This window comes from Equus przewalskii, chromosome 28 (genome assembly GCF_037783145.1).
Source record: "Equus przewalskii isolate Varuska chromosome 28, EquPr2, whole genome shotgun sequence".
NCBI classification, from domain to species: Eukaryota; Metazoa; Chordata; class Mammalia; order Perissodactyla; family Equidae; genus Equus; species Equus przewalskii.
This window is the reverse complement of record NC_091858.1, coordinates 16229940-16302028: the sequence shown is the minus strand read 5'-3', so window position 1 is coordinate 16302028 and position 72089 is coordinate 16229940. Positions and strand designations below refer to the sequence as shown.

Sequence of the window (72089 nt, the reverse complement as noted above, 5' to 3'; positions counted from 1 at the left end):
CTTGATGGCTGGTTTTTATGGCCCTATTGTCTTTTTTAAGTCATCACCCCACTGCAGGACCCTGAGACAAATGCCAAATCCGTCTTTCTCAAAGTACTTCCTTACTTTAATAACTGTACTCTTGCTACTTGGCCTTTGAGGCATGACTAGTTTTCTTGAGGAGGGGAACAGTCAAACATGGTTTGATTTAGCTAAAATATTTGCATGTTAACGGGGACCCCTAATTCTTTAACACCAAGATGTGACCAATGAGACACATCAATGACTCTATACATTGACATAAATAAGCGGTATGGATATTATGCAGATAAAATATCCTTTTATTCCACTGAAATCAAATTCTGTGAGTATTGGATGGTGCCCTAATTCTGTCTGAGTGCATCTTCTTTATGGACATGAAAGAAATATCAAAATAGTATCTAATTTTTTCAGATCAAATTTGTTATCTTAACTCAGTAAAGTTATAATTTGATTCACCATAGCTACATGGTCCTTAAAAATAATAATCTGATTTTTTTACATATAAAACACTTTTAACATACAGTTTAAAAAATAGTTCTTATTCATATTCATTTGCAGTTTCAGGCTCGAATGTGACATACATTTGGAACACTTTTCCTTGACCCTATTTATATGTGTACCGGGTGTGTTAGAAATAGGGTTCCTATACTAAGCACATTATGAGACATTTTAACTTCAGAGAATCTTTCAAAATTCTCTGCCAAGTTAAAATAGTTTTTCTGATATATTTTAGAAATTCAAGGTGTCTCATAAAAGATAACATCACTTTCTAATCCAAACCACTGAGATTCTCATAACTGAGATGCTTTAAATTAGTTTGAATTAAGTAATCGCAAGATGTTGAATATTTACACAAATGTCTCTTGACTTCTCTGCCCTAACACATTTAGATTACAGTCTCTGTTCCTTTTGCCCTTCACTCTTTTATATCCTATTTTTGTTCTTTGTTGCTCCAGCATTTAATCCACGTATTCTCAGTTAAGTATTAGCACCATTATGATTCAGTTTGGCTGTTTGACAGCTTTCATGGACTTTGTATCCCAATTGTCCATAACATTAAGTACTTTTTGAACTTCCCTATCCTTGTTATTAGGACACTTTCCTATTTGGCATATTTTTGGAAGCATGTATTTCTATGAGCAGCATATTTTGTAATGATCCATCCATCATCTTAAATGTAGTTACATAAATGCAGAAAAAAGATTATGAATTATTGTATCCTGATAATTTGTAATAATTTTTATCAGAATAGATTATGTACTGAAGTCATAAAAACATAAAATTAATTAGTCTTTCAATAGTTTACTATCATAAAAGCATTCATCCTAGGAATACATCATCAAAAATAAAATGATTTTAGAAATACAAGCAATGTTCTAGATAATTCAGGAGGCAGCAGCATCTTTACCCAGGATCCTGGATATCCTTATAACATTTTCTATGCTTTGGTTGATCTTGTAGGCTTGTAGTTTTATATTCAAAATGATGAAATCAAGCTATAAAAATAAGCAATGTGTGGCATTGTAAATCTCTCCTGGCTTACTTATTTTTCCCTCAACAGAGTGAAACTTCATTTTACATCAAACTCTTGCAATCCAGCTATCTTAATCACTCATTTTCTGCACAAATAAAATTGACTCATAAAATGACAGAACAGTTTGTTTCACAGTGAGCAGATGTGGGCATACATTACATGGCATACCATCTGTGACCATCATATATCTTCAGGTCTCATAAACATCATTGGTTCTCCTAAAGAAATGTTCACTCGTTGAAGATTCTGCACCAAGAATCCAGGTCTGAGCTGTTCAAGATTGCTCTCTTTCAATACAATGCTTAGGACTGCTTTTAAGGCACTGTGATGTAGTGTGGGAAAGAACACTGGACATTTCGTCCTGGATGCTCTGGGCCTCACTGGGGTACCATGGACCTCTCACAAGGATAAAATTAAAGTAAAATCTGTCAGATGGAAATTTGAAAAGAACGTTTGTAAAAATAACATGAAGTGGACTAAAACTAAAAAGTAAGAATAAAAGTTTAAAAAGAGAGAAATGTCACATGAGGAGTTGCAGGAAGAAGCAGTGTATTATTCACAGTAGGAAGTCATGTAGAAGGAGATGATGGCAACAACTTGAGTTATTGATAGGGTAAATGTTGAAATTGGGGAACATTTTGGAAGTGCACTGATATAACTTGCCAATTGCTCAGACATATGTGCAAAAGAGAACGAAATCTCAGAGGACCCTAACATTTTTAGCCTGAGCAAGGGCAACTTCATAGATTGAGCCATCGTTTTATCTACTAAGACTTAAGAATGAGAGGATCAGTTTTGGTAAATAGAAATTGAATCTACAATTCTGTAGATAAATTTGAGAATTTTATGAGGTATTAGTTATAAACTATTACAGAGAAATTACATCCCACTGAGAAACTAGGATTGAAGGCAACCTGCAAGGTAAAGATCATGTGATTATTTTTTAAAATCTCATAGGAATATCGACACTGAGCATATAAATATATTTTCTTCATTAAGTTCAACACAGATTTTCCACAAATTATCGAAACAATTTACTATTTTGAGAGAGGGATCCAAATAAACTATTTGGCTTTCATTTCCATGCCTTTCACATAAAAAATTCCTACCTTTAGCACTAGCATCACTGTCAGCAGAGCAAGATGCTAACATTTGGAAAGGTGCACTGGAACTGAGAGCAAACGGGGAAAAGTTCTTTTATGTCCTCTGTGTCATACACATTCTAGGGCATACATTCATTAAGTGGAAAGGTACAGCCTGTACTATTTAAAATCTGTGTGTGTGTTTGTGTGCGTGTCTCTCTCTCTGTTTTTCTCTCTATATCTCTCTATCTTACTCATTTCACTCTCCTTTTTAAAAACATAATTAGATTCATGAAAGTTGGGTTCATCTATGATGCAGTTGCATTCAGCCTATTTTTAAGAATATACCAGCAGCCACTTTCTCATTCCAGATCCTCCTATGTGTCAACCACTTAGCTTTATCCTTATTTCACTTATGGATAAAATTAAATTTGGAAAATTTCATCCACTGTCTGAGGTCACAGAACTAGCTAGTGACAGTGTCAGAGTGAGGTCTTAAACTGTTGTTTGAATGACTACTAGGTCGTGCCCTTAGTCGCTACACCGGTAGTTTTCAATCCTCAAACATGGCAGCTCATGCTTTTAAATTATTTGCTTTATTTTTATTTTTTAAATACAGTTTCCTGGATATTATCCAGATGTTACAAAACAATCACTCTGATGTGGAGAATGGGCATCTATATTTTTTCTCTTTCCAGGTGTTACTAGTGTTCAGCTAGAATTAAGTCCCACAATTCTACAAGCTTTCTTTAAATTGTACCGTACAGCCTCACTGTGTCCAGTGACAAAGCAGTCTGTCGAAATCAATCATCCTATAAATCATCTGTATTATACATTTTCCCTAATCACTGCTAATCTTTTGGGAGGGTAAAGTCAGGGGATTCTGACACACCAACTTGTACATCCAGGCTTCCCGAATGAGAGCTAAAGAGTACACAAAAGATTATACTGAGTAGTCTTGGCCCAATTCTAGCTTTTCTGGACTTAGGGTTTGCTCTGACTGAATCATTCTTGATCTGTTGTGTGCCATAAGTTCCCACTCAGGCAAAGGGCACTACAAAGATCTAGGTGATGTTGGTTCTCTAGGTAGTTGCTAAATTCTAAGAAGGTAGATGGTTACCTAAGAACCTTCCAGGCAAGCAATAGGCTATAATGAGCTCAACTCCTGCAATTCTTCCTTTCATGTATTCCAAGTGGATTTGAAAGTCAATACTAGTAGAATCAGTGAGAGTCCTCTGTTATGATTACTCTGTCTCTCCAAGATAATTAAGTTAGTATATATTAGTGAGTTCTTCCAAAGATATAAAAATAATTCAATGTAGGAGAATGATAGCACAGAGAGTATAGGTATCTGGAAGTGGCTCTAAAAAGAATTCAGGAACTGCATGAGAGAAACATTCACTTTTTTAATGTGCTCTTGACTTGCTATCTTTTGGAGAAAATTTGAGTCATGGAATACTTTAAAAATCAATGACAGAAGAGCAGAAGAGATTAAATTTTAAATTTTCTGAAAATGTACATCATTTATATGCACTTGAGGTTAAATTGTTAACAGCTTTAAATAGAAATTATAACTATAAGATATTTTATGTAAGCCTCATGATAACCTAAAGCAAAAAGTCATGGTAGATATAGAACAAAAAAAAAAGAAAGGAATCAAAACACAGCTCTAGAGCCAGCCCTGATGGTCTAGTGGTTAAAGTTTGGCATTCTTACCACTTCACCAGCTTAGGGGTATTTTGCCAGTCATAGAACCACATCACCTATCTGTCAGTTGCCATGCTGTGGTGGTGGCTCACATAGAAGAACTAGAATGGCTTACAACTAGGATTTACAACCATGTGCTGGGGCTTTGGGAAGGAAACAAAACATAGCACTATAGAAAATCATCAAACCACAAAGAAGGAAGGCAAGACAGGAATAAACAAACAAAGGAATTACAAAACAACCAGAAAATAATGGACAAAATAGCAATAGCAAGAGTAAGTCCATATTTATCAATAAATACTTTAAATACATACAGACTAAATTCTTTAATCAAAAGACATAAAGTGGCCCAATGGATTTAAACAAAAAACAAGATCCACCTATATGCAGCTTACAAGAGACTCAGTTCACCATTAAAGATACATATAGACTGAAAGTAAAGGGGTGGAAAAAGATATTCCATGAAAATGGAAACCAAAAGAAAGCAGGGGTAACTATACTTGTATCAGACAAAACAGACTTTAAGCCAAAATTCTAATAGATAAAGAAGATTATTAGACAATGATAAAGAGGTCAATTCATCAAGAGGATATAACATTTGTAAATATTTGTGTACTTAACATAGAAGCACCTATAGCAAATATTAATGGATATGAAGAGAGAAATGGACAACAATATAACAATAGTAGGGAACTTCAATACTTCAATTTCAACAATGAATAGATCATTCAGAGAGAAAATCAATAAAGAAATACTGGATTTAAACTACATGTTAGACATATACAGACACATACAGAACATTCCATCCAGTAGGAGTAGAATAAACATTCTTCTCAAGCTCACATGGAACATTCTCCAGGATAGATCAAATATTAGGCCACACAATATTTCTTAAAAATTTAACAAGACTGAAACCAAATCAAGCATCTTTTTGGATAACAATGATATGAATGTAGATATAAATTGGAGGGAAAAACATGGAAACTCCACTATTATGTTGAGATTAAACAACATGTTCCTGAAAACCAATGGGTCAAAGAAGAAATCAAAAGGGAAATCAAAAACTGTCTTGAGACAAGTGAAAATGGAAATACAACATACCAAAACTTATGGGATGCAGCAAAATCAGTTCTAAGAGGGAATTTTATAGTGATAAAAGCACACATTAGGAAAAAAAGAAAGATCTCAAATGAAAAACCTAACTTTAAACCTCAAGGACCTAGAAAAAGAAGAATAAACTAAATCCAAAGTTAGTAGAAAGAAGGAAATAACAAAGATCAGAGTAGAAATAAATGAAATAGAGACTAAAAGGCAATCAAAAACATCAATAAAACTGAGAGCTAGTTGAAAATATAAACACAATGGACAAACCTTTACACTGACTAAAAAATGAGAGAGAGTAGCCTCAAATAATAGAATCAGAAATGAAAGGTGAGACATTACAACTGACAAAGAAGCACTAAAATCATAAGAAACTACTACAAAAAAATTATATACCAACAAATTATAAAATCTAGAAGAAATAGATAGATTCCTAGAAACATACAACCTGCTAAAACTTAATTATGAAGAAATAGAAAATCTGAACAATCAATTACTAACTAGTAAGGAGATTGAATTGGTAATCAATAACTTGCCAACAAATCAAAGCCCAGGACCATATGGCTTCACTGGTGAATTCTACCAAACATTTAACAAAGAATCAGGACCAATCCTTTTCCAACTAATAAGAGGAGGGAATACTCCCAAACTCATTTTCAAAGGGCAACATTACCCTGATAACTAAACCAAAGACTGTAAAGAATCCCTGTTGAACATAGATGCAAAAATCCCCAACAAAATATTAACAAACCAAATTCGGCACTACATTAAAAGGATAACAGATCCTGATCAAGTATGATTTGCTTCAGGGATGCAAGGATGGTTCAATATATGCAAATAAATCAATGTGATATACCACATTAACCAAATTCAGGATGAAAAATCATATGATCACTTCAATAGATAAAGAAAAAGCATTTGACAAAATTCAACATCTTTTCTTGATAAAAACTCTCAAAAAATGAGTGTAGAAGGAACTTATCTCAACATAATAAAGGTCATGTATGACAGGCCCACAGCTAAAGTCACACTCAAGAGTGAAAAGCTGAACGCTTTCCCTCTAAGATCGGGTGCCCACACTTACCACTTTTATTCAACATGGTACAGGAAGTCTTAGTCAGATCGATTAAGCAAGAAAAAGAAATAAAAGGCATCCAAAGCACAAGGAATAAGTGGAACTGTCTCTATTTGCAGGTAAATTGATATTGTATATGGAAAACTCTAAAGGCTCCACCAAAAAGCTGTTAGAACTAATAAACCAATTCAGTAAAGTCGCAGGATACAAAATCAATGTACAAACATCAGTTGTGTTTCTATATACTAATAACAAACTATGAGAAGGAGAAATTAAGAAAACAATCCCCTTTACAAAAGCATCAAAAAATTTTTTAAAAATTAGGTTAAATTTAACCAAGGAAGTAAAATATGTGGACACTGAAATCTACAAGACACTGATGAAAGAAATTGAAGAAGATACAATTAAATGGAAAGATACTCCATATTTATGGGTTTAAAGATTTAATATTGTTAAAATGTTTATTCTACCAAGTGATCTACAGATGTAATGCAATCCCGATCAAAATTTCAATGTTATTTTTCCAAGAAATAGAGAAGTCAGTCTTAAAATTTGTTCTGAATCACAAAGGACCCAAAATAGCCAAAGCAATCTTGAGAAGGAAGAACTAGAGGGTTTATTCTTCCTGATTTCAAATTATGTTAAAAAGCTATAATAATCAAAACAATATGCCACTAGCATAAAAAATACACATACATCAATGGAATACAACAGAGAGCCTAGAAATAAATCCATGCATATAAGGTCAACTTATTTTCAACAAAAGAGTCATAAATATACAATGGGGAAAGGATAGTTTCTTCAATAAATGGTGTTGGGAATTCTGGATATCCACATGCAAAAGAATAAAACTAGTCCCAATTCTTACGTCATACACAAAATTTAATTCAAAGTAGATTAAATTTTTGATTGTTAGAACTGAAACTGTAAAACTCTTAAAGGAAAACATAGGATATAAGCTCCTTGACATTGTTCTTGGAAATGATTTTTTGGATTTGACAGCAAAAGTGAAAGCAATACAAGCAAAAATAAACAAGTGGGACTACATCAAACTAAAAAGCTTCTGCTTAGCACAGATAACCATCAACAAAATGAGAAGACAACCTACGGAATGGGAGAAAATATTTGAAAATCACGTATTTATTTGATAAGAGAGTGAATCCAAATTATATAAGGAACTCATACAACTTAGTAGCAAAAAAACAAACAAACAATCTGATTAAAAAATGGGCAGAGGATATGAATAGACGTTTTTCCAAAGAAGACATATAGATGGTCCACAGGTACATGAAAAAGTGCTCAACATCACTAATCGTCATGGAAATGCAAATCAATACTACAATGAGGTATCACCTCACACTTGTCAGGATGGCTATTATCAAAAAGACAAGAAATTACAAATGCTGGTGAGGACATGAAGAAAAGGGAAGCCTTGCACACTGTTGGTAGGAATGTAAACTTATACAGTCACTATGGAAAACAGTATGAAGGTTCCTCAAGAAATTAAAAATATAGTTACCATATGATGCAGCCATCCCACTTCTGGGTATATATACATAGGAAATGAGACCATTATCCCATAGACGTAGCTGCACTCCCACCTTCATTACAGCATTATTCACAATAGCCAAGGTATGGAAACAAACTCTCTATTGGGGATGAATGGATAAACAAAGCTGACATATATATACAATAGAATATTATTCAGGCTTTAAAAAAAGAACGACATCCTGTTGTTTGCAACAACAGGGATGAAACTGAAGGGTATTATGCTAAGTGAGATGAGCCAGACAGAGAAAGATAAACATGGCTTGGTATTACTTATATGTGGAATTGTTTTTAAAAAGTCAAACTTATAGAAACAAAGTAGAAAATTTGTTGCCTGGGACTGCGTGATGAGGGAAATGAGAAAGGCTGGTAAAAGTGTATAAACTTAGTCATAAAATGAATAAATCCTGAGGATTATTATAATACGGTGATTCATAATACTGCATCCATGGAGAGAATCCTCTCACAATGTGTATGTATATTAAATCGTCACATCACACACTTTAAATGTCTTATTATAATTTTGTTTCTCATATCTCAATAAAGCTGAAAAACTTTAAAATAATAAAATAAAATAAAATTTTGTTAAGTTCCATAATCCATGGACTGGTAAAATAAAAATCCAAGATTAATTTCAAAGAGTAAATGATATCAAAAATTACAAGAGTAAAAATTATGTTAGAGTTACTCTTATGCAGAATGACTTGGGTGAAATATACCTCTCTGAATCAAAATTTCTTCAACTAAATAAAATCCAGAGCAGAGAAGAAATTGGAACTCTGCCAAGATTTTTATTCAGCTAGGATCAGAATGCATGACGCGCATATTGTAGGGAACATTGTGACTTTCTTAAGAATTATGAGACAAGACAGTCCAAGGAGAGCGTGGGAGGACCGGCTAACGGAAGAAGGCAGCAAGACCCTAGAGAAAACATAAGCCATGGAGAAACGTGAGTCTAATTAGTAAAAGATACTACGAAAGGTGCCCCTGAGCTGACACATTTAGTAACGCAATAGTTACAAGTATGACAAAAGGTAAGCCTAGGCGGCAGGATTGAATGAACGAGAATAGTCATGAAGAGGCTATTTTTTACTGTATTTTTGCAGATGAAAATGAATATCACTACTTAGAAGTTAAAGTACTTTTTTAAAAAGGGTTTAAAAGTATAAAATTGGAAAATCTTTTTCTTTTGGCATCACCCTCAGACAATGAATAAACCTTCTCTAATCTTATATCATAAAATTCTACCTGAATATTATACGTGAACTCAGAGTGTCTTGAAAAGCAAAAATGCAAAATGGATGTAGTTTGCTAACAGGCATGTGGCTGACTTCTTCTGGGGGATCCAGGACATTGCACTGTCCTTCATTGCTACAGAACACGTGTCCCAACAGGTTAGCGTAACATAACCAGAAAAGAAAGAGGCAAAGCTACAGAGTTAGACAAACTCCAAGCTTTCCAAGGTTTCTGATCTTTAATGCCAACACTCCAAATCCATTTGAGAATAATTTCCTCTATATCTGTGTCTCATTTTCATTGTCTTGAAGAAAAGATAACAAGCCAAAATGTCAGGCGATTTTTTTCTAATGTACAGCTACCAATTCTTGTAAACCCATAGTTTATATTGTCTAAGAAATATAAGCTTTTCTTTTCCCCGTAATCTTCAAGGTTTTCTTCTAAATACAGGTACATAAAATTAGAGATTAGAGCTGGAGGCCACCTGTGATATCCAATGACATGTTCCTCAAGCTTGGGTGCTTGTGAACCTTGGGGATGTACAGAGGTCTTCTAGACAGTTCTCATGGCCAAAAAATAAAGAGGATGCATGTGATGTACCAATTTACGTATATATTTTGGAGAGAATACATTAATATTGAAACAAGCAAGTATTTACTCTTAAATAGAACCCCAAATTCCATAAATTAAAAGAGAAAAATAGGAACACTAAAGAGGCATATCTGACTTTAAAGATTTTGGTATCTGCTACCAGATTTCCAGGGATATCAGTTCAATGCCCATTGTTAGGGATATGATAAATAAATGACAAGCAATAGGATATATTGGAGTATATAAGGAAGCCATTTGGTGTAAAACCAATTTAGCCTGAAGTTGTTTTTCTGAAAGAGACTGATGTGGCCGCTGAGCATGCATTGTATATCTGCTTTAAGTATTTACTATGACACAAAGACAAGAACAATGCCCTTAAAGATAAGGATGTAACTTCCCCCACACTGGCATTTCCTTAAGTTTAAGGATCTCTCCCTAAACTAAGGATTGATTGCTGACCTGCTGTGCTCACCTTGTGACCACTCACCTTGCAACCACCGACCTGCTGTGTACAGCGAAGTGATGTGTTGGCAAAGCAATCTCCTGACTATTGTAAAAGGGACATTGTGAGCATATGTGATACGTGCTCTTTGACTGTATATAGCCACTGTGTATGCACCCACTTCTTTGGAGTGCTCCATTCCTTTGTGAAAGGACTCTCCTGGGCTATATGGTCTTCAGGATTGGCTCATAATAAACTCACCCCAATTTTGATTTATAGATTGGTTATGGATTATTTGCACTGATAATTAGCTTGAAAATATGAGAAATATTTATATAACACACATATTATTTTAGGAAGTGTCAATGAAAATAATCCATAACCAATCTATAAACTAAAATTTGGGAGAGTTTATTCTGAGCTAAAATGTGAGGACCATGGCCTGGGTCCTTTCTTCCCGAAGGAAGAAAAGGCACCAAAGAAGTGGGGTGCACAGAGTGGTTATATACCCCCAAAGAAAATGTTTCACATGTGATTGAAATGTCCTTTCACAATAGTTGCAAGACTGCTCTGTGGGCACAGTGATCAATGGACACAGCAGGTAGATCTGCTGTCTCAGTGGACAGAGCAGGGTGGCAGGTCTGTTGTCTTGAGCTGGGTGGTCACAGGTGAGCTGGGTGGTCAAAGGTGAGCACAGCAATCAGTTCCTAGCCTAAGGAAAAATGCTTATCCTTAAGGAAATACCAATGTGGGGGGGAAGTTGCACCTTTATCTTAAGGCCATTTGTTTCTTGACATAGGAAATGTTTAAAGCAGATATTACAATGCATGCTCAATGGCCACGGTCAGGCCCTTTTGGGAAAAACAAAGTCAGGCCGAATTAGGTTTACACCAAATGGCTTCCTCATACACGCCAATATATCCTATTGCTTGCCATTTCTATTTGTCAGGAAGAAAGAACATTTATTGACCATAACCTAAGTATCAAAATGTAGAAAAATAAAACAGAATAAAGGGATTAGAATCTTAGAAGACAAAGAATACTACATTAACTAGTTTAAATTGATTTAGTCAAAGAAAACGGAAAGCTTGGAGACTCAGAAATAAAGAATCTGAAGCATGCAGCAGATGAGCAATTTTTAATTAGAAATTGAGCTATTGAATTCAGGACTTTTTGATTAAAGAGACCTAGTTAAATTCTGCCCTATACATCCTTAATTTCCTTAGACTGACTATGGAAACCACCAAAAGCGAAAGGTCTTAGAAGCTCACTTGTCCTCCGAAAAGCACTTCCTCATTGTAAATTATTCTTAATAGTCACATAAGGAAACGATTTCTTAGCACATTCTCAAACCGACAACGAGACAATGCCATAACTAAAAGCTGAGCATCATTGCTGGACCAGTTTGTGGGGCAAAAAATCCATGGGATTCTTTAAAATGTTTTTAATTTCATTTTTGTTGGCAATAAAATATGATTACTTGCTCTGTTACTTACACAAGTACAGGTTTCTGGTTGCACTGATAAAGAATAAACCATGAAATGAATCAATATCTAATATAAGTGCATTTTTCAATTTAAGACATGCAGCATTTATGGGCAGGTTTCCAGGTAGTTACAGCAAAATTATTGCCAATTCTTTCTGAAAAAAATTCAATAAAATCAGAAATAAAAAATACATCAGAAAAAAATCCTGTTTTAAAGAATTAGCAATCCTGAGTTTACCCAGGAATGAAGGATTTGTAATAGCAATTGTTTTCACCATTTATTTATTTTTCTAAATTAATATGTTGAAATTCCAAGTAAACTTTATTATATGGTTACACTTGCTTGTGGATAACGATCCATGTTTTTTTTCTATTTTGCAGTGCAACCAATTTCTCATGTTTGTATACCATGTGATAAATAGCACCATGCAAAAAATATAGTAGATATTTAATAGATATGTATTTTATCTAAAAAATTACTTTAGCCTAAGTGGAAAATAAAATCTGGTACTCTGAGGTTTTGAAAGAGTTAATACAGCTTCTCAATATATTTCATTTGTTCTGAGGAAGAGCTTATACAAGTAGCCTGAAAACTCTGCTCAGCATGTCATTATCATTAATATCAATAAATTATAGGAGATATGATAATTTTTTTTGTGTGATTAAAAGACAAAATTTTATTTTAGAAAGAAGTATTTAGGAAATCTAGTCTATCAATCATAGCAACAGTCAAGACTTTAATTTCCTCCAGATTTCTGGTGAATTAACATTTTGACTCAGTTGAGTTTGTCTTCTTTCCTATATATAAAAAACATTATTTTAAGAATCTTTTGATTTATATGTTCCCAATTATTCTAAATTATTAAAACTGTTACAGCATTTTTATGGAAACATGCTAGTGATATTTTTCTGCCTACTTATATATTTCTTATCTTATTTACATATGGAAATTTTTATGATACTGGTCTTTCCCCCAACATGGGACATTTTGACATAGTTTCTCAATTAGTCAAGCATACATGATTATCTATATGGAGAAGTATATTCCTAAATGACAAAGTCACATAAATAAGATTGAAAAGCCTAAATTTGGAAAATATGCTTGTATCAGATGCTTTACTTTTGTGATTAATTATTGAGGGACATGGGGGCTATGGTGCCATATGGCAGCTAAAGGTAAAAATGTATGTTCACTACCCTCTAAATAGCATAACATAAAATATATATTTAAATCCCAAAACATTTTTGTTAAAAATAGTAATCATAAAATTCTCTATTATGTGGGGTTAACAAAAGAGATCCTCACTAAAATCGGCAATTAGTTTTTACAAACAGAGATAAAAGAGCCAGACAGGCCATGGGGCAATGCTGCCTGCTGTCAAATCTTGGCTTTGTTGCAACTGACTCTGCTAACGTAGGCAAAGTACAGAACTAGTCTGTGCCTCAGTTTCCTCCCTTGTAAAATGGAGATAATTCATGACCTATCTCACAGGCATATTTGTAGGATTAAATGATGAATGTCTATCAATTGCTTAAAACAGTGCTAAGAACAGAGTAAGCTTTTACTTTATTAAAAACCTGAATTTGCTACTCCATGAGAGCTTCATACTCTTTGAAGGATCATCAAAGAACGAGCGCAGACTTTCAATCTTTTTTAAAAAATGACTTCGTAAATGGAGTTTGAACTCAATGTGAATCCCCTGTTGAGCATAAACATGGATCTAATGGCCTATCCTGTGTGAGGGCACGAGGGACTCAGGATAGCGTTTCCCACTGGAACTAGAAAATGACCGTGTTATTACTTCTGACAAGGTTACCGCAGTCAATGAAATCAACCACGGTTACACACTCCTTAATTAAAGGAATTCTCAGACACATTTGATAATATAGAATTTGAATATCTAAAATGTAACCCTTGTATGCTGTGGTCCCCAAACTTCTTTAACCAGACAACCCGCTTTCACAGAATGTTCATTAACAACAAAAGGAATGTTTCTCAGTGTTTCTCTGACAATGCTTTGAGAAATGCTGGTCCAGGACATCAATTGAGCAAATGTTTCCTGTGTACCTAATTTTTGCTAGGGCACAAGTTCTAGATACTTGGGATTCAGTAGTGAACAAAACAGACAACAAACACAACTCTAAAGGAATTTTCATTCTTTGTGTGTGTGCGTGTGTGAGGAAGATTGGCCCTGAGCTAACATCTGTTGCCAATCTTCCTCTTTTTGCTTGAGGATGATTGTTGCTGATCTAACATCTGTGCCAGTCTTCTTCTATTTTGTATGTGGGACACTGCCACAGCATGGCTTGACAAGCAGTGTGTAGATCTGCACCTGGGATCAGAACCTGTGAAACCCAGGCTGCCAAAGTGGACCTCGTGAACTTAACCACTAGGCCACTTGGATGGCCCCAGGAGTTTTCATTCTTGTAGGGACAGTATTGTTTAAATATTGAAACCTTTTAAATGCCTGATATCTAATACTGTGTATTCAATCCAATTTTCTGCAGTTTGCTATGAGTGCATAATTTTTTTTTTTTAAAGATTTTATTTTTTCCTTTCTCCCCAAAGCCCCCCAGTACATAGTTGTATATTCTTCGTTGTGGGTCCTTCTAGTTGTGGCATGTGGGACGCTGCCTCAGCATGGTTTGATGAGCAGTGCCGTGTCCGTGCCCAGGATTCAAACCAATGAAACACCGGGCCGCCTGCAGCGGAGTGCGCGAACTTAACCACTCGGCCACGGGGCCAGCCCCCTGAGTGCATAATTTTTAATTGAAGCACTGAATAATGAATTTTACTCTGAGAATTTAAAAATTATCATCATAATACTTCCTGAGAAACATAAAATGCTACTGATGACATCATAATTCCAGGTTTGGTATTTAAAATTGTGATCAATTATTCTCTAAAACTTCACCGACAGAAAAAATTTACCTTCTCATCTTTCAATATATTCAATGTATCAATAGTACCAAATTATAACTCCAATTAGCCCATACTTAGATGTTCCTCTCACATTAATATTTAATATAATTTTAAAATAAAACTGTAAGTAATGATACAGGGAACATAAAAGTAACAAAATAAATGGACTTCATTCCTGTGCCCTAATGATACTTGCCTCATATCCTCGTTCTTTCTCTTTTTTTCATTTATAAATTCAAACATTTTCTATTAATATGTTTCCTGCCACTTTCTTTCATAATATTTGATACCACTGAGAATTACTATAAGTATTTTAAACACTTTTTTTCATATAGATTTTCTAATGTTTAATGTCAAACAGAGTCACTTCTTCCTTTTTAGAGAAAGGTATTTTAGTTACAGGAAGAAAACTACAAAATGGATCCACAGCCTTAAAAAAATCTCAGAAAGTTGTTCTCAAAATGTTCAACTTGCTAATAAGCATAAAAATGAAGGATCCGCTAAAAGGTCAGTTCCACTCGAAGATTTTACCTGTTCAAAGAATAGCACTGTGGGAACGTGGCGTATCTGAAAAACAGTAATATCTTAAAGATTCCAGGAGATAGGCTAGAATGGCAAAAAACCTAGGAAACGCTGCATGACATTAAATTCACATGGAAGCTGAGCACAGAAACAGCCTATATGCTTTAGAACCAATGCAGTGTCCTTAAACTATGAAGATAAAAGCTTATTAATGACACTAGAAGCTGATAGTGTCCAGTGTGGGGAGAGAAAGTCTATTTAGAGGAGAAGAAAGTGAAAAAATGTGATGAACCAATCCCCTACACATTACATGGCAGATCTATTTGATCAAGAAACGTATGTTATGTGTGGGGGATTGTGTGTGTAAGTTTAAGCTGGTTAATTGATTATCTTTTTACGGTGGAATTTCTTCACTTGACTCTATTTAAGCCAAGGAATGAAACAGCCATTAAAAAAAGGTGGAACTGTCCATAAGCACTGATGGCTATTTTTTTTAATTTCCCTATAATCTAATTCTCCTCCCAGTAAAGAGAAATGAGAATGTACCAACTAAGGGTTTCTGTCGTCTAAATAGAGAAAAGTTAGATGAAATTAAACCAGGTTACCTTCTTGTAAGTTGTATGTTGAAGTCATTTGTGTTCAGATACTCTTCCGTATTCAGAATCTGTCTCTTATTTAGACTGTGTTTGCCACTGAATTGTGATGCCAGAGCTTGCTTTCTGTAGCAGAGATAGCACAGGGGATGGAGCACATGAAGGAAAGCAGCTTCTCTCAGTGCCAAAAACATGCACCGTGCAGAAAGAAATTCCACCATGGCTTGTTCATGATTTTCCATTTCATATTTCTCTGCACTGTTCTTTTAAAAACATACATATTCCTTGACAGAATGACTCATGTACACCATAAATTCGTAGAGTGGATGAATTTATGGAATCTCTGTGAAACAGCCTGGAAACAGAATCAAAGGACAGAGGGATAAATGACAAAAATAGAAGAAAAATGTCAAAAACAGACATAAAATCATAGGAAAGCAGTGGACTAGGATTCTATGAATCCTAATTCCCAGCTTCATTTCTACCATTAACTCGTGTGACTCCAAGAAAGTCCACATTTTCTTCATCTCCAGCATGAAAGGAGGGAACGCTCTAACCCCAAAGATCATTTTCAGCCTAAAATGTAATGAAATTGGTTTACTTCCTTGTATTTCCTGGGGCTGATTCTGCTCTCCTCAACTCACTCTTGATGAATTCAGGATGGATAGTTAGGTGTTTGCTCAGGTGCTGCCTTGAGGACAAAGCCTGAAGCAGACAGCCCAGCTGAAAAGAAAGATACAGAATTGGCTCAGATGAGCCTCTCCTTGCCTCCAAACCTGGGTGACTTAAATTCTCTTACTTTATCAAGAAGAAAGGAGCATAACATTTAGAGTCTACTAAAGGCTGTAAAATATACCTTTAGTGCCCGTAAGAGCTCCCTCGTGGCCTGAAAAAATTACTGCTGTGTTTAAGGCACTTCCATAAAAGATATACCTTACACATGGGAAAAACTGGCTCAATGTCTTGCATAAGGCTGATCACTGTATTTACAGGGTACAAACCAGTTCATTTCAACTTTTTGTTGTTTTTTTTAAAGATTGCCACCTGAGCTAACATCCATTGCTAGTCTTCTTTTTTTTCCTTCCTCTTCTCCTCAAAGCCCCCAGTACATAGTTGTATATTCTAGTTGTGGGTCCCTCTGGTTGTGCTATGTGGGACGCCGCCTCAACATGGTCTGATGGGCAGTGCCATGTCCACACCCAGGATCTGAACTGGCGAAACCCCGGGCCGCCAAAGCAGAGCGCACCAACTAAACCACTTGCACGGGACCAGCCCCTATTGGTTTTATTGAAACAATTTTCTCCAGATTTTTCCTTTTCATAACTCCAACAGCAAAAAGTTTTCAAGGTGGGCAGTGAGGGGACATTTTTTTAAACAACCTGTTCATCACTCTGAAAAAATATAGTTTCATATGATTACGGCAAGTTAAGTTTGAGCAGAGGAATAATTGCTTTGTTGTTTAGTAGAAGTCTGTGTCAAAGCAAAACTTGAACTAGACAAAATTAAACAGGTCAGGAAAACTTTATTCAAGGCTATTGCAATAGGGGAGAGAAGCCAATGCTCAGCCTGCTCTCAATTTCACTAAAATAAAGGGCTAGAGATTTTTAAGAGATGGGGTGGGGGGAGGTTGGTGAGAAGAATTATAGACCTTCTTTGTTTGCTAATTGGTTTTACTCAAAGGAAAAGTAACTTTCTCATATTTTCATAGGAGAGAGTTTTGCAACTTAGAGCAAGGTGTCCTGTGAAAGTTTGGGTTCTACTCTTCTGGCAGAAGGTGGGACATGGGGACACTACATTTTTGGATAATTACATTTCAAAGAGGTGGTTCCCAGGTCCTTGAGAAAGACAGTCCCAGGTTGTAAAACTGGCAGGAGGCTTTTAAAATGATTTCCATCTCAAAGGGGGAGAGAAAGAGTTGACCTTTATAAATCGTCTAAAGTAAATTCTCTGAGAAAAGAGAGATCAGGGCCGAGAGTCAGCTGAGGGGAACAGGAACACACTTCAGTCAAATTCAGATTTTTTCCAAAACTGTTCGTTTCCAAAATCTGGGAGTTATAATCATCACAATCAACAGAAACAAGCTCAGAGAGTTTGAGTGCTACACACTGCACTAAGTGTTAGAATACAGGCAAGTATACACTGCAGTTTCTGTTCTCTAGATGTTTCTAGTCTAGAAGAGAAGAGGGAAATTAAGAGATAATGATCAATACAATACAAATTGGTATATTTTAAATTCTAAGTGAAAAAGCTCTAAGAGCTCAGCAAGGAAGAGAGGACTCAGACATTGAAACAGGCTTGCATGTGTGAGGTTCTGTCAAATTAACCTTTTAAAAGTTACAATTATTTATGAGGTCAGAAGCTCTTTTGACTGTATGAATATTTAATAAGGAAAATGGGCCCAAAAATTCTGGATGTATTACTGACTTGAATGTGATTTTCAAACTTGGGTTCCTGGAACCCTGGGGTTCCATGGAATAATCAGGGCATCACAGAGGAATTTAGATGGAAAAGAAAGCATGGAGCCTCAGCACACTTCCCTCACAACATAGCAGCTCCATTTTCACATCTTCTATATGAGAGTGATAAATTTCTCTGGGAAAAAAAAGATTTCACTGCTTTAAGAAGGGGCTAAAAAGCTGTAGAAAACAAAAAACTCCACATGTGGAAAAAAGTATGTAAAAGTAATCCGATGACAGTTTAATTTTTATTTGTGGCAGTGTTCACATTTGTGATTCTACCCCTTTGCTCTGCCTCACTTGCACAATTACCAAAAAGGCAACTGCCTCAGGCTGAAAAGAGAGTTATTCTCCCTTCATAATTCATGTCACACTGTGCTGCAATGATGCCGTCTCTGTAATGGTCTTCTGAGCAGCAGAGATGTGGATAGAGGCCAAACGGTGTAAGCAGAAATCTTGAAAAATATCAAAGACATATACCCCCAAGTGGGTCACACCCTCGGGGACCGTTCCAGCCTTATTGGTGCAATAAAAGGGAGGGGCCTGTTGGAATTAGGGATCTAGGAGAAGAACACAGTAATTTAAAGAACTGCAACCCAAAACTGGCAACAATTCACAACCGATATTTACCCATACACTCTTCAGACATGAATTGTGCTGACAAATAAACTGAAAATAGTAAAAATGTACGTTAGTACAATATGGGAAGTCTTGATGACAGGACTTGGGTCCAAGTGTGCTTCTCTAGAAATCAAATTTGATTTTCAAAACTCTCAGGGTAAAGTTATAAGTAAAAGAAAAAAGAAAAAAAAGGAATTGTTTACAAATTTACACTAACATTTAACTAAGACGACCCAGGACAAGCAATTTTTGAATATAGGAAAAAATCAGAGAAGAAAAAAAGAATAATTTTGATGCATTGAACATTTCTGGTGAGAAGTTGTGCACCTGCCCTCACACACCGTGGGTTCTCTCAAGATTTAGCACAGAAGAGGTAAGCTGGCGGCTGGGAAAGAGGTTAACCTTCTTGGCTACTTTTTCTTGGGCAGACATGTGGCTGAACATTAACCCAAGTGTCGACCAAAAAACCCACCCAGAAAAGATGACCTGAAACTAGTTTAGTTCTTTAAATTCCTTTCTTTCTGCTTTTATGTTTTCTGACTAATAGGTTTTTTCTTTCTCAAAAAAGAGGGAAAGTGAAGTACCAGCTATTTAGCACCAAGCAAAAGAGGTCAGGTTAACCTCTTTTCTCTTCATCTTTCCTCCATCATCCTCAACCTCCTTCTCCCTGCCCCATTTCCTTTGTGAGAGATTATATATCTTCCTCAAGCAAGCTCCTGGCTAGAGTTTCTCAACCATCTTCATTTAAATACTGAGGAATGTGAAGGAACACGCACCCTAGGAAGTTTTGTATTTTGCATCTTTTGCTACCAAATATGCACTCAGAAGTGCAGGGCCTTGAAAAACTTCTGGGTAGCATCTTTCCTTAGGCATCATCACAAACTTTGAACTGTTGCCAACAAAGCTCACATCCCTTGATTAGAGAGCTTGAAACTACAGGGACAAATGTTCTTTGTCAGCTTGATTTGGCAAAACCCAGATCCACTTACCTTCAGAGAAGGCTTTCAGACATGTCTTTTTTATGCAACCTATTTTATAAGTAATTTCGATACTATTTGACATTGCTGGTTTTGTTTCATGTATCCGTTTTAATTGGTAGTCTTTGGTATTCAGTGTCCTGCATTAATCTCCTAATGAAGGTTGCCATTTAAGAAAAATCCAATAAATAATTAACTGACTAAAATGCAGTTGAGAGCTCATTATCTATATATAATTTAATAGTGCTGGAATTCAGCTTCAGTACTGTGTTCACTTTCAGCAGTGCCTTTAAAGAACCCAAGACTCTATGCATTTTGGAGTGATAATAAATGAAGGGCATGGTTTCCCTCCCTCTGGTTTTCTGAAACATAGAATAGACAGTACTGTATGTGAGGAAGAGAGATGCTATCTGCTTGGAAAGCAGGATCTTCTCCAACACAAAAGGCATTCCTAAAGTAAAAGCGATCCTCTATGAACTTTTCGTTTGGAGGATGGGTCTTTTGGTTTCAGCTCTCATCTACTGTCACAGTGACTGAAACAATTTAAGAACCCCTATTTGTATTTAGAGAAGTCCTGGGGGTTGTTTGCTGTTGTCCAAGAGGTGCCTCCCCTATTCCACACTGTGCTCATTTGATCAGGGGTACAGTCTGCGGCACAAATAATTTCACGCTCAGATTGAATTTGTGGTAGGAGAGTTAGAAAAAGGAGATGTGGTTCTAACTCTTGCATTTCTAAAAGAAAGAGTCAGTTGAAGCCTACTGCTATATTTGGTTCCCTCACTGTCTCTTCATTGTTTTCGTACTTCTCATGTAAGTTTATATTGGCTGAGTTTAGGCTTGTCAGAATATCCTACAGAAAGAAGAACATGGAGGAAGTAGATGTTAATTTTTTTCTATTTTAAGTCCTCCATTGTATACTCCTGACTGTACCAGACCACTATCAAAAGCTGCAAACTTTGATACTGTAAGGATAAATACACATTAAAACTAGTAGGCTTAATTCTCCCTATTGAAAATAAGGGAAGAGATTTCACTCCCTTCTCTGTTCTCACAACATTTACTTTAGAAAACTTGCAAGTATAATATCTTCTCTTTTAAAGGTATAAATCCATTTGAAAACTAAACATGCTTTTCGCCAGCTTTTTGACCTAGGAATGTCTTTCTCAAACATCTGGGAGCCATCTCTTTGAAATGCAAATATCAAAAGAGATAGCACCTCTTTCGCCCAGCTTCTCTAGGAGGGTGGGTGCCTAACTTTGGTGGGTGCCTTGCTTCACGTTGTAAAACTACCTCCTGTCAGGGCCAGCCTTGGGGTGTAGTGATCAAATTCACCCTCCGCTTGGGTGGCCTGTGGTTCCCAGGGTCGGATGCAGGGCATGAATGTGGCACTGCTCATCAAACCACGCTTTGGCAGCATCCCACATGAAAAGTGGAGGAAGATTGGCACAGATGTTATCACAGAGCCGATCTTCCTCACAAAGGAAACCCCCAAATCAACTCCCTCCTGTCATAAAGATATGAAAAGTTTGTTTTTTTTCTGGATAAATCCAATCAGCCAACACAGATAGTCACTTCAATTACCAGGTGAGTTTAGGATGAACTATGAATGACAAATGGTACTGTCAAGTGTGTTTACTAGAGGACTAGTCATTGTTTAGCTTGAAAATGCGTCTGTAACGGATTGTATCTGCTTGTTTGTATTAAAGCATGAGATGTCTTCCTATCTGTGGAACCTCTTAGCCAATTGCCTATGATGCGCATCACATTCTGGTTTAATGCTTCTTCAATATTAAAACTTTTTTCTCTCTCTATTACCTTTCTGGAAAGGTTTTCTGGGTTGGGTAAAGATTTTGTTTTCAATCATATTTCCCCAAGAATGCCAGTTTGGAGACAACTGAAGGAGCAATCATTTTCTCCCACTCACTGGAGAAGGAAAATACTTGTAATCCACTAGTGTTCTTACCTCTCAGGATGTTTGCTCACATTTAATTCTTTCCTAACATATTTGGTTAAAATATGTCCTTTTATGCATGTGTTGAAGTTCATCAAACCATGTGTAGACATTTTCATAAGTTGGGTTAGTTATTTTCTTCCAAGGCACATTGACATTTAAGTCCTAACTCTGGAACATAAGCATAACTCTAGAGGTAAACACTATTCTTTTAATCACTGCTAATTAACTCTACTCTGTCATATTCTGCAGAAGATGAATTACTGAAAGCACATGCTGAATTCCAATTAATTTTGTGACTAACTGTTGTGTAACTCTCAGTAAATTATGATTCTCCAGTAAATAGTTATGATTTACAAAATTAAAGGAAACTGTTGAAAGTGGAAAGTTTAAAAAAATAGGCAGAAATTAGAAATTATGAAATATTTCATGAGTATCCCAGTACACAGCTGCCTTATTTACCTGAAATGTTAGGGAGTTAATCATCATTACCGTTAATTGGGTATCCATGGTAAGTAGCCTTGGACTGCTTTCTCTTACATTTTCAGTATATTTATAACATTAATGATGTTTTAAAAAATTCACTGTATTTTCTTCAATGTTATCACTTGAGGACTATATATATATTTGTCCCAGAGATGCTGCCATCACTTAGCAGAGTTTTAGAATTCCATGAAATCCACCATAAAGTCTCTTTTTCTAAAGTTATTTTTCCAACCTGTATGTTCTAGAATTAAACGTTCGTCTGTTGAAGATGAATTAGCCTTTGGAAAACACCAACTCAATGAGGACCACATCTGGCATATCAGGGAAAGCAAGATACAGAATATCACTTTTTACTGAAGACTTTCTCAACTGTTACTAAGTAACAACTATTTTTTCTCATGTAGTTCTTTAACTGACTCTAAAACTGGTCATTTCAATAGAAGACACATAATAGCCATGAGTTATGCCCTCTCAAGGTAAATTGCAGCACATTTTTTTCATAGGAGTAGGGTGAGGAAAGAAATAAAAGTAAAACTTCAAGATTGCAGAAAATGGCAAAGTAATTAAAGTCTTCATATTCAAACATTTGGAAAACATATATACTCATTTGTAAAATATCATATTTGAGAAGTCCTGTTTCTGGTCCAGCATTTAAGGAGACTGGAAGTAGTCACTCCAATCTAACAATAAATAGCTCAACAAATGAAAAAATCAACAACTTGTCTTAGATCTATCAGAAGAGGAAGGTCTCAGGTCAAACCACTGCCCCCAAAATTAGAGAGAAAGGGGATACAGGGAATCACAACTTGATGAAGCAGAAACCTCCACAGGAATTAGCACTGGGGTAGGAAAATCTAAACTGTAATTGAGGGGCCGGCCCCATGGCTGAGTGGTTAAGTTTTGTGCTCCACTTCAGTGGCCTGGGGTTTCTCTACTTCAGATCCCGGGCGCAGACATGGCACCGCTCATCAGGCCACGCTGAGGCAGCGTCCCACATGCCACAACTAGCAAGACACACAGCTAAAATATACAACTATGTACTGGGGGGATTTGGGGAGAAGAACAAAAGAAGATTTAAACTGTAATTGAGGAATTGCTGGAAACTGAATTTGGACAAGTATGAGAGGAAACGACTCCAGGGGCTGTTCAGTCATGTCGGGAGCCCACACACTTTTGAGTGTTTCAACTCCAGAGGCTCTACCTAATTCTCACAGTAAATATTGGAGAAAAATCTCCTCGAGCTTCCAGAAAGGGAGAGAGGAAAAATCACCATCATGAAATACACTAGAACATTCTGTTAGTCTTAACAGAGCCTGCCCTCAAGAGAAATTATTCTGCCAGAGCCCAAATTTGGGGGGTTTTATTAGAGCCTAACCTAGCTGAGACAAGGGAAATACCCAGCTCCAGCCCACTTTAGTCATCCCTTCACACCTCAGGGGGAGGGCACTGAGAAGTTTGTGCAAAGTTCACACTTCAGTAAGAAAGGTTTACTAAAAGACTGAGAACCTAATCATGGAATTATAAATGCTATCCCTTCCCTTCACACTTTACAAACACATTACTAAAGGCCAGTTTACTGGAGGTTTACAGTTTACTGGAGGGTCCTTTTTCCAGTACATCATGTATGGCTTTTAATAAAGATTACAACGCATATTAAAATGTTAAGAACACAGTTTGAAGACACAGAGCAAGCACTAGAACTAGACTCGGACACAGCAGAGAAGTCAGAATTATAAGGTTGAGAATTGACAACTATGATTAACATGCTAAAGACTCTAAAAAAGAAAAAAAGGGTAGACGCTATTTCAGAGCTGATTGGTAATGTTAGCAAAGAGATAGAAATTCTAAGAAAGAAACAAAAAGAAATGCTGAGGACCAAAAATACTGTAACAGAAAGGAAGAATTACTTTGATGGGCAAATTAGTACTGGACACAACTGAAGCAAGAATTTCGGAGCTTGAGGATATGTCAACAGAAACTTTTAAAACTGAAAAACAAAGAGAAAAAAGACTGAAAAAAAGTGGAACAGAACACCCAAGAACTGTGCAACAGCTACAAAAGGTGTAACACAGACACAATGGGAATACAGAAAGGGAAGAGAGACAGGAACGGAAGAACGATTTGAGGCAATAATGACTGAGAATTTCCCAGAAACATCAGATAACAAACCACAGATTCATATAAATATGTTTTATGTATATTTTCATGTTCAAACTTGCAGAAAATCACAAGGATAAAGTCTTGAAAGAAGCCAGAGGAAAAAGAAACACCTTACCTACTGAGGAGCAAAAAATATCACATCCAACTTCTCTTTGGGAACTATGCAAGCAAGAAGAGAATGGGAATAAATTTTAAAGTGTTGAGAGAAAAACTCCAACCAACCCAGAATTCTGTATCCTGTGAAATTGTCCTTCAAACGGTATGGAGAAATAAAGACTTTTTCAAACAAACTAAACTTGAAGGCATTTGTTCTTCAAATGAAGACTGAATTTCTGCCTTGCAAGAAATGTTAAAAGTTTTTCTGAGAGAAGGAAAATGATATAGGTCAGTAACTCAGATCTACATAAAGAAAGGAAGCATGTTAGAGAAGAAATAAGTAAAGGTAAAATAAAAACTTCTTATTCTTACTTGATCTAACAGATAACGGTTTGTTCAAAATAATAATAGCAACAATCTATTCAATGATTATAGCTTATGTGTAAGTGGAACGAATGACAGCAATGATACAAAGGATGAAAGGGAGGAATTAGGAACACCTTGTTTTATGAGCTACTTGCACTATCCATGAGGTAATATAGTATTACTTGAAAGAGGACTTGGATTAGTTATAAATATATATTGCAAATTCTAGGGTAATCACTAAGAAACATTTTAAAAAAGTATAACTGATATGCTAAGAAAGGACAGAAAGTTGAATCATATAAAATGCTCAATTAAAACCATAAAAGGCAAAAACAGTGTGAAAAACAAAAATAGGAACAAAAAAGGACAATGAATCAATGAATAGAAAACAGTAACAAATGTGGTAAATATTAACCCAATTATATCAATAATCACTGGAAACATCAATGGTCTAAAAATACCAATTAAAAGTCAGAGATTATCAACTGTATGTGGTCTACAAGAAACTCACTTTAAATATAAATACACATAAAGATAAAAAATAAAGAGATGAAGAAAGATATACACTAAACAAAAGGAAGGAAGCATAGCCATATTAGTTTCCAATAAAGCAGATGTTAGAGTAAGGAAAACCATCAGGAAAAAAGAAGGACATTACATAATGATAAAAGAGTCAATTCTCTAAGAAGACAACAATCTTTAACGTGTATAAGCCTAACAATAGAGCATCAAAATATGTGAGACAAAAACTGATAGAACTGCAAGGAAGAGAGGAATCCATTATTACAGTTAGAAACTTCAGCACCTTTCTATCTGCAAAGGGAAGCTCTAGCAGGCAGAAAATCAGTAAGGACATACTTGAAACTAAACAACACCATCAATCAACTGTAGACATCTATAGACATCTATAGACTACTTCATCCAAGGATAGCAGAATATACATTCTTCTCAAACTCACAGGGAATATTTACCAAGAGAGTTAACATTTGAGGCCATTAAATACACATTAACACATTGAAAAGAATAGAAATGATGCAATGTATGCTTTCAAACTGCAATGCAATTAAACTAGAATTCAATAACAGAAAGATAGCTAGGAAATCTCCAAATACTTGGAAATTAGACAACATAATTCTAAATAACACATGAATCAAAGAATAAATCTCAAGGAAATTAAAAAATATTTTGAACTAAGTGAAAATGAAAATATAACTTTAAAAATGTTGTAGGATGCAGTGAAATCAGTGCTTAGAGGGAAATTTATAGCATTGAATGCATATCTGAAAAGAAAGATTTAAAATCAATAAGCTTACACCTAAAAAAAACTAGAAAAACTAGGAGAAATTAAATCCAAAGTAAGCAGAAGAAAAGAAATAAGAAAAATTAGTGCAGAAATTGATGAAATTGAAAATAGAGAAATCAATAGAGAAATTCAACAAAACCAAAACCTAGTTCTTTGAAATGATCAACAAAATTAATAAGCATCTAGACAGGCTAACTGGGAAAAAAGAGATGGGAGATAATTACTAATATCAGAAATGAAAGAAGGAGCATCACTACAGATTCCATGGACATTACAAGGATAATAAAGGAATAATATAAACAAATTTGATAATCTAGATGAAATGAACCAATTCCTTAAAAGGCACAATCTCTCAAAATTCATATGAAAAGCAATAGCTAATTTGACTGGGCCTATATCTATTAAAGAAATTGAACCAATGATTAATAACCGTTCAAAACAGAAAGCAACAAGACCAGATGAGTTCACTGGTGAATTCTGCCAAATATTTAAAGAAGAAATTATGCCAATCCTCTATAATCTCTTCCAGAAGACCAAAGCAGATAAAAGATAAAAGCAGAATATTTCCTACTCATTCTCTGAGGCCAGCATTATTCTCACACCAAAAGCAGGCAAAGACATTGTATGAAAAATACAAGCCAATATATCTCATGAATATAGTTGTAAAAATTCTCAAAAAAATGAGTAAATTGAATCCAACAATGTATAAAAAGAATTATACACCACAACCAAGTGGAATTTAGCCCAGCTATGCGAGGCTGGCTCAACATTGGAAAATCAGTTAAAGTAATTCATCACATCAACTGGCCAAAGACAAAGAATCACATGATCATATAAGTAGATCCAGAAAAAGTATTTGACAAATTCTAACACCCATTCGTTATAAAAGCTCTATTCAGTAAACTAGGAATAGAGGGGAACTCACTCAACTTGATGAAGAACATCTGCAAAAAACTTGCAACTGATGTCATACTTAATGGTCAGAAACTAGAGCTTTCTTATCAAGATCAGGTACAAGGCAAGAATATTCTCTCTCACTAATCTTTTTCAACATTATACTGAAAGTGCTAGCTACTGCTATAAGACAGGATTTTATATAGAGAGGCAAAAGACCCAGAATAGCCAACACAATTCTGAAGAAGAAAAAAGACTGAGGACTGACATTACTGACTTCAAGATTTACTATAAAGCTACAGGAATCAAGACAGTGTGGTATCGGTGAAAGAATAAACAAATACATCAACGGCACAGAATAGAGAGCCCAGAAATAGACTCACACAAATATAGTCAACTGATCTTTGACAATGGAGCAAAGACAATACAATGGAGCAAAGACAGACTTTTCAACAAATGATGCTGGAACAAGTGGACATTCACATGCAAAAAAATGAATCTAGATGCAGATATTACATCCTTCACCAAAATTAACTGAAAATGGATTAGAGACTTAAATATAAAATGCAAACTTATAAAAGTCTTAGAAGATAACCTAGCATGAAAACCTGGATGAACTTGGATATGGGGATGCCTTTTTAGATACAACACCAAAACAATCCATATAAGAAATAATTGATCAGCTAGACTTTACTACATTTAAAAAGTTCTGCTCTGGGAAAAATAATGTCCAGAAAATGAGAAGAGAGGCTCCAGACTCTAAGAAAATATTTGCAAAAGACATATCTGATAAAGGAATGTCATCCAAAATATGCAAGAGATTCTTGAAACTCAACAACGAGAAGATGAACAGCCTGATTGAAAAATGGACAGAAAACTTGACTAGACACCTCACCAGAGAGGATATACAGATGATGACTAATCATATGAAAAGATGCTCCACACCATATGCTATTGGGAAATTGCAAGTTAAGACAATGGTAAGATGTGACTGCACGTCTATTGGAATGGCCAGGATCCAGAGCACTGATGGCACCAGGTGTTGGTGTGGATATTGAGTGGCAGGAACTCTCATACATTACTGGTGTTGGAATGAATGACTGCAGCCACTTTAGAGGACAATTTGAGAGTATCTTGCAAAACTAAACATGCGCTTGCCATACGATCCTGTGACTGTGCTGCTTGGTATTTATCCAAAGGGAGTGAAGACCCGTGTCTACACAAAAATCTCCACACAAGTTTTCGTAGTGGATTTGTTTATGATTGCCAATACTGGGAGGCAACAGGGATGTTCAGTGAAGACTGTGGTGCTTCCAGACAATGGAATATTGTTCAACGCAAGGGGTACTTGGGCTATCAAGCCATGAAAAGACATGGAGGAACCTTGGTTGCATATTGGTAGGTGGAAAAGACCAATCTGAAAGGGCTACATACTATGGTGATTCCAACTATGTGACATTCTGGAGAGAGCAGGACTATGGAGATAGAAGCGTGGTTGCTGGGGCTTGTGGGGAAGAGATGAACAGGCTGAGCATGGAAGAATTCCGGGGCAATGAAACTATTCTGTATGATATTATAATGGTCGATGCATGCCATGTATATTTGCTGAGACCCATAGAATGTACAGCACCAGGAATGAAGTGTAGTATGAAGTCTGTACTTTAGGTCATGATGATGTGTCAATGTCAGTTCATCAATTTTAACGAATGTACCACTCTACTGCAGGATTTTGATGGTGAGGCAGGCTGCAGATGTGTGGGAGAAGGGCTGTATGGGAAATCCCTGTGCTTTCCACTCCATTTTGCTGTGAACCTAGAACTGGTCTAAAAAATGGCCTATTTAATTAAAAAATATTTGGATGTATATGGCTTTCTAAAAGTTCAAGAGTTCTCCAAAAATAAAGGAAAAAATGTGTTACCGAAGAAGTATGTATTGCTATATATATAGAAAAAAATTTGCTTAAGGTCACTAAGACAATGTTTGCAAAGAATAAAACACAAAAGGATGTAAGTGCAAAACTGTGGGTGTTATGAATTAGTATTATATTTTAGAGAAAATGTAATTCAAAATTATTAGTTTCTATATTATGACTTTTTATTCATACCATTAACATTAAAACTTCCTAAATTTATTGTCAGTATGCAGAAATTACCCTAAGGAAGTATACGCTTTGCGAAATGTTGGAACAGAAGTTGCTTAAAGGATTTGATTTTCAGCCATGCTGCAGGATAAAATCTCTGACTTTTAAAATGGAATATTAGAAGTCTTTGATCCTCAGAGAATAGAATTTAATCAGATTGAAGCAAGATAGCTGTGACGGACAGTTATTTATTTAAGAGCAATATGACTTTTCAGTTTAGATAAGCAAAGTTCCCTCTTTTAATATTAAAGTTGACAACTGAAGAGAACTTACTTTTAAGTTCAGAAGGTAGGATTATGCATTTTTACAGAACCCTGGGAAGGTTTTTATGCTTCACACTGGAAAAAAGTAGTTAGACCACCTGGATACCAATAAGACTATCGTAGAGTTTTTTTCAGGGAATTTTAAAACCAGTTCACTGAGCACTGTGGGGCCCGCCAACCAGCCCTGTCCCTCTTTGTGTTTCTCCGTGCTTCACACAATAACTAGCTCACCGGATGCAGTCAACAAATAATTGTTAGCAGAAAGCAGACTAACAAGCAAAAATACAGAGGAACTGTAGGATACGCCATTCCATAGGGATGTACTTTTGTCACTAGAAGTAATATCTTTCTTCCCCTCCCATAAAAAGGTGTTTAAAGGAAAACAACATTCACAGGTTGTTAATAAAATGACTGCCTTATATATGTCATACACTGTGTTAAATGGCATTCTATATATCATCTCAAATAATCCTCACAGCTATTACCTTCTTTATAGATGAGAAAACTAAAGCACAGAGAAGTTGAGTATTACCTCAAACAAAATGGCCAGCATGCAGGGCTTTGAAATCAGATATTCTGATTTCATAGAGTAGCTTTTACCAAACACATCAAATTTCCTCCCATTGTAATTAAGGCCTTCAATGCAGATAAAGATGGTTTCACTGATGTTAAGATTGCAAAACAAATGTATATATAAGTTATTTGGCTATGGCCATCATGCTGTCAATGAAGCCATAATTAGGGTAAAACATTTGGTCTGAAAGCTAATTCAAATGTTAGGTATATCACCTTAGGAGAAAAGCTGAGAAGTAAGGAAATATGGATATAAAAATAAAACTATATCTTTTTTTTCAAGCTTTCTTAAGACTTTCATTAAAGACTGCTCTTCATAAGACTCCTGTCATTCAACTAATAATGTGCACAGATTCCCCATGAAAGGATCATTTTATAAATTTCATTTTCCAGGTATAGCCTTCGTAACAAAGGTAGTTAAATGGGGTGATAATTCACAACATTTTCTCTCCACCTCCCTCCAAAATGGTGTATGGGAAGATATTTATAAGCCTGAGATGAAAGAAACATCATGGCTCTGGCAGAGAAAAGCCCTCGGTGGAAGCTGGAGGCAGAAGGTAGGCTTCTGTCGTCTTCAACGAGCTTTGTGGGGTGTGGGCATGGAGCTTCTAGAGACCATTAATGAAAACCACTTTTGTAAATGCTGTGTTTTGCTCACTCTTGAATATTGAAGAAATGTTGGTAGATGAAGGATGAGATGCCAAACCGAAAAGAATATCATATTCAAACATGCATAACCAAAGGCTGTGGGCTCAAAAGGGGCTGATTCTAGGAAAGAGAGAGGAAATCTCTTTAGACTTTTCAATTCTGAAAAATGTCATATCCACTGTGTAAAGCACTATTAAGATTAATTCTTCCAATTAGACTTTCAAGCTAGGTTCTGTCTTCTGAAGCTCATGTCTCTGGAAAGTATAGAAATTAGGACATTGAAAGTCAAGATTGATAGATTCATAGACTAGGGTTCTTTTCCACCTCTGTGGTGGTACCACTTCCACGCCCTTAGAAACCTAATCATATTCTGTTCCGTGAGGTGAGTCATTTGCTTTCTCCAGGCATGTTTCTTCACTAGTAAAGTGCAGTTTGTGGCACAGGGCAGCTCTAAGATCTCCCACTATATTAAACTCTCTATGGTTCTAGATGTTCCTCACTTTATAAGCTTCTCTACTGCTATATACTTTTCTCTCCAAAGTAAGCACACATCAGAAGCAGGGTTAACCAGGGTCTCTAAGGAAAAAATGTTAGAGTTTTATGTGTTTATGCTTAACTCCTGCCTTATTGTTTACATTTATAAAGCTTTTCCATCTATATGAATCAGAAGTGTAATAAATACAAACCATAGTATTAATTTTGCCTAGGATGATAAGGTTGTTTAGCAAGATTTAAGAGTATCAAGAAAGTTTATTTAAGAATAAATCATCTGAAATATATTAGTTGTAATTTTATTCTGCAAGGTTTGAATATATTTGTGTTTATAAATATATCAAAATTATTGATTTGATTTTTGCCCTTTTTTATTTCCCTTCAGAAAAAATTAAACAGCCCTTAGTCTTATTTCAAATGCTTTGTGCTTACTTAGAAATCACATATTTATGACTGCTCCCAGATATTCTTACCATATTTCATATCATAACTAATGCACATGCAGTTAGAACATACTGCACTATCTTGCTTGTCATCGCGTTTCACAGGGTTTGGGTTCAGATGGATAATTGTTTTATGCCACTTCTGAAATTGGCACTAATATATATCATCACTACATATCACACTTTACCTTTACCATAAAGTTAACAGTGACTTCAGAAATAGAGAACCTAAGTCTGTTTCACGAGCATTTTCTTTCAAAATTGAAAAAATAATCCCATCTCTTGCAATCTCTCCTTGGCATCTCCAATCAAAGCCAACAACACAAGGCTGCTTTATTTACTAGTGATGTTCCCAGAAGAGTGAGTATAGGCAAGGCAATTGAGCTCTTCAGATAAAGACAAATTTTATAGACAAATGTACAAACACCCTGTAAGATAAATGACTTTAAAAAATGAAGATTACCTTTAAATATAATACCTATTTGAATACTGTGAGTTGAATGGCATTTATAGTCAAATTACCTTTGCATGCATTTTTTTGCCTTCACTTTTTTTAGAGCTGTTTAAGGATCACAGCAAAATTGAGAGGAAGGTATAGATATTTCTTATATATCCCCGTGCCCTCACATGCATAGCCTCCCACATGCATTATCAACAACTCCCACCAGAGTGGTACATTTGTTACAATTGATGAACCCACACTGACACCTCATAATCAGCCAAAGTCCACAGTTTACCTCTCGGTGCTGTACTGTCTGTGGATTTGGACAAATGTATGATGACATATATCCATCATTATGGTTTCATACAGTGTATTTTCACTGCTCTAAAAATCCTCTGCGCTCTGTCTATTCATCCCTCTCTTTCTTCCTCAACACCTGGTAACCACTATTTTTTTTACTGTCTCCATAGTTTTGCCCTTTTCAGAGTGTCATGTAGTTGGAATCATGGAGTATGGAGCCTGTCCAGAATGGTTCTTTCACTTTATACTTTTAAGATTCCTCCATGTCTTTCATGGCTTGATAGATAGTCCTTTTTAGCACTGAATAATATTCCATTGTCTAGACGTACCACAGTTTATGTATCTACTCAGCTACTACAGGGCATCTTGGTTGCTTTGTTTTGTCATAAGTTTTGGCAATTATGAATAGAGCTGCTATAAATGTGCAGGTTTTTCTGTGGCCATAAGTTTTCAAATCCTTCAGCTAAATACCAAGGAGCATAATTCCTGGATGATATGATTTAGTTCTGTAAGAAATCACCAAATTCTCTTCCAAACTGGCTGTACCACATTGCATTCCCACCAGCAAAGGATGAGAGTTCTGTTGTGCCACATCCTCACCAGTATTTGGTGTCAGTGTTCTGGATTTTGGCCATTCTTATAGGTGTGTAGTGCTATCTGGTTGCTGTTTTCCTTTGCATTTCCTGGATGACATAAGATGTGGAGCATCTTTTCATATGCTCACTTGCCATCTCTATGTTTTCTTTGGTGAGGTGCTGTTAAGGTCTTAGGCCCATTTTTTAGTCAGGTTTTTTGTTTTCCTACTGTTGAATTGTGAGTCCTTCGTATACTTTGAATTAAAGTGCTTTATCAGACGTGTCTTTTGAAAACATTTTCCCCCAGTCTGTGACCTGTCTTCTCATTCTCTTGAAATTGCCTTTTGCAGGGCAGAACTTTTTTAATTTTAATGAAGTCCAGCTGATGAATTATTTCTTATATGGATCGTGTTTTTGTGTTGGATATAAAAAGTCATCACCAAACCCAAGTTTGTCCAGGTTTTCTCCTATGTTACCTTCTAAGAGTTTTGCATTTTACATGTAAGTCTGTGATCCTCTTTCAGTTAATTTTTGCAAAGGGTGTAATATCTGTGTCTACATCCGCTTTTTTGCATGCAGATGTCCAGTTGTTCCAGCATCATTTGTTGAAAAGACTGTCTTTTCTCCATTGTATTGTGTCTATGCTTCTTTGTCAAATATCCATTGACTATATTTGTGTGTGTCTATTTCTGGGCTCTCTATTCTGTGCTATGGGCATCTTTGTTTATTCTTTCACTGATGCCACACTGTCTTGATGGCCATAGCTTCATCATAAATCGTGGAGCTGGTTAGTGTTAAGTCCTCTGTCTTTGTTCTTCAATATTGTGTTGGCTATTCTGGATCTTTTGCCTCTCCATGTAAACTTTGGAATAAGTTTGTTGATATCTACACAAAAAAACTTGCTGGTAGTTTGATTGCAATTGCACTGAATGGATAGATCAAATAGGGAAGTGCAGACATCTTGGCAATATTGAGTCCTCCTGTCAGTGAACATGGAATATCTCTCCACTTATTCTTCTTTGATTTCTTTCATCAGAGTTTGTAGTTCTCCTCATAGATATGGTACATATTTTTTAGATTTATATCTATATATTTCATTTTGGCAGGTGTTAATATAAATGGTATTGTATTTTTAATTTCAAACTTTGCTTGTTCATTGCTGGCATATAAGAAAGCAACTGACTTTTGTATATTAACCTCGTATCCTGCAAACTTGCTATAATCGCTTATTAGTTCCAAGAAGGTTTTTGGCAATTTCTTCAGATTTTCTATACGTGCATAGCTCAGAAATATTGCAGATTCAGTTTCAGACCACTACAATAAAGCAAATATCACAATAAAGAGAGTCACACAAATTATTTGGTTTCCAAGCCCATACAATCATGTTTACACTATACTGTAATCTTTTAAGTGTATAATAGAATTATTTCTTTAAAAAAACAGTGCACTTACCTTAATTAAAAAATATTCATTGCTAAAATAAATGCTAACCATCTTCTGATCCTTTAGTGAGTTGTAAACATTTTGTTGGTGGAGGGTCTCACCTTGATATTGATGGCTACTTACTGATCATGGTGGTGGTTGCTGAAGATTGGGGTGTCTGTGGCAATTTCTTAAAATAAGACAACAATGAAGTTTGCCATACTAATTGACTCTTCCTTTCACAAATGATTTCTTTGTAGCATGCAATGCTTTTGGTAATATTTTACCCACCATAGAACTTAGAACTTCTTTCAAAATTGGAGTCAATCCCGTCACCCATGCTTTGGCAGCAACCCACATACAAAATTACAAAATAGAGGAAGATTGACCTAGATGTTAGCTCAGGACTAATATTGCTCAGCAAAAAAACAAAACAAAACAAAACATGGACTCAATCCTCTCAAACTCTGCTGCTGCTTTGTCAACTAAGTTATGTAATATTCTAAATCCTTTGTTGTCATTTCAACAATCTTCACAGCATCTTCACCAGGAGTAGATTCCATCTCAAGAAACTACTTTCTTTGTTCATCCATGAGTAGTAACTCCTCATCCATTAAAGTTCTATCATGAGATTGTAGCAATTCAGTCACATCTTCAGGCTCCACTTCTGATTCTAATTCTCCTGTTATTTCCATCACAATTGTAGTTACTTTCTCCACTGAAGTCCTGAACCCCTCAAAGTCATCTGTGAGGGCTGGAATCAACTTCTTCCAAATTTTCATTAATGTTGATATTTTGACCTCTTCCCATGAATCATGAATGTCCTTAATGGCATCTAGAACAGTGAATCCTTTCCAGAAGGTTTTCAGTATACCAAGATCCATCAAAAGAATCACTATCTATGGCAGCTACAACCTTACAAAATGTATTTCTTCAATAATAAGACTTGAAAGTTGAAATTACTCCTTCAGTCATGCACTGTAGAATGGATGCTGTGTTGGCAGGCAGGAAAACAACATTAATCTCATTGTACATCTCCATCAGAGCTCTTGGGTGACCAGGTCCAACGTCAATGAGCAGTAATATTTTAAAAGGAATCTTTTTTTCTGAGCAGTAGGTCCCAACAGTGGCTTTAAAATATTCAATAAACCATGTTGTAAACAGATGTGCTGTCATCCAGGCTTTGGTGTTCCATTTATAGAGCACAGGCAGAGTAGATTCAGCATAATTCTTCAGGGCCCTAGGATTTTGGGAATGGTCAATGAGCATTGGCTTCAGCTTAAAGCCACCAGCTACATTAGCCGCTAATAAGAGAGTCAGCCTGTCCGTTGAAGCTTTGAAGCCAGGCAATGACTTCTCCTCTCTAGCTATGAAAGTCCTAGATGGCATCCTCTTCCACTGTAAGGCTGTTTCATCTACATTGAAAATCGGATGTTTGATGTAGCCGCCTTCGTTAATGATCTTAGCTAGATCTTCTGGAGAACTTCCTGCAGCTTCTACGTCAGCACTTGCTGCTTTACCTTGCACTTTTATGTGGTGGAGATGACTTCTTTCCTTAAACCTCAGGAACCAATCTCTGCTGGCTTCAAACTATTTTTCTGCAGCTTCCTCACCTCTCTCAGCCTTTGTAGATTGAAGAGAGTTAGGGCCTCCCTCTGGACTAGGTTTTGGCTCAAGTCAAACTTGTGGCTGGTTTGATCTTCTGTCCAGACCACTAAAACTTTCTCCATATCAGTAATAAATCTGTTGTGCTTTTTCATCATTTGTGTGTTCACTGGAGTAGCACTTTTAATTTCCTTTAAGAACTTTTCCCTTGGATTCACAACTAGGCTAACTGTTTGGCTCAAGAGGTATAGCTTTTAGCCTATTTCACTTTTGACATACTTTCCTCACTAAGGTTAATCATTTCTAGCTTTTCATTTGAAGTGAGGGATGTGAAACTGTTCCTTTCAATTTGAACAATTAGAGGCCACTATAGGGTTATTAATTGGCCTAATTTCAATATTCTGGTGTCTCAGGGAATAGGGAGACCCCGGGAGAGGGAGAAAGATGGGGAAATGGTTGGTTGGTGGGGCAGTCAAAACATACACATTTATCGATTAAGTTTGCTGTTTTATATGGGCATGGTTCATGGCACCCCAAAACAGTTACAATAGTGACATGAAAGATCAGTGATCATAGATCACCATAAAAGATGCAAAGAATAATATAACAACATATGATAATGAAAAAGTTTGAAATATTACAAGAATTACCAAAATGTGATACAGAGACATGAAGTGAGCAAATGCTGTTGGGCAAATGGCACCAAAAGACTTGCTCAACCCAGGGTTGCCCCAAACCTTCAATTTCTAAAAGACACAATATCTGTGAAGTGCAGTAAAGCAAAAAGCACACTAAAACAAGGATATACCCATATAGATGTTCATGTCATCTATGAACAAAGATAGATTTATTTCTTCTTTCCCAATCTGTAAGTATGCAATTTAAAAATTATTTTTGTTATTTTATAGCAAAGAGAAAAATTTAATTCATGGATAAGCTGTTTCACATGACAATGGACTTTTAAATGATTGACTTAAAATCTCAATGCTTTATTCTCTGCTCTATAAAAGACTGGATGATGTACCAAGACAATATAATGTGTTGGTAATCTCTACGATATTTAAATATTAGTACATAAAGCATTTAAACATACTTGTTATTTTTATCATAGTTTTCATAGAATTCAAATAAATAACATTTTAAAATTTGCATTAAACATATACAGAATCCCTAAAGTGTTGTGGCTAAATTAAACATTTCTTTGAAGGTTATAAATGATAAGAAGATTCTTATTGAGATACACTGGGTGACTGGAATTGTTGTTTTTTAGAACATTCTAGTTCAAGTTTTACTTTGTTATTAAAAACAGCCCTATTGGTGTATTTTCTCTAGTGTGCCTAGAAATTATTGAGCTGTTTGTTTACTGGGCAGTCAAGTAGATTGATTTTCCTAGGTTTCTGAATGAAGGCTTGAAACTTAAAAAATGTGACACTTGAAAGGAAACCTAATCCTTTAAACTTGAAAGGATAAAAAGAGAACTAAAGTACACATTTCATCTTTATTTGTACATAAGATTCTAAAGAATGAGAAAATGAAAATGAAAAACTTTCTGAAAGATTAATATTGTCTATCTTGAGAAATTTTCAGAATAACTTAGTTATCTATTTTTGTGATAAAATTATTGTTGACTCCTGTTAGAGAGTTTTAGCGAAGTTGTTTGACAGCTCAAATTTTTACACTGAAAAATTTGAAAAAGCTGGCTTGGTCTCTAAAGAATCTCTTGAATAATTTTTATTTTATTTATTTTTTATTTTATTTTATTTTGTTTTGAGGAAGATTAGCTCTGACCTAACATCTGCTGTCAATACTCCTCTTTTTGCTGAGGAAGACTGGCCCTGAGCTAACATCCGTGCCCATCTTCCTATACTTATATGTGGGAGGCCTGCCACAGCATGGCTTGACAAGCAGTGTGTAGGTCCACACCCGGGATCTGAACCAGCGAACCCTGGGCCACTGAACCTGAACTTGTGAACTTAAACACTGTGCCACAGGGCCGTCCCACAGTGAGGAATTTTTGAGGGGCAAAAACAGTGGAGAGAAAGAAATCCCAGAGAGGTAAATTCAACAGATGGCTAAAAGGCTGAGACATTCATGAGAGATTTTGACAATCTCATGGATCTGGAGGAACAAAACTTAGACTTCAGACCTCCTGTGGAGAAGGGACTTGGTTAAAAAGGACAAGTTATCCACAGGTACCAGTGAAGGGATATACTTAGGAGTAAAGACAAACTGGAAATAAACCAAGCCTCATGAAGACTGAAAACCAGCTAGGAATCAGTTCAATCCCAGAGATGGTTAAGTTATTTTGCCCATACTCTAAACATGACAGGAAGAAAAAGTCAATCCTCTCTGGCACAAAATAACAATATCCATAGCCTCAAATTAGCTATAAAATATTTCATACCTGATATGCAAAAGAAAATAACTATATATACCAGGGGACCTGACCAGAAGATTAATATTGAAAAAGAGCAAATACTGAAATAGAAGCAGGTATATTGAAGTTATACACCATAGACTTTAATACAACTTTAAAAATTACAATGATTATATCTTCGTGGTAAACATCATATCATTATGAAATATGTCCCTTATAGGAGATTTATCTGTTATTAGGGTAATATTTATTGCAACTGTTAACACAGTTAAGAGCATAAAGCTTCAAAATGTATAAAGTACAAAGTGATGTAAATAAATCGAGAAGTAGATAAATTCACAATTATAGCAAGAGTGATAATACTGATCAACTCATTTTATGAGGTCAGAATAATCTCAGTAACAAACAACATTATAAAAAGGAAAAATCACAAGCTAATTTCTTTAATAACGACAAAACTCCTAAATTTATTATTAGCAATCTAGAGCCATCATATATAACAATAATATATTATGGCCAAGGATGTTGCTTCAGGAATGTAAGTAGGGTATAACACTTAGAAAATCAATCAGTGTACTTCCTCAGAATAACAGAATAAAGGAGGAAATCTTATAATCACCTCAAATAGATGCAGAGAAAGGTAAGAGAAATCAATTCCGATTGTTCTATGCCCATGCATATTCAGTACTATTTTGAGTATAAGCATTAAAAGAAAAAAATGTGGATAAAAATATAATTTTAATTGTATGTGTACATTAATCCTTAGAGAGAGAGAGATGTTCAAAACAGAGGAATAAAATCTTTCTAAACCAAGTTTAGCTCTGAGAGGCAATGAGTTGTCTACACTGAGACACCAATAATAAGGCCGTGTTTTTCAGGGTCACCAAATAGCCATATTGAGAAAATATTCTTTACAGGAGAATCCCAGCTTCTGAATGTGGAATAAATGGCAGAATTATGAGTCTATTTTTTAACTTAGAAAATAATTAATTATGCACTGATAAATTGACTCTCTAAAAAGAAAGCTCTGGGGGGGCCAGCCAGGTGGCTGGGTGGTTAAGTTTGTGCACTCTGCTGCGGCGGTCGAGGGTTTCACTGGTTGGAGTCCTGGGCACGGACATGGCACCACTCATCAGGCCATGCTGCGGCAGCATCCCACATGCCACAAGTAGAAGGACCCACAACTAAAACCATATAACTATGTACCAGGGGGCTTTGGGGAGAAAAAGGAAAAATAAAATCTTTGAAAAGAAAGCTCTGATTTGTAAGATTTTCTGACTTTTATGGAATAAATACTCCTACCATGGTCAATTGCAAGCTACCAACATGGAGTCTTTGAACTCGGAGTTGCAAAGAAATGTACACAATTGGCTCTTCTGAGTTGATGGAAGCAGGCTCCTGTATGCCACTAGAAATAACTGATTTAAGCAAATTTGTAATCTATGAATGAAACCAAAAGAAGACAGGTTAATAGAGAATTTTATGATGAAGGAACAAGAATATTAACACCTGAAACCACATATTAATTTCAGCATTACTAAGACTGCTACCAGGAGATATAAAGTACCTTCTGATATAAATGTGAAGTACACAGAACCACCTTCCTATCGAATGTTCTTGCCAAAAAATGTTTGAACTAGATCTAATCAAACCTACAGAACTAATTTGAAGATTATGGGACAAACGGAAAAGAGGAATACAATGGTACCTCTAGGTGGTAAGTAGATCCAGTGGGATGCTCTACTGGTCAATTGACCTGGTTTCTTCAACAAGCAAAAAGCATGATTCAAAAAAATAAAGTTGCAAGCACTGACTATCTGGAGTAAAGAAGGATAAAGAAACTTAATACTCTAATATAAAGGGTAGGGGCCAGCCCCGTGGCTGAGTGGTTAAGTTCATGCACTCTGCTTCGGTGGCCCAGGATTTTGCCAGTTCGGATCTTGGGCACAGACCTAGCACTGCTCATCAAGCCATGCTGAGGTGGCGTCCCACATAGCACAACTAGGAGGACCTACAACTAGAATATACAACAATACAATATGTTCTGCGGGGCTTTGGGGAAAAGAAGAAGAAAAAAAGAGATAGGTAACAGATGTTAGCTCAGGGCTAGTCTTTAAAAAATAGTAATAATAATATAAAGGGTAGCTCTTGTTTGGATCTCGATTCACACAACAGATGATGAAATGGCATTTTAGATTACTGAGGAAATTTGGGTATTCAGGTGCCAAGCGATACCAATTATAATTTTCTTTGATGTCATAATAGCATTTTGGTTATGTATGAAAGTGTTCATATTTTTAGAGATGGCATAATATCTGGAATTTGCTTTAAAACAATTCAGAAAAAGAAAAACATCTTTATAATTTTGGCATATGTGCGGTAGACATGTAGAGGTTATTTGTTTTTCATTCTTCTTTGGTGCACGTTTGAAATGTTTCATAGTAAAACTTTATTGAAATTGAGCAAAAGTGAGATCTTTAATAATACAAGACTAAAACATAAATACTTGATGAGTAAATCTGAGGAGTTTATAAGACTTTTATAAAGACAATGATAACATTTTTAAAAAACCCTTAAGAGAAAACTTAAACAACTAGTGAGAAATACTATGGCCCCATATGGGAATAATGGATGGTAGGTAGCGATTTCAGGAAACAGGGAAGAAAGTTCAGGGAGTATAAGACAAGGAAAATAAAACCAAATATTTGTGTGCATTACCGAGGTCGCCACTTTGGAAAATAGGGACACGTTGAGGATTGATGAACTCTTTCCAAAGAACTGCTTGCTATTCTTCAACCTTCTAACAGATTATTTTTATTATGTATCCTGGAGATAGTATTGAGCATAAGGGTCTCATAATTGATTTCTCATTCTCTAAGTATGTCTTGCACAGGTGAGCTGGCAAGATATTTTAATAATCTTGTCACCGTCTGCCAAAACTCTAAGCAAACAAGAAAAATCACTTATCTTCCTAGCCTATTATATTTCTAGTAACTCAGGTCAAAATACTAATATCTTATTTGGTAAGTTGCACTGACTGTCTACTAAATCTGGTTCTCATGGAAAAAATCAAGTTCAACCAGTTTTCTCTGCTGAGTTTTAACTTGATGGTCCAATGAATTTTCCCAATATTGCTAATTAAAAATTCAGGAAACTGGGGCCAGCCCTGTGGCGCAGTGGTTAAGTTCACACATTCTGCTTCAGCAGGCGCCGGTTCGTGCATTTGGATTGCGGATGCGGACCTACACGCCGCTTGCCAAGCCATGCTATGGCAGGGGTCCCACATACAAAGAAGAGGAAGTTGGGCACACATGTTAGCTCAGGGCCAGTGTTCTTAAGCAAAAAGAGGAGTATGAGCGGCAGATGTTAGCTCAGGGCTAATCTTCCTCAAAAAAAAATTCAGGAAACTGGAAAATATTGAGTATGCTAGGCAGAAGTGATCCACTGTCATTGTAAAATATAAGACGGCATTCAGCCAGTGCTATAACACTTCAGTTAACTTTGCAATTCTGAAAGAATTCGACGTCTATAGTTTACATTGTAATTTGAAGTTGCTTCAAAGGAACGATTTGCAATGATATGTAGAATATGCAAAATATGAAAATAAGCCAATTATCTATAAGTGTCTTTATTCTATTTATCCCACTGTTGAGTTAACCACCAATTAAGCGTTCTCTTTAACTGAACTCCCCAACAATGCTGGGTAACTGTGGCGTTATTTTATCTTTGTTTTAACTTAGTCATAACTTCTATGTAATTTTGTTCCAGTTTGGAAGTCGTTTCCATACTCTTCTATCCTAAGACAAGTGACAGAAACAAAGTCTAGAATAAATCTGCCTTTGATTTGGCCTGCTTTATAACTATGCCAGTAGAGGCTGGAGTTTGTCAGGCTGCCCAAAAAAAGAATATTATAATGCTTATACTTTTATTTTATCTACGCTTTTTGAGGCCAATTTAGATCATACCATTTCTATCTCAAATGATTGAGGTGTTACTGACTTTTCAATTGCTCCCTAACATGAAACACATAGTCTCTTCAAACTGTTTTGAAGTGCTTTTGTCAACTGCCAAACTGCTGAGGAGGCTTGAGTATAGGTTTTAATTAACGTATTTTATTGAAATCTTTCAGAGCCATCAGCTTCCCTGTGGTTATTTGAGATAGGTCCCTTGTTGTTTCAAATATCTTTCTCATCTCAGAACTCTTTAGTCTGTGAACAGGTCCTGCAATTCAAATTCAGTGATACATAATGTTAAATTATAATTCATTTTTCATTTTGCAGTAATGGATTCCCCTGCTAAAATTTCACTTTGAAAGCAAAGATAAAATGAAGACGTAGCATGAAGGTGGGTAAAATAAGGTGTTTGAAATAATTTCTCTTCTACAGAAATATTTACTACCATTAGTTACTGAAATTCCAATTAAATATGTTGCTGTAAGGTTTAATTTGAATGATGATGCTATCTCAGGAGGTAAACGAGAAGGAAAATTAAGCTTAATCATATGAGGGAGCCTAATGAGATAATATTGAAGGAAGTTAAGGAGAAATGTGGTATAATCATAAACTAAGCTTTGTGAGAGTTTGATGGTTATATTGCAACTCACACTTTCCAGGGGTATAAGACCAATAAGTAGGGACTTTCACTGTGCTGGATAAATACGAGAAGAGCCCTATATAAGAGAGTAGCTGAAAGGTCATGCTGGGAACTCATTGCTGCTATTGCCTCCTAACTCACGTAAAGCCTTTCCTAGGTGTGTAAGTATTGGGCTGCACGGGGAATAAAGTAAATACAGCTGCACCCTTGGCTATAGAGTGCAGGTGAAGGTGTAGAATAATACAGCTCCTATTTAATGATCATTTGCTAAGAGCCAAACAGTGCCCTGAATGTTTTGCATGCATCATCATGTTTAATTCTTACATTAAGTCTATACATGAGAAACTATTCATTTCCTCATGTAATGATAAGGGTATCGAGCCATGGGAAACTGGCAATGGTAAACCAGATAATCTCCATCCTAGCACAGGATTTCAGTTAAACAGTCTCATGTAGACCAAAATGATAATTATTAGAATGGTCCTGTGTTACCATCAAATCTATCCTTATACCTCTTCAAACCAGCATGCAATCCAGGAAACTTAAAATTTGTCCTTGGATATGCTTCAAGAGCTTGCCGGGAGATTGGGAGTGCACAGGCAAATGAATGCTTTTCTAGATGCACACATCAAGATCACCAACTTGACTCTTCAATCCATTGCATCCAATCTCTCTTACAAAGTAAGTCTCCAAGAAAAATTTGAAAACATTTCTGGGGATAAAAAACTTTGAAGTTTGTTAGAGTCACTTAACAGGGATTCTCTTGTTATAGATTGGTATGTCAGTTTGGATCTCTGAAGGAAATAGAAGGCACGCTGAGTTGAGATCACTAAGAGAATGCAATGAAGAGTATCAGAAGGTTTAAAGTAAACTAGAGATGTTGCAGAACCCAGAGACTAGCAACACTGAAGCTCTTACCACCACTAGGCCACTGCAGCAAAGGGAAGAGTGTTTCTGAGGGACAGTTGAACAAAGGAAAAGGGGATGTTCAAAAGAACCACGGTTATAGAGAAGTAGTCACTACCATAACTATGGCTTCTGCAGCCAGCCACTACTGGAACTGAGAATGGATGTAGAGAAGAAATAAACTTACCACTCTTTCCTCCCATTCTATAACCTCCTGCTGCTGCCCTCCATTGGGTGAAACCAACCTTAAGACAAAAAGCAAGGAAATGCAGATAATGCAGTCCACAGGGGTCCAGTCCTTAGAACACAGAACAGACAAAAGAATAGCAGAAACTAGGTCTACGGGGAAGGGGAAAGTGACAAATGGATCTTAACCACCACTCTTCACACATTTTGCAGTCCAGCTTCCATTCTCGACCAACAGAGAGTTAATCACAAAACTCCATCTGTCACCAAATCATCACAGGGTGATGTCAACTTGTCACCCTCCATGTATCCTAAATTATAACTTTAGCCATATAAGGTTTAAAAAATTGGGTAAACAAATCATTTGACATAAGACATTACTGTATTCCCTATCTCTTTAGCCGATAGCAAGGTCAAAATCAGTAATCATATTTCCCTTCTTCCTCTATCTAATTCCTTATTCCCTTACCCATTAACTTAGTTGGTTGAGATTCTTAATTGGTTGAGCAACCCAAAAATTTAATTCCACAGAATTCATGTCCATGTTGATCCCGACCTTATTCAGTTGTCCTAGTTTCTCACTGAGATTATTATTGAACATGGGAATACGAAGAAATTCCTTATGAAGTCCCCAGGTAAAAGCTATAGTCTTCCCTCTGTGCTTTGTGTAATAATAACACAATTTTCTCTTAGTAATTTGGATAAATCCTTGCATCTTATAAATTAATCCCCTCATTTGCTTGTCAGTTCAGTAGAAGAGGACTTCAAAATGGTCAGCTGGCAGTCTCATTTTCCACTTTAATGGAACCATGACTGTGATCCTTGGCATAGGTGTCTCTTTCTCTTGGGTGCCAGGACTGCCAATTCAACTGAGCCCAAGTTTGTGGAAAAATTTTGCAAATGGATTTTTAGGTATTGTTATGAGATCATCCATCCATCAATGTAATGCTTTTGGGGGAAACAGCACAATATACGGTCTACTATTTTAAGGCATATGCCACAACCTATAGGACAGGACATCAAATTTTCAGAGGTTTTCACCTGCAGATGGCACTGCAATTGAGTTGTCAGTTAGCCATTTCCATCATTTTATCAGGTCAGCTGATTTTGAGTGTTGGACACATAGTAAGAACAACGAACTCTGTGGCAGGATCTCTGGCACACTTTGTTGGTGGTCAAATGAATTCTTCAGTTAGAAGCAGTGTCGAGTTGTCTAAATGGCAAGGAATAAGCATTCTGTCAATGTATGAATGGTGGATTGGCAGAAGTGTTGTGGGACAGAATGGTCAGTCTATATCTATAATAACTACTTTTGTGAGAACAAACCACTCACTCCTTTCATGAAGGAAGACATTTTGTGTAATCAATCTTTAATCCCGTGGCTGGCTAGTTCCCCAGAAAATGGTGCCAAACTGGTTCAGCATTAGCCTTTTCTTGCTCATTTTGGCACAAAGCAGATCAGCTTTGATGTGTGAAAGTCCATATTATTGAGCTCATGCATAGTCTCCATCCTTGCCAACAAAGCCACATGGAATATGGGTCCACTGAGCAAGAACTCGTAATCTGAAAACAAGTGTACTGGTTTTCACAAGTACACAAAGAACAAGACCACAGACAGGTCTTCTGGTCTATATGATTATTGAGATCCTTCTCTGTCATAGATACTCTTTAGGGAGTTTCAATACGACACAGACATTTTTGCACCATGTTCCTGCTTTGATAGATCCATCCATGTAATTCCCACCACCTCAGACTTTCCTGTCAGCAATCTTCCAGTCCTGTCCTTTCTAAGTTCTTGACAAGCCAGCCAATCCATTAGACATTGATCAGAAATAAGTGTAGAATTGGACCTTTCCAAACAGAGAACATTTGCATTTGCTCAAATCACCACCAAGTGGAAAGATTTCCCTTCTATCTGACAGGACTGTCTTTATGTAGAGCCACGTAATTATGTATCTTTATGTAGAGCTATAATGCAGCTGACTACTTCCAGCTGGTGATTGCTGCACACCACGCAGACTCATCGGCAAACTAGGCCTCAATGAATTCTTCATCTGTTAATTGGTTAATTGTGTCCTCTTCTGTTATTCAAAACCTGATCATATTTCCATAGCTGGGGAGTACAGGCATGACACTGAAGCAGTTGAAGGGAATACTGTGGGTGAGCCATGTGCTTTGCAATTTACTTGTGTCTTCCAAACCTGCTCAGGCCGGATCTTGTACATAGCATTGCCACTAATAATAGAATGTTGCTGCAAGCAGTAACTTTATGATTGGATGCATCAAAAATTACTAGACTACTTGGCAAGCTGCTGTTGCCAAGTGACTTAGTATACAGTGGTCAGGGGCCCAGCAGCAAGCCAGGAGCTCCTTTTTGAATAGAGAATCATTTTAGGCAGAAGAGATTATCATAGCTTTGCTTCAGTCTCTTAAGGGTCTGTGCTGTGATTCCCTTCTAGGGCTCCCTATTGCGCCCGTTCTACCACAGACCTTTCAAGTACCACTGGATGCTCAACCTTAAGGTGCAGACCTCAAGGCAGCTTGCACCTGAGCATAGACCTTATGTTAAATTCATTCTTATCCTGGATCCCTCACAAAACTGGTGGCCTTCTAAGTTATCCAGTAAGTGTGTAAGAGCAGTACACTCAAATTTGGTTCATGCTGTCTTCAAAATCCAAATAGTTACACCAAACATATTGCTTCTTTTTTTATGGAAGGTGGTGCAATCTACAGCTAATGTTTCTAAATTTAGAGGGTATATCCTCACATATATCAGACCGCTGGGTGATTGGAAAAATCCTGATATGATGACTTTCCATTTCATAAGAAAGCTCTAGCACACCTATGTCTTACTGAAGCATCTGGCTGCTTGTTCCTTCTTTGTCATTAGGTAGAATGGGCAAAATATAATTAATATAGTGTAATGTAATGGTGATGTTCTGTGGGACATATGATGTTTAAGGACACTCAGGACTAGAATGCTAGAGAACGCATTATAACTATAAAACAAGACGTTGATGTTTACTCTACCACATAGAGGTGAACCATTTCTGAATACATATATTTAGAATATATTAGTATATATACATATATGCATATTTATATAAATTTCTGTGTATTAAGTAACAATGGATGTGGCTTATTTTCTCCGGTAAAGATACCACAAAGGCATCAAAACCAGTTAACATTGATTATAATCCAAAACAACCGCTAATTTTGGCACCAACCAAACAGGTGAGTTAAACAGGGACATGATATGAATCATTTTCTCCACATCTCTCTAGACTCTGATGGTGGCCCTAATGTCTGCGTGGGGTTAAATTCTGCTATTAGATTATTATTTGTTTGGGGATGACGGTTGCACAGACTCCCACTTGATCTTTCCTATCAAAATAATCTTTCCTCTATGGGTCAGGGAACTGCTCCATTGATTCCACCAGTTACTCAGTACATGCATTCTGAGTACATATTCAGGAATTGGGGAATAACCACAATTTTTAATTCAAACTGTGAAACAGACTGGACCATATCTCCATTCATTGCCAGACTCCCATAGCCTCCCTCCCTCCAAATCTGACCTAAGGACAGTGGTGGAATGGTGGGTTTCTAGAATTTAGTGTCAACGTGGAGCCAGTATCTAATTACCTCAGGAATGCCTAGGCATTTTCGTTTTTTCCAGACGTGTTCAAACCAGTACATGACAGCAGGCTTCCTGGAAAAGGTTTAGAGGAAAATGTATAGTATACATTGTGGTCGTCTTTCAAGTTTCTTCTTCATAAGGACCTGAGCCCTCCCTCAGTAAAGGAGTGGCAGGTCTGTGAAGGGACTCAAGTCTATGAACTAGGTAAATAGCCAGGGATACCTACTATGTTGACAAGAGTCAGTTTTCTGACTTCTAGAAGAAGAAATGTTCTAAATATATAGATCAATCAATTCTTCTTCAGGGTCTCTATTCATTATGGAGAGAAGTTTATGATCAACCAGAAGTTTATGATCACAGGAATCATAACATATGGTGGATCAAAACATATTATTTTACACTCCCCCCATGCTTTTTATGGTAATTGCAGCCACTCTGTCTCTAAAGGTTAAACATCACTATTCCAGGATCCAATTATTTCCACTGACATCACGAGCCTAATTCCATAGTAGCATCTCCTATAGCTTTTCTAGGTTATTAATGCTCCCTTCACCAATGTGTTTCTTTATTCGTTGGTAAAAAAAAAAAAAAGAAATTCCCTGGAGAAAAGCCTACTTGAATGCTACAATTAGCATGTGGCTAAGAGTTTGCACATAGTAGATGCACTTAAATATTCTGGTATTTCAGGGACTTTGGACTCCTTCCTCTAGAGTATGCCATGGAGGTCCCAACATCTCAACCTCATTAACAATAAGAGAACTGTGAGACTAGGCTTCAATTAATCAGCCTTTCACAGTATTATTAGCGCTTGACGGACTTGAACCAAAGCATTTACAACAAATTCTGATTGAGTGCATCCAAATTTATAAATTCAGCCAGATCAGGCTTTATTTTTAGCTTTCTTTGGCCAAAAATACTTAGAATCTATTTCAACACATGTTTTTCAGACACTTGGTGATCAATTATGGCAAGATCTTTCAACCTCAGTGACTGCATCCTTTCTTTTCTAAGAAGAGACATTGTAATTCTTTCTCTGATGCATGGAGAGTAACTAGAAAAACTAGGTAAAGAAAGAACTGGTTGAACCACTGGATTCCTTACGATGATCACACTGATTCATGTGACCTCAAGAGATTCATCAGAGGAATTGATGACCAGTTAATCCAGATGACTTTGACCACTCACCTGCTGTCTTACTCAGAGAGGCTATCCTCCACTGATCCAATTGACTCTAAACTCCATTCCTTTTGCTGTCTGTAAATCATACGACACAGACTCATGCTCTAATCCTTGTTTAACATAATGCTGTCAATTGAGCATAGCTCAAAATTTTTGACATTGCTGTGTACAACCTGCACTGATCTTTAATATATGTATTTTTTAATTTACTCCTGTTTTTTAGACATATACATGCTCCAGCCCTATCCTAAGCATTCGTATCTCTGAATCACAGCTTTGTTTTCTAGCTATATATTTTTCTAATAAATAAAAATGAAAATAAATACCCAACTACTATTTTCAAATTTTCCCCTGAAAATTTTATGTATTCAGCAGTGAGATGTAACTAGACCTAGATGCATCATATAGAAAAACTTCATGAGTGCTAAAGAGGCAAAAGAAACTACACACAAAAGATTATTACAATGGACTAAACGTTTATGTCCCCCTAAAATTCATTCATATGTTGAAAATCAGTTGCCGGTGTGATGGTATTAGGAGGTGAGGTCTTTGGGAAGTGATTAGGTCATGAAGGCAGAGCCCTCCTGAAAGCAATTAGTAGCCTTATAAAAGACACCTGAGAAAGTAACCTTGCTCTTTCTGTCCTGTTGAGGTTACAGCATAAAGACAGCTGTCTAGACACCAAATCTCCTCCTCACCAGACACCAAATCTTCCAGCATCATGCTTTTGGACTTCCCAACCTCCAGACCTGTGAGAAATAAGTATTTGCTGTTTATAAACTAGTTTATGGTATTTTTGTTGTAACAGTCCAAATGGACTAAAACAAAGGTGTACTGTAAAATTCCGTCATATATAACAGCATTTAGATATGGAACAAAAATATACAAAATCAATCTAGGTTTTTAGAAATTGGATTAGTGGCTATCCTTGTTTGGGAAGGACTTGTATCAGTAAGGAGAATTATGAGTAACCTTTCTTAATCTGGGTGATAGTTCCACAAGTGTGTTCAGTTAATGGGAAATCATCAAATTGTGCACTTATTTAATATATATATATATATATACACACACACACTCTGTGCATCCCCATTGTCTTTTTCCTTTGTTTCCAAAGTTGCTAACTTTTTCTCCTGATTTTTCTACATTTCAAAGTAGGATGGTCTGTCTTATTGCCCGGTGCATTGTCCCTTTGTAGTATCCAATAATATGCCAACTACCCATCACCTTGAGTTTTATAGCACGTAGGCAATAAAGCAGAGTTGTGCTTTCAACATAGAGTTTTTAATGTTTCACAAAGATTTTAGAGAAAAAGTTCTTATTTGGACCTTTTAACTTCCATCTCCCTTTAAAATTCTCATGTAAGATCTTAGCTAGGACCTAACACTATTCAATTCTTCTTTCTTTCACTCCTGGTCCAGGTTACTTAGACCATGTAGATATGTCTTGACATCTCTCCACTTTCCCTCTGAACTCTTTCTCAGAACTTTTGTTCCCTTGCTTCATTGATTTCCAAAGTCTTCTAAATACTCAGGCAAAAGAGTTATATTCTCAAATAAGAGCTTCCACCACTTCCACTATGCATGTAATGTGGATGAATTTAATGACTACCTTAGCTATATCCCAGCTCTAAAAGTCTATGAAGTACCATTAATATATTTAATAGATTACAGGCTGAGTATTACTTATTTCACCAAAGCTTCATTGACCCTTAGCTCTTTTGTCAAAAGCTCAATAAGCTTTCTGCAAGTATTTGGTAAATAATTACTCAAGTGACATCACTTGAATAATTAATTTTAAAGGATTCTTCAGAGAGTTGCAATGGTGGCACTTCAATTACTGTTTATTTTTAAGTGTCATTTAAGCAAATTGTGCAAATCAAATTGGTCATGTAAGTGTGCATGTACATGTGTGTATTAACAGAGTTCAGGAATTCAGAAATTAATTGTAGTTAATTCAATGATGACAAGGCTACAATGATTATTAAAATAAAATCTAGATGCTAATTTGTATCCTATGGGTTCCAGTGACTTTTGAATTCTGCTTTATTATAAAGAAAATTATAAAGAAAAGAATATTTTTCAAAATAGAGTTCACATCTACCTTACAAAGCTTAGGAAATCTTAGTACACATTAGAGTGTCCTAACTGAGTTGGATCAACCACATGGTTAGCCTGATGATTGTGCAGAAAAGAACTTTGAAAACTGAATGAAAGAAGAGTTGATTCAATGACTTGAGTATTGATGAGCCTAGGACATCAATGGATATAAGTTAACGTTAAAGAGAATACACATAGTATTTTTACCAGTGGTCTTCCAGATACTTCTCTAGTTAAGGTCAATTGAAGGGTGCTTTTTGGCAATTTGTCACTTGAGGCTAGTGGTGATCCTTAAATAACAAATCTAATTGACTGCATTTTTTTAAAGCACATATATGGCTTTTTCCATTTAAGCCATTTGAGAGAATAGATCTATTAATTTCGTGGCAGTTTTAACATTTCATTGATGTGTTTCAAATCATATTTTTGGACACTGGTATATGAACCCCTTCACGACAGGATCTATATCTCATTCAACTCTGTGACATAGACTCAGTCAATTGTAGATGCACAGTAAGCGTTCAGGGGCTGACCTCTAGTATGTGGGAATCTACATAACAGTTATTAAGATCTAAGGAGGCTCTGATGTAGTATGCAGACAACAGCTTTTGACTTTTTCTAGGACAATTTTCTTGTTTAACTTTTATCAAAGTTTTCTGCATGACAAGGCTCCTAGCGTTTAGGTTTTTGGCAAAGTAACATAAATCAAAAGTTTAAATTGAAGAAGGCTCAACCTATCCCTTTTAAATGAAGGAGCTGACAATTTTGGGATTTATAAGTATTTAAGCTGTCAGTGGCCACCCAGAGTCTTGCTAATGATTTTTCCCCTTTAGATGACAAATCCAACTGATTAACTGTCCTAATTGCTACTGTGCACATCTTTCCTTAGCAGGAGTCTGAGTAATTTGGAAGATGTTTTTTAACTAAAAATTTACTTGAAGCTTTAAAATGGAGACAGAAAATTTCTTTATAAATGTACTCATAATACTTAAATGTACTCCGTGGCTGAGTCAGAAGGACAAGTAAACCTAGACACGTTCAGTGATTTATTTGAAAAGTAAGAGTGTGTTAAACTTTAGGAAAAATGTCTATAAAATGATATAACACATTAAAAACAAACATTTTTGAAGAATGACTATAGACACAACCAAAAGGTTTTTCTACTCTAAATAAAAATTAACTTAAATTCATTTAAAAATTAATCTTCTTAGAGGATTTAAATTCTATGTACCATATCCCTAACATATGTCAATTTATACAACACTTTGCAAAAATTACATTGATTACTTAAGAGTTCATAAAAAACAAAAATGATTATTGAAATTTTTATGCTTTTTCTCTTCTTGTTCTTATAACAAAATAAAATATTAGTTAATTCTGTTTCACTACCATTTCCTGTTAATGAAGATTTCAATATGCAATTGGTTCAATATAATTTTAGTAAATATAGTTACCTCCATTATTGATTGATTTAAAAATGGCATTCAGTGAGTCTACAGATAATATAACAAATATATAAATTTATTTCTAATTAATAACTAAAGTTTTCTAATCATAAATATACTTTTCCAATTATATGATTCTAATGCAATTATTCTTAAGACATCTGCTGTTTGGAAACAGAGAGGGCTCTTAGGAGTGAAGAAAAAAAGCAGAAAATCCAATTAAATGACTGTTTTAGTAAGTCATGAGCACATAGGTACAATGGTGGATGAGATAGGAGAGCGTGGAGATGTTCTCCAAGTAATTTAGTGATCCTTCAATGTCTCCGTAGTAAAATAGCTACAATTATATCTACTTATAAGATTAAGATTATACAGTGTTTCTAATTAGCACAGTGCTTGAGTCAGAGTGACCACTGTTCCTGTTTGCCCTGGACTAAGGGATTTCCCAGGGTGTGGACATTCAGTGTCAAAACCAGGATAGTTCCAGATAAACTGAATTAGTCACCCTTCGCCTTCTCTTCACTTCTCCATCTGCGTCCCATCATCCCATAATATTTTAATGGGAGTTTCAAAAGAATACCAGGTCACTCCATCCCAACTACTGATTTTATTTCTTGATCTTCCTTTCCGGTGAAAACCTCTTAAATGATGAGTCCACAGTATCCAACCTCATGGTTGGTATTGTTGCATTTGACCAATGGGATACGGATAGTTTTTAAATAATGCAACAAAACAACTTCAACACAAGCAATATTAAGCTAGTTAATTAATGACAAAGTAAGATTGTCTCTGAGATTTTTGATAGATATAATGAGTACACATTTATCCCAGTTTTGAATCAGCATCCCAATAAAACATATCTTCACAATTATAATCACCTCTCTAAGTTATAAGTGGATAATTTTAGACAGATAATTTGATGATCTAGACAAATAAATTATTCTTCTCAGGCCCACTGAACCAATAGGAGAGATATATATATACATATCTCCTATTGCAGATGGGAGCAGCCTCTCCTCCATAGTGTAGCAGAGGCTAGAACTTCAGGCAAGAGTTGATATTCCATCTGAATCTGAAATCTGTACGGCAGTCCAGCAGGCTGGAAACTCAAGAAGGATATTTATGCTGCAGTCTTGAGGCAGAATTCTTTCTTTTCGAAGTAATCTCAGTTTTCATTCTTAAGGCCTTCAGCTGATTGGATGAGACCCAGACATATTATCAAAGATAATCTTTCCTTGCAGTCAACCAATTATAGATGTTAACCTCATCTACAAAAATACCTTCACAGTAACATCTAACTGGTATTTGAGTAAACAGCTGAGTACCATAGCCTAGCCAAGCTTGCACATAACACTAACTATCATATGTATTCCATTTTTCCTGGAGGTTGACAAATATTTAAGAAGATATAAATGATAGTGTGGTTAAAATGTCTTATGGTTTCATGGACCACACTAAAGTCAATGCCAAGATTATTTTCACCACCAAAGGGTTCTAATGTCAATTTTGGGACCTTTTGACAATTATAACACATATACTCACAACCTGTTTCTTGACTGCTTGACTGTAATCATCATGCAACACTGACCCTATTCACTATTCTGGTTCCCATGTGTGCTGCCCACAAAGTCACTTATAGAAGCTGTAGTGTTACCACTGCCCATGATGACAGTGCCAATGTTTATGTGGATATCAAAGCTTAACCATAAAACTGAAGAACATTCTTTGTCCACAAAGGTATGAGAGCCAAGCATTTTGTCATTTTAAACTTCCCACATCAGTCTCAAACTATTCAATCCAGTCAAAAGTGTGAGTTAAAAAATTAATTCATATTTCACTTAGTTGAATGTATCTAAATTAGCACTTAAATCTGTTATATATGTAATAGGAACAAAAACGAGAGAAAAATCAAAATTGGAAAGAGGAACAGTCAAAAACGTGTTTCTTTTCAGATGTTGAATGGGTATTCAGAGAAAAAAGTGTTTGTCAACGAACTTCCAGAAAAGAAGGTCATTCTTAGGCCATATGTAGATTTTGACTGTCTGTTCCTGAGGAAGTAGGGGAATTGACAATATATACTGTATCTGCCTCAGATGGTGGTTGTGTTTCTGTGAAATAATAACAAAATCATCATTAACCTAAGCCTATCATGTTCATTTGACAATTTAACTTTAACTTATAAAGACTCAAATTGTATTCTAGGCTTGTGCATGTGTATCCACTAAGTGGAGAGTGGAGGGAAGCAGACAATCATAACTCTGTCCTTTTAGCCCAATTAACTATGGAAAAATCTTTCATAACAAACTCTGTGCATCCTCATCTTACTGTTTAGTTAATAATTTGCTCATTAATGGCTTTGGAAACACTCGTGGTTGGACAGAAATTGTCCATTTAAAAAGTAATGAGAAAAATACATCCAGCATTCTGACAAGTTGTTTTTAAAGACTTTTTAAGTGAAAGTAAAGCGAAAACAATTACTTCTAATGGAGAAAAATATTCTGCAGTCTGATTTGCATGTTAACTCCTTTAAAGTGCCATTATCTGAAACATCAGTAGCTGCTAAATTTCAAAAGGTTCCTGGCAGCTTTTGGAGTTTTATTTTAATTTCGTTTTTGTGTTCACACACCGAAAAGTTTCAACTGGGAATTTGACAGTGCTTTTTAATAAATGCTTTTGAATACACTCTCATTTTTCAGAGACACCTATGTCTCAGCTGTGGGAAGAAAGGAGTTCTGAAGTCGTGAGGATTCAGACAAAGCCGCTCTTACTGCTCACCTCCGTCTTCATTCAGTGTGTTCCTGATGCATCAAGACTCAAAACACCACATAAAAATTTAGATATCTGAAGTTTTCTTTCTTTTTTTTTTTTTAAAGATTTTTATTTTTTTCCTTTTTCTCCCCAAAGCCCCCCGGTACATAGTTGTGTATTCTTCGTTGTGGGTCCTTCTAGTTGTGGCATGTGGGACGCTGCCTCAGCGTGGCCTGATGAGCAGTGCCATGTCCATACCCAGGATTCGAACCAACAAAACACTGGGCCGCCTGCAGTGGAGCACGCGAACCCAACCACTAGGCCACGGGGCCAGCCCCTGAAGTTTTCTTTTTTAATTCAAATATTCAATTTGTTAGGCAAACAGAATATTTATATAATGTAATAGTCCAAAACTAACGTTTGGTAAATCTGGCAGCAGATAAAATTACTCAGATTAAAGAGCTTTATATTTGTCATTGTGTCTCTGTTGTCAAATGAATGACTGCCAGTAAAAGAAGGCTGGCCAACCATCTAGGAGGCACATTTTTTTTAAAGAAACCCTAGACATTAATGTATATATATATATGTGTGTGTATATATATGTATAATTATTACTATTATTATTTTGATGATAGTGATGATGATTAGTGAGTCAAATTTAGTAATGAAGGAAATGAAATTTAAGTCTGAATGCTTGGTTTTGAATCCCAGTTTCAAATTTTGAGGCCGATTAGTTGAACTCCCTGTTCTTCATTTATTCATCTATCATACTGTACCTACCTCACAGGATGTCGTCAATAAGAAAAGTATCTCTGGTTTCCTCACGTTTGTTTCCATGATTGGATAAACTACAAAGCTTGCTGGAAAATTGAATGAAGAAAAATTGCACATGATTCCCTATTTGTATCAGTGTAGCAACTATTTAACATATTGGTTTTACAAATACGTTTTTTGTAAAATTACTGCTCTAGTTCTCGCTCTCATGTTGCTCATGTCTTTGCCGTGCCCATGCCATGTTCTTTTCGGTTTTTAGACAGAAACATTAGATAGCTCCATAGAAACCTGTGTTTTCTCCTTTAGTTGTTTTATCCAATTATGAAATTTATGGAGAAAAAGATCAGTGCCATGTTTCAATACTGACAAGTGGAATTATTTTTTTAACAAAAGAAATGGAAACTATGATTTGTAACAAGTATTAAAAATTCATTTACTAGCATGTTAATTATTGTGTCAAATGCTGCTAGGAACATAATTTTTGTGGACAGGTTATAAACCAATGAATACAACAGAACTGATTGATACAAAAGTAAGAAGTAAATTTTTTATTGTGGGTCTGTTTTAAAATACTTTTTAATTATTTAATAACTGATAATGTCAAAAACTTAAATAATATGAGCAATCTGCATAATCTTTATCTTACCCAAATGGAAAGAAATATAAATTAATTTAAATAATTTTCCAAATGTGTATAGATATTCTCTTTTAGAATAACATAGGTTATATATTTTTATATATGCATATTATATATAAAACGTATTAGTATGTATTAAGTATTCACATTTTTGTTTAAACTACCTGGCAATTCTGAGTAAATAGGGTAGGAAGAACATAATTAAAGTCCATTTTGAAATTGTAACTAAAATGCATTCATATACCTAAATCAAACCAAGAGAATTTTCTATGAAAACTTTGAACGTGGAGAAAATTCAATTTGAATTCCATATGCACATTAAAAGGACTGCAGGAAGCCCTGAGCCTTTATAATGGCACCTTGCAGGTGGATGGAAATGTTGATTGAATAGACAGAGGGAAAAAAGTATAGAAATTTCTCCACTGCAAGCAATAGAACTAAATAACAAACTAGTATAAATACTTGAGCTTAAAAATTATGACAATTTGTGGTACATGTACCTGAAACTGGAACATGTCCAGAAGTTGCGAAGGCTTCAGTCAGGCTTGAGTATCTTCAAAGACTGGAATTTGTTGCATTTCTCTTCTCTATCTTCCGCTGTGTCTGCTTCATGCTAAGGCTGGAAACTCTCATAGTCACAGAATGGCTACCAGCAGCTTTCAAAGCAACAGCTTTCCTCATTCAACTCCAGCTTATGAAATGATACTCCCTCAATAACTTTTGTTGAAAATCAAGAATGCTTGTTCCCAAGAAGCATATATACAGAATATACACTCTACTCATATCTCATTGATTTTAATATGATCATGAGCCCATTCCTGAATTAAAGAGTATAAACAGCTTGAAGGGGTGTGGTGAATACCTTGGAAGAAAGATTTGAGGATAGATTCAGCTTCTGGAGAGTTACTTGCACTGCATGGCGAAGGGGTGAATGCTCGAAAAGCAATTCAGAAAATGTTTTCAAAAAGAAAGGAGAGTGGATGATGGTCAGCTCAAACCAGTAAGTGGCTTTTCCCATGTAGTTAAAAAATATTAGTATATCTTGTAATTCTTGAAGGAAAAGGTGGTAGTCTTAAGAGTCTATATAAAAGTAATAGAGAAATACTATAAAAGTACTAATTTCAAATATGAAAATTATATACAGATCAAAAAGAATGAATTTTACCCATTAAATAACTAGTCCTTCAACATAACATGCTAGAACAGTGGTGGAAAAATTACACCAGTAGAAAAAAAATGCCCTGGAAAATTGTTGCTATAAGTTGAAGGAGTAAATCCACCATATAAGATTTTAATGTAACTAAAGATTTTCCTAAGCTAATCTGAATTGAACAAGGAATCCTCATGAAGCCTGAAATTTATGGTGTTCAGGAAAACTGTTTACAACCAGAAATTAAGCTCATTTTAGTATAAGGAGCTTTGCATATAAGCTGATTTTAGGAACTGCTAAAATTCGAAATGTAAATGGCTTTAACCGAATGGTATCCTTGCATTGTAATATATACAGTCCATCATGGCATCTTCGTTTCCCATAAATCATTGATGTTTTCAATTCACTTTGTTAAGCCCCAAAGCAGCCAACAGATTGGACTGCACACATTTCACAAATGTGTGGCTCAGAGGGGTTTAATTCCTTTGTGGCAAGGAAATCCGTGTGCATGTGGTGATAGGTCTAAAATTTATTGTATTTTGTGTTTTTTATATTGGCACCTGAGCTAATGACTGTTGCCAATCTTTTTTTCCCCTGCTTTCTCTCCCCAAATCTCCCCATTACATAGTTGTATATTCTAGTCGCGGATCCTTCTAGTTATGGCACGTGTGACGTTGCCTCAGCATGGCCTGAGGAGCAGTGCCATGTCGGTGCCCAGCATCTGAACTGTCGAAACCCTGGGTTGCCGCAGTGGAGTGCACGAACCTTACCACTCAGCCACAGGGCCAGTCCCCGTCTAAAATTTAAAAAAAAGGCAAAGGGCTGTATCTCAGTACAAATACATGGCTGGTGGTTACACATCCCTATCAGATCTCAGGAATATAAATACATCTGTCTACTTTTTCAGGACCCTAAGAGTTTTTAAAGCTGCTTTGATAATTCATTTCTAAATTTCTTCATGGATATTCATTCATCTTTTAGACATCTAAATCAATATTTTCTCTTCTTTTACTTCTACATCTGTGCTATTAATAATCCTTTCCAATTATTCGGTGCCTAATATGTACCAGCAACCGTGCCAGGAGCATTATCTACTTTATCTCTAATAGTAACAATTTTTGTTCATGTTATGTATTCTAGCCCCCATTTTAATTGTGGAGAAACTGAAATTCAGAGAAATTTTTAAAAATTATCCAGTCATTAAAGCTATAAAGAGGCAAGGCCTGGATTTGATCTTAGGCATATGAAATTTTTCTGGGCAGAAAATGCCACTGTAACCGTTCTATCTGATTACATTTTTCTTCGTCATATATTTAGGTCAAAAATGAAGTATTTGTGTTAAGGGACGAATGCCAATTTCATATTAGTCTTGTTTTCGAAATGTAGACCTACATTGCGTAGATATAAACATATGGAAAAGTAAGGAAGAAGAAAAAATGTTCACTCCTAATTTCATAAAACATTGGCCCTCTCATTTGGAAGACTAAAATATTTGGGGATGGAAGAACTGATTTTCTTAGAAAAGAATAAAGTCAATAACTCATTCTTAATACCATTGCATCTACAGAAAGAGCAGGGAACCCAATAGAGGCTTAGAAGATAATAAATCCAGATATTATAACTAGCTCTAATTTTTCTCCTCTTGGGCTGGTACCTGTGCAGGGTGTTTTGTGTTTATTTTACCAAATCCACCCTCTAAACTTTTCCTCCTGTGTCATTGGAAGCTGAGCTGTATGGGATGTATCTCCCTGCTGTCACATGCTTGGGCTTGTCTTTGGGTTCAGCCAATGCGAAGTTCTGGCAGAAAATGAGAGAATAGGAAGAAATTGAGGTTAGGTTTTTAGTTTACAGACTCCCTTCAGGGTCACTGTCAGACCCCTGCATTCCTCTGATGGAGAGAGCAGTTCTCGTCAACGGGTCCTCTCAATACATGTACCCACCGTGGGTTTAGATAAGAGCTCTCCTTGCTGCTATTTGAGATCAAGTTATGAAAAAACTACCCGTTTTTGCTAACCTCAGGGTCCTGCAACATTCCTTGACAGTTTCTTCATACCTGTCCATACTTTAGTACAGGATCCATTTATTATACTTTCCTCAGTTACTCACTGTGAATGTTCCATCTTTCTCCAGCTGGGACATTGACTAATCCAGTAATCGGTTTTTGGAGTAGCTTTAGGAAACAGGGCTTTCCAACTTTCAGGGTTGTAGAATCAGATCAAAATAAGATTTCATGATTGAGCCACTGATATATTTGAGAGGAGAAGAAATAACCTCTTTGCTTGGAGTAATGGGCCAATAGTAATTCCACGGCATGTGGTGGCATCATGATAACTCAAATTATCCCCACTGGTAGCATGGGATGAAGGATGTTGTGCAGATGGAGGTCAAGTGGCTAGAGAAAATGGTAACTATGGTAACGATCATGGTTATCAAGATTGTAGAGTCAATTGGCTTTTTCTCACAAGCCTAGAAAGCATAAAGAGTGAAAAGGACAAACTGAAGTCCTTGAATGCCCAACTAAGAAAAAACTAAGAAAAAAAAATCAAAAAATCTTTCGGGCCGTTTTGAAGAGGCTCTCATCTCCTATAGTTGAGGCAAATATATGCTAAAAGCTGTTAAATTACAGCACTCTTTAAATATAAAATCTTGAAAGAAATTTATGTTAAATTAAGGTCACGAATTTAAAAGAAAAAGAAAAACTTTTTAAGGCAAAGAAAAACTCTGAGGCAAGGAGTGGAAACTTTAGAGCAGAGTTAGTCAATGCTAACATCTTTGAACAGCCAAATGCCCCTGAGCCCAACTTGCCAGCAAAGATATCTTCCCTCAATGCCCCCAGCCACCCGATACACACACACACACACACACACACACACACACACACACGAAGGAACCAGCGTCCTTCTGCATAAAAGAATTTGATGGTTGATCCTTGTGTTAACCATGTCTTTTGTTTTCTATTATGAGGCTTTGACATCTGAGATCTTGCTGACCCTGGAGAGACTGTCCTCGCTATGTCAACCAGTTCCCAGAAACAGTAAACACCTCAAATGTGAGTGTACTTTTTAAGTACAAACCAACTAATCCAGAGCCCACACCTCAACCACCTCCTTTGTTGGGTTCTTGCTCTCTGGGCCATCAGAGCTAATCACCCTAGGGCCGGGAACCAGACAACTAGAGATACGCCCCAGAGCATGCTGAAACTATTCAAACTAGCCAATCCTAAGTCTGCTTCCCCTGTCTTACCCATTCCTTCCTACAGAAACTTTAAGAAAGGCTTTTGCCACAGTTCCCCCATCTCCCTCTGACTCTCAGCTTCCCATATGGCCCCCCACGGCATGGCATGTCCCCTCTTCTTGGGACCAATAAGTAATAAACTTTTCATTAAAACAAAATATCTTTTAAATGGCTGCCCTTTTCTAATCTGTTGGCCTTACTATACTTCAAATTTTCATTAATATACAATATATATATATGAGGAAGTTTGGCCCTGAGCTAACATCTGTAGCAATCTTCCTCTGTTTTGTATGTGGGATGCCACCACAGCATGGCTTGATGAGCAGTGTGTATGTCCACACTCGGGATCTAAACCTGCAAACCCTGGGGCTGATGAAGCAGAGCATGTGAACTTAACCACTACACCACCAGGCTGGCCCCCAATACACTATGTTTTAAAACAGTTATCATGCTGTTTCTTCAAAAGAGGCTGCTGATTCTTCTCAGGGCATACATCTAATCTCACCTTTATGTCTTCAAGTCCATAAAAAGTTATTTATAGGCTTCACTGGAAAGTTCATGGCATGTCTGAAGAGGAGATAATGTATACTCCAAATATGTCATGGGATGCCAATAATTTCTATCAGCATGAGTTGGGGAGTGGACCCTACAGATATTAAACCAGAAAGGATAAAATATAAGCATTTATTGAAATGGATATATTGATAGGTTTACTTACCCAGGATTTAGGATGTATTATATTGAATCAAGTGCCTGGGAATAGTGTAAATAGATCTTTAATCCTACAAATTCCCCTGAACCTGTCTTGCTAACTTTCTTTACTATCTTAACCAGTTTAACGTTGAACTCAGCGGTAGCCTACAGTCATCAAGGATCAGATGTCAGAACTTCACTGGCTTAGAGTGAATGTTAGACTGATTCAGTTATGCATAAAATGCTCATCCAGCTATAGGAATCTCCTTCTCTGCAATGACCCACAGGAGACTCCATTCACTAAATAGTTGAGAAACATACTGGTGAGAGGGGCACCAGCATGGAAAGCTCTGTAGTGGCTGTTTTCAGTAAACCAGAGCTATCAATGAGGGATTCTGCATTAAATTGGGCTCCATCATCTCAACAGGAAGGCAGAGGTGCACAGGTCAGGTGGCAATGTTGAGTTGTCATAGATGATGTGAATACATTTAGAATAATAAGCTACTGAGTTGGGTGATGATCTTATTTTTGAAGGACAGAGTTTTGTGGCAATGGTTAATTGATCATGAAGTTACCAGGAATAAAGTAGATTGGCAGCCTAGACATGTTTAATACATCCAAGTAGAAAATTCTAGGGCTAATGGGCAGAAATCTAACACGAGTTACGGTGAGAGACGTCAGGCACATCTTGTGACTGTTTTCCCAATGTCTGGGTAGGTAGTGGGAACAGATATACTTAGTGACTGGCAGAATCCCGATATAGGTTCCAGGATCTGTAGAGTGAAGGCTGTTATGATAGAAAAGGTCAAGTGGAAGCTCTAGAAACTGTCCATTCCTATCAAGAGAGTAAATAAAAAGCCAGGGCAATCTAAAACTGACTCTCAAAGATTAGTACCAGCTACAAACATTTTAAAGATGCAGGGACGGTGATTCCTGCTACGTCTTCATTTAATTGCCTGTTGGCCAGTGCCAAAAAGAACAGCTCATGGAGAACTATAGATTACTGCAAAATTAATCAGGTGATGACGACAATCACAGCTAAGTTGCTGAAGTTGGTGTCTTTACTAGAGTTAATCGACATACACAGTCGCTTGTGTACAGGAGCTCCCTTTTTCCCATTCCTATCAGTAAATTCACCTGAAGCATTTTTGCCTTCATCAGCAGTGATGATGGTGCACCCTTACTCTCCTGACTTCCAGGTTTGTCATCATAAAGTCGAAAGATCTCTTGCTCCTGCTGATACATCATAACTGTTATTCTATATGGATGACAGCATTCTAATTGAATCATATTATGAGAAATTAATATTGAATAATTAATAAAATTTCAAAATGTCGTAACAAGACATATTTATGCAAAAGAATGGGTTCTAAACCTTACAAGACTTCAGGGACTTGCCACCTCAGAGAACTTTCCATGTGTTCAGTAGTGTAGAAACAATCTCAGAATACCCTTTTTTAAGAGAAAGCAAGTTTCTTTACCTTGCGCTACGGGTGCAAAGAGGTTCAGTGCTTGTTGGGATTCTTTCAATTTTGAGACAACATGTATCATATTTACTTGCGCTTCTCTGACCCGTTACTGTATAATCCATAAATCTGCCAGTATTGAATGGTGCCTGGAATAAGAAAAACTGTGCATCAGGGAAAAGATGACTTGCAATTTGGATTCAATTAGCAGACCCGATAGTATCCAAAGTGTTTATGGCAGGCAGAAATGCACTATGGAGCCCTCAGAAAACCTCAACGGGAGAATTAGCACAGACCCCTCAGGTTTGAGAGTAAGTCCTGGCCCTTTCAATTGGTCACTCTTCTCCATTTGAAAAACACCCTGTGACCTGGTACTGGTCCCCAGCAGAAACAAAATATCTGACCGTGGGATAGCAAGTAATAATGTATCACTACCTGCACATAATCAGCAGGATGTTAGCTGATCTACTGAATCATAAAATTGGATGACTACAGTAGTACGCCACTGTGTAATGGAAAAGGAATTTATGAGACTGGATCTGAGCAGGTCTGGAATGCACAGATAAACTGCAGAAGAACCAGGCTCAGATGCACATGTCTTCATTGCTTTACCACCTCTCTCTCAACGTACATCTATGATTAATGTGACTATGCAGTTAACATCCAAACCAGGACACTTTGGGGAGTGAAAAGTGGCACTATTAATAATTAAGATGGGACAGTGGGTGTAAATCAGGAGTGTTCTGGGCAAACTATGATCTATCATCACTCTGCTTATGACCACCTGACAAAGAAATAAATGAAATAAAGAAAATGTATGGGTTTGGTTTATAGAATAATGTGTACCATACGCAAGGAACAGTCAGAATTGGACAGTTGCTACATTACAGCCCCATTTGGGTGTCCTTGAAAGGCTGTAGTGTAGGGACATCCTTCTCATCAGCAGACTTTTTGGAGGTGGGGGGTACATCATATAAAAGGAGAGATATCCTGAAATACAGATCTATGCCCATTCATAGGCAATGGCTAATGGATTTGGTCACTAATCAGGGACTTGGAAAGAAGAAAATTGAAAGATTAGTGACAAGGAATTTGGTGGTGAGGTATGGAACTGTCAAAACAAGCAAAAAAGCATAAAAATATTTTTGACCCCTATAAATGCCTACCAGTGGACTGCCACTATGAATGACATGCTCAAAAATGAGATGGAGCATATGAACTACCTTGTGACTGCCAGCCATCCAGGTACATTCTCGATGGGCCTATTTACAAAGTGGATATTGACAGCGGGAACTGGGTCTGTGTATGGGTAGAACAAGAGGTATTTCCTCTCCCAGGCTGATTTGGCTACTACCCTTGTGGTCAACTTGCCAAAAGTTAAGTGCCAATGTTTCAATCCAAATTTTGTTTCATTCCCTGGGGATACTAACTGGCCACCTGGTGACATGTTGATTAGCTTGAATTCCTTATGTCATAGAGGCATTCATTAGATAGATTTTGTTATAGTAAAAAATCAATCTCAAACTATTAGCGGCTTAAAACAATAACAATAGCAGCAAATATGATTTCTTGTTCATGTTACATGTGTTGACTGCAGATCTGCTCACCCATTTGGCTTCTATTCTAGTATTCTACTCTGAGACCCACAGTGAAGGAGCAAATCCAATTTGGAACATCCTGCTATTGTGACAGAGGGCAAAATCAGAAGAGGCTGAAAGAAATCCATCACATAATTCATTAAAAGTCTCTACTCTCTGTATGCAAATGGCATAAATCATATCTGCTCATTTTCTTTTGACCAAAACAATTCACATGACTAAGCCTAGCAATGGCAGTAGGAAAGTATACTCCATATACTATTTCCCAGGATGATGGGGAAATCACATCACAAAGGGCATTGGAATATAACCCTCTGACAAGAAAAAGAGCTAATATCTATCACAATAAAGTAGTCTTCCACAAAATGAGAGGAAACCACTCCACTTCACTTGTACATAGACACAGGAATAAACATATATTCCAGAAACATATTCACTATCTCTACGCACAATTCTTCTGCTAGGAGTACCGTATATGGAATAACAGAATGCCTTATCAATTGCCATGGCATTCCATACAAAATATACTTCGATCAAGAGACACAATGCAAAGATGGCACACATAATTCATAGGTCTTATCACATCTTCCATCACCACAACACGTTTGATAGAATATTTAATAGTCTATAAGACTAGGGTATCAATCAAAGGGATGTGTTATATGCCTTAAACCAGTGGCCAATATATGTTGCAATTTCAGCTATAAGTGGAATTCAAGTGTTTAAGAAACAGAGTAGAATTGAGAGTTGTTTCTCTTACTATTGAAATCATAATCTATTAGAAGGATTTTAGCTCTCCATCTCCATTAATATGCGATCTCTGGATATTTAGATTTCTGAACTCAGAAAAGGAGTACTTCTACCAGGAAACACCATCACGATGTCATTAAATTTGAACCTGAGACTGCACTCTGATCAGTTTGTGTTCACTCCTATTATTTGGATGCCACAGGCAGATCATTGTGTTATCTGAAGTGACTGATCCTGATTCCCAAGGAGAAAATGTCCTGCTGTACCACAATGGAGAAAAGAAGGTTAATGTCTGGAACCCAGGTGATTCACGATTCACAGAGGGTCCCCATAGTAGTGCCTTAACCAACAGTTCAGATCAGTGGGAAAATGCATGAGGATAACCAAAGACTTAAATCCTGTAGGAATAAGGAGTTGAGTTACTCCACCAGATAAATAATGCCATCCAAATGGGGTGTGATTAAAAGTTAGGAGCACAACAGTTATGGGAGAAGAAGGCACCTGTGATTACCAACTTAGACCTGATGTCTATTTAATGAAGTGAGGACTATAGCCTCTATATTTATGGGATATATTTCCTTTATTTTGTTTTTCTAGTGGTAGCTAATATTTCACATTCCAGGTAGCTTCTAGAACTTTGTGTGCCTTTTGTATTAGGGACACACATTTCTCCCTCTAGAAATGATAAGAGTGGATGTCAAAGATAAAGGGATGGATTGAGCTCTATATTTTTCATTTACCCATTCCAAAACACTTTCCATTCCTTTCAACTCTAGTCTGTGACAAGATAGAACTATATGAACTGCATCAGTTGACATGTAAATAGATTTATGAGAGCAAGCATAAAGGCTGAAGACCTTGTTATTGCATGTTAACACTCACCCGTGAGCATCCACCACAAAAGAAGCATTAAATAGACAAAATGACTTGGCCAACAGATGTCAGCCAGTCTCTGTCATGAGTCATGGCCAGTGTTGGTGAAGTGTTTTTAAATGGAGTAGCCATGATGTAGTTTCATGGCTGGAGGCTAGGCATGGGCTTAATATGGACTCTCTCACGAAGGCTACACCAGCCACTGCAACTGCCAAATGTCCAAACTTCTAGCAACTGGAACCAATTCTGGGACCTCAATAAAACACCATGCCTAGAAACCAGTTGGAGTAGTGTGTTGTAGTTTGTCTTACTTGCCTTCCTCTTCTTAGTTTCCTCCAAGCAAAAGCAAGACACCAACCATAATCCCAGAAGAGCTGTTCCCAGATGAGGTGAATTTACTGTATGAGCGGCAAAAAGGTTGGAATGTAGTGGAAGCTATGGTGTACCACCCAGATGCCACCTTTAGGACTAAACCAATCATTCCCTCAGCTGCTAGGAATATGGGCTACTGATGGCTAACAGCTAGTTCCCTCTGCAGGAATGGATTTGGCCAAAAGGAGCCAACTCATCATTTATGACTGCTGAGTATAGAGGTACAAACTGTGGACTGGCTGTGGAGTCTTTTGCAAATATATTGCAATTCAATTTCTCCCTGTACCCAGTGCTAATACCTGCACTTATTTCAGGTGTAATTTTGAAATGATCCTCTGATAAATTCCTGCTCACAAATCTGCTTTTCAGAGTTTGTTTCCTAGAGAATTCCTAATCATCACAAATAAGATATTGAAATTAAAATGCTTATTCACTATTTAGTAAGATAGTTTTCTTATTCAATCTAAGTAAGTTACACTGATAGCTTTAATTAATATTAAAGCATCTTTGCATTTCTGAGATCACCCATTCTTTGGTTGACTTCTGAGAATATCATGTTACATTCAATTAGCTGTAACTTTACTAGGAATTTTTGCTTCCACACATAAGTGATGTCTATAACATATTTTTCTTACTCTTTTTCTTTCTGAAAGGTTTTGCTATATTTCCTTTATCCTGATGTTTAGAAAACATATAAAAAAACCTTTAGAAAACTTTAAAGTTATATGATTTGATATGGGTCTTTTTTCACTCATGTCGTAGAGAATAATATTCTTCCACTCTGGAAGGGTTTCTGTATCATTTCTTTGGTAATTTCCTCTTAAAGTTTTCTATTTTTCTTTCTGGAACTCATAATAGTCAGATTTTGGGCATCTTAAATTGTTTCTTACTTTTCTTTTGTTTCTCTTCTATTTTTCCTCTCTTTTTCCTCATCTTTGTCATGGACGGTTGGTAGTGATAAAGCAAGAGGTTTAATTAGTAGAGATAAATTTAACAAAATTTAAGATATAGTTGGACTTTGGAAATAAAATTTATCACAATTACCAAATATTGATTCCAATTTTTAAGAATTGTTTAGGTAATTTTTGATGCTTTGTTTGACATTTTCATGAGGTAATAAATAACGGTGGACAAATAAGGATGGCAAACTCTCTAATAAAATAATCTGTTCAGTTTTCCATTTTTTAATTTCCAGGTTTCATATTTAAGTTTTATCCTATATCTAATTGTTTTATTTATTGTGAAATATAACATACATACAATAAAGTGTAAGAACAATAATAATGAGAATATATGTATAAGTAAGACCCAGTCCAGAAATGGAAGAGAATAATGCCTCAGAAAACCTCCTACCAAACAATACTTTTTTCCCATAAAAAGCAAACCTATGATAGTCACAAGTTCAGTCCACCAAATATTTTAGGTTCTTCTCCACACAGATAGTAAGATTGCATACTCCATTCCCTGGAAATGAGATGTGGCTATGGTATTTGCATTACCCAATGAAATGTGTACAGAAGTGATGTATGTTCTTTCAGCCAGAAGCCTTGCACAAATGGGGCCAATTGTGCCAATTCAATACCTCTTGTTTCCCTCTTCCACATCAACCACCAACATCCAAAATAGTGGGAAGGTTATCATTTTGCCCAGATTGAGGGTAAACATTGGCTTCCCAGTCAAATTACAACAAACGTATAGCATCAATGAGAAATAAACCTCTGTTCTTTGATGTCCTTGAAATTTTGACATTGTTATATCAGTCCCATCCAGTCAAAGATAATGAGGAACAACCGTAGTTACATGAAGCTGGGCTTCTGGGTGCTTGCTGAAACAAGGAAGACCATACACAATGGAGAATTGCAGGGAATGTCAGTATAGAGGTTTAGGAGAGACTGGTTTGTAGAATTTGGACTCATGTTAGGTAATTTTTGGATGGTTTCAAGTAAACAAGCAGGTATTTTTCTGGATTGGATGTTCTCGGTAAGCAGGGGTAATTCTATCATTTAGTATCTCAGTATTTTTTATTCAGAAGGCAAGAAGAACAGAAGGGCGCTATAGTTGGTAAAGAAGCAGCAGTTACATAGCTAGCCAAGTGAGGAGGATGTTTGGTTGTGAGCATGGTTTGCACAGAGTTCTTCTCTTTTTTCCATGTTCAGACATGATTACAGAGTGATTTTGTTTCTGCCTTGCTTTATCCTGGTTAGAATAACCTTGTCTAATGTTGGTGTTCTGTGAAATTATGTATGTCCAGCAAGAGAACACTAAACCCCAGCTGTTAGAGCCAAGCCAGCTTCCTGCTGAGTGCAACCATGGGCTGTTTTCAACCTTGCCTTTTCCAGTTCCCCTCTTTTGTCTAAGGCCAAAGTCGGGGTGGGGCATTAATCCAAGATGTCCACATCTTTACCATTGCCAAAATTTTTCTGATAAGGAGGTTGCCCAGATAATGTGTCTGGTTTTGGCCCGGAGTGAGTCTCTCCTGCTCCTTATGTTGCAGGATAAGCTGTCTACTCATATGACTTGCCAATGTCTGTGCAGCTGCATTTAAAGCTCCAGATAATATGCCTGGGCTAACTGCAACACAGGCAAATGCTGGAAAGAAAATAGTTACATTAGTTCTCGTAAAAAGCCCCAAAGCGAGGGAACTAGATTATTGAAAAAGGCAATGAAAACAAGTCTGAAAATCCAGCTTTTTTTCCAGAGGTGGATTTTTCCTTGAGCTGAGTCATGGACTACTCTCTTTGACATATATATTTAAATAGGTTTAGCGAGAAGTGCTTGCTACAGCACAATCATCCCCTCCTTGACTAAGCTAAGACTTAATCATTTGATTACAAAGAACTTCGTGGCTACATTGAGTCTACTCAGATAATCCAAGAAAATCTCCCATTTGAAAATCCTCAATCCTATCTACAAAGTCCTTTTTACCACATAAGGTAACATTTTCATGGGCTTCAGGGATTAGGACTTAGATATCTTCGGGGGGCCATTATTCAACCTCCCACCGTCTGCCTTCTGGCCCCCCCAGCATTCACATCCATTTCACATACAGAATATATTCTCCCCATCCTAAAGTCCTGAATAATCTGAGCATATTACAATATGAAGTCCAAAATCTCACGCAAGTGTCATTAGGTCAAAAGCCACAAATCTCATTATCTTAACCATCTAATTAGGTAGGTGGTCTCTGGGAATATTGCATCCTAGTGAAAAACTACTTTCCATTTGCTGACCTGTGAAGCTAAAAAATAAGTTATTTACTTCCCAAATAAAACTGTGGGACAGGCATAGAATAGTAGTTATGGATATTCTCATTCAAAAGGAAGAAAATGAAAGGAACAACAGAATCAACCATCCTAAGCAATTTCAGAATCTACTAGGTTTCAAGACTTGGGAACAATCCCCTGTGGTCCATGGTCTCACCCTCTGAGCCCGTTGCTCTGCTCTCAGAGTCATCCTTCCTCTTTCACAAGGGATAACACATATTTGCAGCTGAGTTCTTTATCTTAAAAACTACATGCATGATATATGAACATACCTACAGTATAAAAATGCAAATAATACAGATGTGTATAATTAAAGATCAGACATCCTTGTTGTTTGTACCACCCCAATCCCAGCGGCTTCCACTAAGGAAACATTGGAGTTATGAGCTTGATTCTTATTTTTCTAGATATCTTTATTTCACTTATACACCTACATGTAAAATGTGTATAGAGAAAGAGAGAGCGAGAGAAAGACAATTGGTCCTGACATTTCGAATATTATAGAAAGATAGTATTTGACTGGTTTATTTGCTAAATTTGCTAATGTCTTCTCTATGACCTATAGGAATATAAATTTCCATAGACAGTGCCAAGAAGGCTAACTAAGAATTGTTGTTAATTTTTTAGGGTGTTCTAAGGAATAGGTCAAGATTTCCATATTTATGAAATGTTTCAAAATATCCTGCATTTCCAGCTCAGTATTCTTTTTGCAATAATCATACTTTAGCCCTATTTTTCCAAAATCTCACCTGCTTATTCATCTCTACCCCAAGTGCAGTTTCTAGTATCATTCAGAGGTAGTATACATCATGGATGTATCAGGTCCCCACAACATGTAAGACTGCAGTATTCATGATACATTCCATCGATTTCTTTAACAGTAGACACCCAATAATCTAAAATAGAATTGACAGCTAACACGGGAGTGTGAAATCAGTGTTGGCATCAACAGAAGAGTTTTTCATATTGCTTTTTAGTCACACTTTCAGTTTTTCCTCTCACTGTCCTGGTGTGAAATATTCTTCTCTTTTTTCCCTTTAGCACGTGTTACTAAGAGTCAATTTTCATGCTATGTTCTTTGTTGAATTTTTGAAAGATGTTTAACCTTAACAGAGATTTTGATGAAAGTTTTCTCAGTGGGAACTAAATGTTATTTTACATCAGTCACCTCAGGATTTTATGGTTATTTTCCATTTTGTGCAATCTGCAGAGGTCTTAAGCATCAAAAAGTATAAGGGCCACGTATTCTAACAATGCTGGCTGTTTAAATGCCCATTTCCACTACATTTACAATCTTTAACAGGGTTACACATAACTTAGTACATGCTGTCATAAACAGAGTGTGCTATGTTGAAAGAAGAGTTTAATCACACAGACTAAAACATCTCTGCTACTCGGCATTTATTCTGTTGCATGAAAAATATGGACCTTGGGGGAATTTATTGGAAGAATCTACATATCAAATTTAGTGAGTAGAAGTAGAAGCAGATGCATTAGTAAATTCAAAAGAAACCACATACTTCTGCCACAAACTTATGGAGAGAAAGAAATAACTCAAGAATAGGAAAACAATGGAACCACGGATGCAACAAGACACATAAATGAAGTAAGTAATACTTAGACTGAGACAGAATCAGACATAGTCCAGGCAGCTCCACACCCAAGAAAACAGAAAATTTGTGATACATGAAATGGTTAACTTAAGCCTGTGTGCTTGAGAGAGCTTTGGGAATCTCCAGAACTGTTGATTCCCCCACTTACTTGGTAAGGTCTTCACAGGCTATGAATCACGTAGGTGCAAATCCATGTTGTCTTACCTGTTCAAGTTCCCCACATTAAAAATCCACACAAAGAATCATGGATGGAGTAACTGGAGATGCCCACCGTCCTGATGACCTGTATAAGGTGGTCTGGAATTGGAACACTTTGGGAAGCCTGCTACTTAGATTTCTATTTGTGCCCCAACTAACACCCAGGCAACTGGGGAGTAAAACAAGAACTCCCATATTTCAGTTATTTATTCACTCATTCAAGA

The 72089-nt window shown here is 36.4% G+C and overlaps 1 pseudogene; it reads right to left on the bottom strand.

The window, feature by feature from the left end:
* Nucleotides 1-34533: 34533 nt before the first annotated feature.
* Nucleotides 34534-62977, bottom strand: LOC139080008 (tigger transposable element-derived protein 1-like; annotated as a pseudogene).
* Nucleotides 62978-72089: the final 9112 nt, after the last annotated feature.